The sequence below is a fragment of the Triticum urartu genome, chromosome 5A, assembly GCF_056163025.1.
Source record: "Triticum urartu cultivar PI428250 chromosome 5A, HENAU_Tu73, whole genome shotgun sequence".
NCBI lineage: Eukaryota > Viridiplantae > Streptophyta > Magnoliopsida > Poales > Poaceae > Triticum > Triticum urartu.
The window spans coordinates 468,657,317-468,729,405 of record NC_141877.1 but is presented as its reverse complement, the minus strand read 5'-3'; the positions used below and the strand labels follow the sequence as shown (position 1 = coordinate 468,729,405).

The following is a 72,089-nucleotide window of genomic DNA, read 5'->3' as shown; positions in this document are numbered from 1 at the left end:
AATGGCCCTTCGACCCGAGGCTCGTGGACCGGAGTCTCATGGGTGAAAGTCCCATCAACCTGAGGCTCGTGGACCAGAGTCCACATAGCCTCCTCCTCAGACGTGGCCCCTATCAGTCATGTGCTCGGGTGACTCAGCTGGGGGTGGCGGCGAGGAAAGCGTAGGAGCCTGCCTACCTCTCTCGCGGCCACGTCCTCCCCGACCTCCTCTCTTCCTCCCTCCTCGACCTCCTCTCCCGGTGGGCAACGACGCCGACGAAGAAACGCCCACTGGTGAAGCCATGCCCTCGTACAACGCTCTCCGGAGATGTACGGGTGGAATGGAAGTACCACTCCCACCACGCTGAGGACCAGCACCCACCATCTTTCAACACTTGTCATGACAGAAGAGTAAACAAAATTAGTACAACATAAAAAAATTGAATATCGACATGAATAATAAAATGTATATTAACTCATCAGATAATAGGTAAAGATAGGTCCATCAGCATGTATATTCATCAGTTAATCTAGTTTGTCAATTTTGAAACTTCAAACAACCAAACTGACTCATGACAAAAGATCCTCGACCATCGACCCCTCGCCCCTTGTCCCCTGGACCCCTCGGCGACCCTCGACCCCTCGGCGATGAGGATTAAAAGCCAAGGTTTGAAACTTCAAACAACTAAATTGACAATAAAGCAGGGCGTAGAAAGAGAAACGAAAGACGAAATAGTACATAGTAAGAGGTTGTGCAACTAAGATGATTTTTCTGTACCAGCTTTTTTAATGAATTGGAGACGATGATGGCGAAGAAGTCGAAAGACACCAATGGCTTTCGAGTTCTTCACCATCATCCTCTCAAATTCGTTAAGAAAGCTGTTACAGAATATCATCCTAGTTGCACAACCTCTCACTACGTATTGTTTCGTCTTTGGTTTCTCTTTCTATGCTTTGATTTTTTGTCATGAGTTAGTTTGGGTGTTTCAAGTTTCAACACTTGGCTTTTAATCCTCGGCAATCCTCGACCCCTCGACCCCTCGGCAACCCTCGACCCCTCGACCCCTCGATGACCCTCAACCCCTGACCCCTCGGCGACCCTCGATCCCTGACCCCTCGGCGATCCTCCACCCTTGACCCATCGACAATCCTTGACCATTGACCCCACGGTGGTCCTATCGAACACCTTCACTGTGAGCATGGTGCGTCTGTTGTCGTAGCTTAAGATGCAGACGAGCCCGAGCTGAAGGTCATCAACGCGGGCGAACTGCTTCCATCCGTTCTTCGCACACGGATGGAAGTAGTTCACCCTCTCTCATGACCTTCAGCTCTAGGACGTCCTCATATTAAGCTACGACACCAGTTGGTCAGCACTCGGGCCGGAAGATCCTCGACCATGGACCCCTCGCCCCTCGATCCTCGACCCTTTGCCCCAACCCTCGACCCCTTGGCGACCAGTGATCCTCGACCCGGTTCCATCGGCGCCGACGCACCCCTAACCTCCTGTATTCTTCTTCCGCCTCTTATTCTCCTTCTTCTTCTTATTTTCTTATTTTCATCTTTCATCTTTCTTCTTAACTAAACCTAAACTAAACTAAATATAAACCTAAACCAAAAAACAGAAAAAACCTAATCTAAACCTAAACTACACTAACTACATTAACTAAACCTAGAAAACGAAAAAAACTAAACTCCTCTTCTTCTTCTTCTTCTTCTTTTGCTAAAACTAAACTAAAACTAAAACTAAACTAAACAAAACATAAACTAAACTAATCCTAAAACTAAACTGGACTAAATATAAACCTAAACTAAACTTCTCCTCCTCCCTCTTTTCTTCTTCTTCTTCTTCTTCTTCTTCTTCTTCTTTTTCTTCTTTTCATCATCATCTTCTTCTTCTTTCTTCTTCTTTCTTCTTCTTCTTCTTCTTCTTCTTCTTCTCCTCCTCCTCTTCCTCCCTCCTCTTACTCTTCTTATTCTTCTAAACTGAAACTAAAACTAAACTAAAATAAGCTAAACTAAACTAAAACATAAACCTAAAAGTAAAATAAAAAAACATAAAAAGGGTGAGGAGCTCACCGTAGGGGAGGGGGGCGGTGCCGCGGCCTGCCGAGGCTGCGGGACGGCCGCCGCATGGGAGGGGGCGGGGCGGACGTGGGAGAAGGGTGCGGCCCAGTGGAGGCCGCGGGGAGGGGGTGGCGATGTGGCCTACCGGGGCGGCGGGGCGGCCGCCTCAGGGGAGGGGGCGGGGCGATCGCGGAAGGAGGGGGACGGCCCGGTGGAGGGGGTCGGGCGGCCGCAGGGGAGGGAGGCGGGGCGGCGGGACGGCCACGGGGCGACATGGACGGGACGACGACGGCGTGGTGGGGGTCGGGGGCGCGGTGGCCAACGGCTGTTGGGGTCGGGTGCGCGCGGGGGGTCGGGTCGGGGAGGGAGAGAGAGAGGAGGGGCGGGACGGCCGTTGCATACTCAATTCTTTGCCGCCTGCCAGCAGACGGCAAAGATTCTTTGTCGTCCGCTGGTAGACGGCAAACAGGTGGGGCTGGTGGGCCGTTAGGGTTTGGGCCTCCACTGGACCCCACCCACCTCTTTGTTCTTTGCTGGCGGACGATAAAGAATTGGATGGTGCAAAAAAAGGTCTTTACCATCAGCCAGTTCTTTGCCGCCCGTTTTTTAGAAGCAGACTGGAAAGACCTTCTTTGTTGTTCGCTAGCCGACGACAAAGATCTGACTGATGGCAAATTCTCTATTTCTAGTAGTGAAGGAGGGATCTGACGTACCCACCAAGCTGTACTTCCTCCTGTCATACCATAGTTAGCCAAACAACAGGCAATCCCGTTCTGATCTCTATGTATCTTGCATTCTTGCTGAGTATTCGTCGTGCTAGAGAGGAATTAAAACCAAGGCCTAACAAAACTTTTTGTAGCAGACTGTGGACTCGCGGACATGGGGTTCTCAGGGTACCCATTCACATGGGATAATAAGAGAGAAGGGGCAGAAAATATTCAAGTCAGATTGGATAGGGCCACGTGCTCCGCGTCATTCATGCAGATGTTCCCGACATCCGAGGTGCGGCATATTTTGACGGAGGAGTCCGATCACCAGGCGCTTTTTGTCCGTGTTGCCTCGACACTGGTCCACTAACCGACGCGGGTGCATAGACCCTTCTAGTACGAGGAGGCCTGGACTAGGCACGTGATAACCCATAAGTATAGGGGATCAATTGTAGCCTCTTTCGATAAGTAAAAGTGTCAAACCCAACGAGGAGCTAAAGGTAGAACAAATATTCCCTCAAGTTCTATCGACCACCGATACAACTCTACGCACGCTTAACATTCGCTTTACCTAGAACAAGTATGAAACTATAAGTACTTTGTAGGTGTTGTTGGATAGGTTTGCAAGATAATAAAGAGCGCGTAAATAAAAAATAGGGGCTGTTTAGATGAAGACACAACTAAGTTAGTTTTAGTAGAGAGCTTGTTGTCACACAAGAAAGTTATTTGTCCCTAGGCAATCGACAACTAGATCGGTAATCATTATTGCAATTTTATTTGAGGGAGAGGCATAAGCTAACATACTTTCTCTTTTTGGATCATATGCACTTATGATTGGAACTCTAGCAAGCATCCACAACTACTAAAGATCATTAAGGTAAAAACCAACCATATAATTATAAGGCATCAAGTCCTCTTTTCTCCCATACGCAAACAACCTACTTACTCGGGTTTGTGCTTTTGTTACTCACGCCACCCACCATAAGCAAATCATGAACATATTGCAAACCCTACAGCGGGGATCCCTCACGCTTGCGCGACACAGAGAGCACCATAGGACATCACCAATAATAAAACATGCAACTCAAACCAATCCTGATCATCAATTAACCCATAGGATAAAACAGATCTACTCAAACATCATAGGATAGCCATACATCATTGGGAAATAATATATAGTGTTGAGCACCATGTTTAAGTAGATATTACAGCGGGTAAAAGAGGGGTTACACCGCTGCATAGAGGGGCGAAGAGTTGGTGATGATGGCGATGAAGTTGTTGGTGTAGATCGTTGTCACGATGATGGCCCCGGCGGCGTTCCGGCGCCACCGGGAGAGAGGGGAGAGAGCCCCCCTTCTTCTTCTTCTTCCTTGACCTTCTCCCTAGATGGGAGAAGGGTTTCCCCTCTGGTCCTAGGTCTCCATGGCATGGGAGGGACGAGAGCCCCTTCGGGATTGGATCTGTCTCTCTGTCTTTCTCTGTTTCTGCGTTCCCAGATCTGGCCTTTCACCGTTTCTTATATTCCTGGAGATACGTAACTCCGATTGGATTGAAATTTGAACACAATTTTTATCCGATATTAGCTTTCTTGCGGCGAAAGAAGGGCACCAACCGCCTTAACGGGTGTCCACGAGGGTCAGGGGCGCGCCCCTGCCTTGTGGCCCCCTCAGGCATCGTCTCACGTTGATTCCACTTCGCAAAATTCACATATATTCAAAAAAAATCTCCGTTAGTTTTTATCCCGTTTGGATTCCGTTTGATATGGATTTTGTGCGAAACAAAAAACATGCAACAAACAGGAACTGGCACTGGGCGCTGGATCAATATGTTAGTCCCAAAAATAGTATAAAAAGTTGCCAAAAGTATATGAAAGTTATATAATATTGGCATGGAACAATAAAAAATTATAGATACGACGGAGACGTATCAGCACACGGATTACGAGGCCATGGTGGCTAATGCATGGGAAGCGGCTCATGCGGCCAATCATATGCAACCTGGTATAGGTGCAACATGTCAGCAGCTTGCCCTAATGGCTAAAGCTATGCAATCTTGGAGTCGGGAGGTTTTTGGATCTACTAAAAAGTAGATTGGTCATTTAAAATGGCAGCTCAAAGATGCCAAGGAGAGGGCACTACGAACAGGCTATGGGCAGGAAATAAAGGATATTGAGGATCAGTTGCATGAAATGTACGAACGAGAGGAGATTTATTACAAGAAGAGGTCAAGGGTGGATTGGCTACAATATGGTGACCAAAATACACAATATTTTCACAACAAAGCTTCGCATAGGAAGAGGAAAAACAAAGTTAAGGCGTTACGAAGGGAGGATGCAACCAAATGCACGGACGATGATGGTATGCGAGGGATGGCTGCAGAGTTTTATGCCTTGCTTTTCAAATCAGAGGGGTCCCGGGAAGGAAGAAAGATTTTAGAACATATTGATACACTTGTCACGGAGGATATGAATAGCAGGCTGGCGGCACCGTTTACAGATGTGGAGATTGAGAGAGCATTATTTCAGATGGGGTGATCTAAGGCCCCAGGACCAGATGGTTTCCCGGTGATGTTTTATCAACGACACTGGTCATTGGTGAAAGAGGAGGTGTGTGCTGCTATACGAGATTTCCTGGTAGGGAGGACGACGTCGGAGGGGTTCAACGATACAGTTATTGTGATGATCCCCAAGGTGGGCTCACCAGAGATGCTTACCCGGTTCAGACCAGTTATTCTTTGCGATGTACTGTATAAAATTGCATCAAAAACTTTGGCTAATAGGCTCAAGGAGGTGTTGCCAGTATTGATTGCGGAGGAGCAAAGTGCTTTTGTCCCAGGGTGATTAATCAGGGATAATGTTTTGTTGGCATATGAGTGTGTTCATGCTATCAGGAAGAGGAAGAGGAGGAAACCACTTTGTGCAATTAAGCTTGACATGATGAAGGCTTATGACAGGGTCGAGTGGATCTTTCTGGACCAGGTAATGACAAAATATGGTTTCTCTACTCACTGGAGAGAGATGATCATGAGGTGTGTCATGACTGCGAGTTTCTCGGTGAAGCTAAATGGTGCCTTCTCTCACAGATTACCCCATCTAGGGGCCTCCGGCAAGGTGACCCGTTATCACCATATATTTTTCTATTTTGTGTTGAGGGCTTTTTAGCTTTGCTTAAACATGCCCAGGAGGAGAAGAAGATTAAGGGTGTCTCGTTTGGGAGCACTGGCCCCACAGTTACTCATTTGCTTTTTGCTGACGATAGTATTGTCTTTCTAGAGGGGTCCCAAGACAACTTTCTTTGTCTACGTGCTATCTTGCGGGATTATGAAGTGGCTTCCGAACAAAAAGTCAACTTAGAGAAATCTGCTATATTTTTTGGTAAAGATAGTGGTGATGAGGATAAAGAGCTTCTCAAGAAAACTATTGGCATATCATCTGAGGCTCTTGGTGAGAGATATTTGGGCCTACCAACGGTGGTGGAAAAATCCAAGGACGGCATGTTTAAATACGTCAAAGAGAGTGCAAAGGGGAAAGTTTCAGGATGGAAGGGTCAGGGGATATCCAAGATGGCCAGGGAGGTGTTGATGAAATCGGGACTTCAATCTACTCCTACGTTCACCATGATCTGTTTTCAACTCACAAAGAAAATGTGCGGGAATCTATCTTCTATTTCTTCAAACTTCTGGTGGGGTGAGGCTAATGGTGAGAAAAGAGTACATTGGATTGCATGGGACAAAATGTGCACAAGGAAGCAAGAAGGTGGACTTGGGTTTAGGGATCCAGATGCTTTCAATCAAGCATTGCTTGCCGACCAAGCATGGCGGCTGCTGCACGTACCAAATTCATTGCGTGCAAGAGTGCTTAGAGCAAGGTACTACACAGACGGCTCCATTCTCAATACCACTTGCCCATAGGGGGGTCGTTCACTTTTAGGAGCATCCTTCATGTTGGGGAACGCGGTAATTTCCAAATTTTCCTATGCACACGCCAGATCATGGTGATGCATAGAAACGAGAGGGAAGAGTGTTGTCCACGTACCCTCGTAGACCGTAAGCGGAAGCGTTATGACAACGCGATTTATGTAGTCGTACGTCTTCACGATCGACCGATCCTAGCACCGAAGGTACGACACCTCCACGACCTACACACGTTCGGCTCGGTGACGTCCCATGAACTGACGATCCAGTAGAGTGTCGAGGGAGCGCTTCGTCAGCACGACGACATGATGACGGTGATGATGATGCTACCAGAACAGGGCTTCGCCTAAGCACCGCTACCATATGACTGAGGTGGATTATAGTGGAGGGGGGCACCGCACACGGCTAAGAGATCAATGATCAACTTGTGTATCTATGGGGTGCCCCCTCCCCAGTATATGAAGGAGTGGAGGAGGGGGCGGCCTCCTAGGCGCGCCCCAAGGAGAGTCCTACTCCCACCGGGAGTAGGATTCCCCCCTTCCCTAGTTGGATTAGGAGAGAATGAAGGGGGAGGAAGGAGGAAGGAAAGGGGGGCTCCCATTTCGGATTGGTCTTGGGGGGTGCCCCCTCCTTTTCTCCTTTCTCCTCTCTCCCACTATGGGCCAATAAGGCCCATATACCTCCCGAGGGGTTCTGGTAACCTCCTAGCACATCGGTAAATGCCCGATCTCACCCGGAACCATTCCGATGTCCAAATATAGTCGTCCAATACATCGATCTTTATGTCTCGACCATTTCAAGACTCCTCATCATGTCCCCGATCTCATCCGAGGCTCCGAACAAACTTCGGTTATCAAATCACATAACTTATAATACAAATCATCATCGAACGTTAAGCGTGCGGACCCTACGAGTTCGAGAACTATGTAGACATGACCGAGACACATATCCGGTCAATAACCAATAGCGGAACCTGGATGCTCATATTGGCTCCTACACTACGAAGATCTTTATCGGTCAAACCGCATAACAACATACGTTGTTCCCTTTGTCATCGGTATGTTACTTGCCCGAGATTCGATAGTCGGTATCTCAATACCTAGTTCAATCTCATTACCGGCAAGTCTCTTTACTCTTTCCATAATGCATCATCCCGTAACTAACTCATTAGTCACATTGCTTGCAAGGCTTATAGTGATGTGCATTACCGAGAGGGCCCAGAGATACCCCTCCGATACTCGGAGTGACAAATCCTAATCTCGATCTACGCCAACTCAACAAACACCACCGGAGACACCTGTAGAGCATCTTTATAGTCACCCAGTTACATTGTGACATTTGATAGCACACTAAGTGTTCCTTTGGTATTCGGGAGTTGCATGATCTCATAGTCATAGGAGCATGTATGAGTTATGTAGAAAGCAATAGCAACAAACTAAACGGTCATCGTGCTAAGCTAATGGATGGGTCAAGTCAATCACTTCATTCTCTAATGATGTGATCCCGTTAATCAAATGACAACTCATGTCTATGGTTAGGAAACATAACCATCATTGATTCAATGAGCTAGTCAAGTAGAGGCAAACTAGTGACACTCTGTTTGTCTATGTATTCACACATGTACTAAGTTTCGAGTTAATACAATTCTAGCATGAATAATAAACATTTATCATGATATAAGGAAATATAAATAACAACTTTATTATTGCCTCTAGGGCATCCTTCATTCTCCCACTTGCACTAGAGTCAATAATCTAGATTACATTGTAATGATTCTAACACCCATGGAGTCTTGGTGCTGATCATGTTTTGCTCGTGAGAGAGGCTTAGTCAACGGGTCTGCAACATTCAGATCCATATGTATCTTGCAAATCTCTATGTCTCCCTCCTTGACTTGATCGCCGATGGAATTGAAGCGTCTCTTGATGTGCTTGGTTCTCTTGTGAAATCTGGATTCCTTTGCTGTCAGGGATATACCCCGCAGTATGACCCGGCCGGACTTGGCGGCTTACTTGAGACCCAGTTGACACTTAGCGATTCACTGATGAGTCGCCCTGACCAGACGGTTTACAAGCAACCCGCCTGAACATTGTGACTCACTGGTAACCCGGCAGGCGGGACAGACGGATGACAAGGCCCAAGGCCCAGAAGGGCGGTTTATGTTAATAGTGGGCCGGTTTAAAAGGAAAGGCGTGAGGAATATTTCCCTTACAAGGAGTCAAGACCCAGACTTGTATCCGGTTTGTATTAGAAGGTAGACTAGTCCTAATCCTAATAGGACTCCACATGTAACCCGCCCCTCTAACTTATATAAGGAGGGGCAGGGCTCCCCAAGAGGGGGAGGCAAGAAATAATCTTAAGTTTAGACACAACTAGGAGAGCCGGTTTACCGCGACTCCCTGATGAGCATAATGAGACCTAGCCACAAACAGCATGTAGGGTTATTACCGGATGATGTTTCCCGGGGCCCGAAGCTTTCTAAATCCTTGTCTTGTGTGTTGCGTTTCTCGATTTCGACCAACCCCTTTAAGCTAACTACGTTGCGATGGCTCCACGACTAAGTCCTCACACTAGGACATCTGCCATCACAAAACCACGACATTTGCCAAGGAAATTGCACCAGTATTGTCACAAAAGATTTTCATTGGACCCGATGCACTAGGTATGACACCTAGATCGGATATGAACTCCTTCATCCAGACTCCTTCATTTGCTGCTTCCGGAGCAGCTATGTATTCCGCTTCACACGTAGATCCCGTTACGACGCTCTGCTTGGAACTGCACCAACTGATAGCTCCACCATTTAATAAAAACATGTATCCGGTTTGTGACTTAGAGTCATCCGGATCAGTGTCAAAGCTTGCATCGGCGTAACCCTTTACGACGAGCTCTTTGTCACCTCCATATATGAGAAACATATCCTTAGTCTTTTCAGGTATTTCAGGATATTCTTGACCGCTGTCTAGTGATCCACTCCTGGATTACTTTGGTACCTCCTTGCTAAACTAATAGCAAGGCACACATCAGGTCTGGTACATAGCATTGCATACATGATAGAACCTATGGCTTAAGCATAGGGAACACCTTTCATTTTCTCTCTATCTTCTGCAGTGGTCGGGCATTGAGTCTGACTCAACTTCACACCTTCTAATACAGGCAAGAACCCTTTCTTTGCCTGATCCATTTTGAACTTCTTCAAAACTTTATCAAGGTATGTGCTTTTTGAAAGTCCAATTAAGCGTCTTGATCTATCTCTATAGATCTTGATGCCCAATATATAAGCAGCTTCATCGAGGTCCTTCATTGAAAAATTCTTATTCAAGTATCCTTTTATGCTATTTAGAAATTCAGTATCATTTCCGATCAACAATATGTCATCTACATATAATATCAGAAATGCTACGGAGCTCCCACTCACTTTCTTGTAAATACATGCTTCTCCAAAAGTCTGTATAAAACCATATGCTTTGATCACACTATCAAAGTGTATATTCCAACTCCGAGAGGCTTGCACCTGTCCATAAATGGATCGTTGGAGCTTGCGCACTTTGTTAGCACCTTTTGGATCGACAAAACCTTCTGTTTGCAGCATATACAACTCTTCTTTAAGATATCCATTAGGGAATGCAGTTTTGACTTCCATTTGCCAAATATCATAATCATAAAATGCGGTAATTGCTAACATGATTCGGACGGACTTAAGCATCGCTACGGGTGAGAAGGTCTCATCGTAGTCAACTCCTTGAACTTGTCGAAAACCTTTTCCAACAAGTCGAGCTTTGTAGACAGTGATATTACCATCAGCGTCAGTCTTCCTCTTGAAGATCCATTTATTCTCTATGGCCTGCCGATCATCGGGCAAGTCAACCAAAGTCCATACTTTGTTCTCATACATGGATCCCATCTCAGATTTCATGGCCTCAAGCCATTTTGCGGAATCTGGGCTCATCGTCGCTTCCTCATAGTTCATAGGTTCGTCATGGTCAAGTAACATGACTTCCAAAATAGGATTACCGTACCACTCTGGTGCAGATCTTACTCTGGTTGACCTACGAGGTTCGGCAGTAACTTGATTAGAAGTTTCATGATCATCATCATTAGCTTCCTCACTTACTGGTGTAGGAATCACTGGAACTCATTTCAGTGATGAACTACTTTCCAATAAGGGAGAAAGTACAATTACCTCATCAAGTTCTACTTTCCTCCCACTCACTTCTTTCGAGAGGAACTCCTTCTCTAGAAAGGATCCATTCTTAGGAACGAATATCTTGCCTTCGGATCTGTGATAGAAGGTGTACCCAACAGTCTCCTTTGGGTGTCCTATGAAGACACATTTCTCCGATTTGGGTTCGAGCTTATGAGGTTGAAGCTTTTTCACATAAGCATCGCATCCCCAAACGTTAAGAAACGAGAACTTGGGTTTCTTGCCAAACCACAGTTCATAAGGTGTCATCTCAACGGATTTATATGGTGCCCTATTTAACGTGAATGCAGCCGTCTCTAAAGCATAACCCCAAAACGATAGCGGTAAATCAGTGAGAGACATCATAGATCGCACCATATCTAATAAAGTGCGGTTACGACATTCGGACACACCATTACGTTGTGGTGTTCTAGGTGGCGTGAGTTGCGAAACTATTCCACATTATTTCAAATGAAGTCCAAACTGATAACTCAAATATTCACCTCCACGATCAGATCGTAGAAACTTGATTTTCTTGTTACGATGATTTTCCACTTCACTTTGAAATTCTTTGAACTTTTCAAATGTTTCAGACTTATGTTTCATTAAGTAGATATACCCATATCTGCTCAAATCATTTGTGATGGTGAGAAAATAACGATATCTCCCGCGAGCTTCAATGTTCATTGGACCACATACATCAGTATGTATGATTTCCAATAACTCTGTTGCTCGCTCCATTGTTCCGGAGAATGGAGTTTTAGTCATCTTGCCCATGAGGCATGGTTCGCAAGTACCAAGTGGTTCATAATCAAGTAATTCCAGAAGTCCATCAGAATGGAGTTTCTTCATGCGCTTTACACCAATATGACCTAAACGGTAGTGCCACAAATAAGTTGCACTATCATTATCAACTCTGCATCTTTTGGCTTCAATACTATGAACATGTGTCATCAAGATTTAGTAAAAATAGACCACTCATCAAGGGTGCATGACCATAAAAGATATTACTATTTAAATAGAACAACCATTATTCTTTCATTTAAATGAATAACCATCTCGCATCAAACAAGATCCAGATATAATGTTCATGCTCAACGCTGGCACCAAATAACAATTATTTAGGTCTAAAACTAATCCCGAAGGTAGATGTAGAGGTAGCGTGCCGACGGCGATCACATCGACTTTGGAACCATTTCCCACGCGCATCGTCACCTCGTCCTTAGCCAATATTCTATTAATCCGTAGCCATGTTTCGAGTTGCAAATATTAGCAACAGAACTAGTATCAAATACCCAGGCGCTACTGCGAGCATTAGTAAGGTACACATCAATAACATGTATATCAAATATACCTTTCACTTTGCCATCCTTCTTCTCCGCCAAATATTTGGGGTAGTACTGCTTCCAGTGACCAATACCTTTGTAGTAGAAGCACTCAGTCTCATGTTTAGGTCCAGATTTGGGTTTCTTCACTTGAGCAGCTACTGGCTTGCTGTTCTTCTTGAAGTTCCCCTTCTTCCCTTTACCCTTTTTCTTGAAACTGGTGGTCTTGTTGACCATCAACACTTGATGCTCCTTCTTGATTTCTACCTCCGCAGCCTTTAGCATTGCGAAGAGCTCAGGAATCGTCTTATCCATCCCTTGCATATTATAGTTCATCATGAAGCTCTTGTAGCTTGGTGGCAGTGATTGAAGAACTCTGACAATGACACTATCATCAGGAAGATTAACTCCCAGTTGAGTCAAGTGATTGGAGAATTCTGTCAATGACGCAATCATCTGGAAGATTAACTCCCAATTGAATCAAGTGATTATTATACCCAGACATTTTGAGTATATGCTCACTGACAGAACGGTTCTCCTCCATCTTGCAGCTATAGAACTTATTGGAGACTTCATATCTCTCAATCCGGGCATTTGCTTGAAATATTAACTTCAACTCCTGGAACATCTCATATGCTCCATGACGTTCAAAACGTCGTTGAAGTCCCGGTTCTAAGCCGTAAAGAATGGCACACTGAACTATCCAGTAGTCATCAGCTTTGCTCTGCTAGGTGTTGGCGTTACTCCTGCAGCGGGTTTGTCACCTAGCGGTGCTTCCAGGACGTAATTCTTCTGTGCAGCAATGAGGATAATCCTCAAGTTACGGACCCAGTCCGTGTAGTTGCTACCATCATCTTTCAACTTAGCTTTCTCTAGGAACACATTAAAATTCAATGGAACAACAGCACGGGCCATCTATCTACAACAACATGGACATGCAAAATACTATCAGGTATTAAGTTCATGATAAATTAAAGTTCAATTAATCAAATTACTTAAGAACTCCCACTTAGATAGACATCTCTCTAATCATCTAAGTGATCACGTGATCCACATCAACTAAACCATGTCCGATCATCACATGAGATGGAGTAGTTTCCAATGGTGAACATCGCTATGTTGATCATATCTACTATATGATTCACGCTCGACCTTTCGGTCTCAATGTTCTGAGGCCATATCTGCATATGCTAGGCTCATCAAGTTTAACCCGAGTATTTTGCATGTGCAAAACTGGCTTGCACCCATTGTATGTGAATGTAGAGCTTATCACACCCGATCATCACGAGGTGTCTCGGCACGACGAACTGTAGCAACGGTGCATACTCAGGGAGAACACTTATACCTTGAAATTTAGTGAGAGATCATCTTATAATGCTACCGTCGAACTAAGCAAAATAAGATGCATAAAGGATAAACATCACATGCAATCAATATAAGTGATATGATATGGCCATCATCATCTTGTGCCTTTGATCTCCATCTCCAAAGCACCGTCATGATCACCATCGTCACCGGCTTGACACCGTGATCTCCATCGAAGCATCGTTGTTGTCTCGCCAACTATTGCTTCTACGACTATCTCTACCGCTTAGTGATAAAGTAAAGCAATTACATGGCGATTGCATTTCATACAATAAAGCGACAACCATATGGCTACTGCCAGTTGCCGATAACGGTGTTACAAAACATGATCATCTCATACAATAAAATTTAGCATCATGTCTTGATCATATGACATCACAACATGCCCTGCAAAAACAAGTTAGACGCCCTCTACTTTGTTGTTGCAAGTTTTACGTGGCTGCTATGGGCTGAGCAAATACAGTTCTTACCTACGCATCAAAAACCACAACGCGGTATAGTGATTGCTTTTTGATCTTCGGAAAGAACCATGTTCATTGAATCTGATTTAACTAAAGTTGGAGAAACTGACACCCACCAGCCACCTGTGTGCGAAGCACGTTGGTAGAACCAGTCTGGCGTAAGCATACGCGTAATGTCGGTCTGGGCCACTTCATCCAACAATATCGCTGAATCAAGAATCAACAAGTGACGGCAAGCAATATGTATATACCCATGCCCACAACTCCTTTGTGTTCTACTCCTACATATAACATCTACGCATAAACCTGGCTCTGATACCACTATTGGGGAACGTAGTAATTTCAAAATTTTCCTATGCACATGCAAGATCATGGTGATGCATAGCAACGAGAGGGAAGAGTGTCGTCCACGTACCCTCGTAGACCATAAGCGGAAGCGTTATGACAACGCGGTTGATGTAGTCGTACGTCTTCACGATCGATCGATCCTAGCACCGAAGGTACGGCACCTTCGCGATCTGCACACGTTCGCCTCGGTGACGTCCCACGAACTCATGATCCAGTAGAGTGTCGAGGGAGAGCTTCGTCAGCACGACGGCATGACGACGGTGATGATGATGCTACCGGAACAGGGCTTCGCCTAAGCACCGCTATGATATGACCGAGGTGGATTATGGTGGAGGGGGGCACCGCACACGGCTAAGAGATCAATGATCAACTTGTGTGTCTATGGGGTTCCCCCTCCCCCGTATATAAAGGAGTGGAGGAGGGGGAGGGGCCGGCCTCCTAGGCACACCCCAAGGGGAGTCCTACTCCCACTGGGAGTAGGATCCCCCCCTTCCCTAGTTGGATTAGGAGAGAAGGAAGGGGGAGGAAGGAAAGGGGGGCCGGCCCCCCTCCCAATTTGAATTGGGCTTGGGGGGGTACCCCCTCCTTTGCTCCTTTCTCCTCTCTCCCACTATGGCCCAATAAGGCCCATATACCTCCCGGGGGGTTCCGGTAACCTCTCGGTACATCGGTAAATGTCCGATCTCACCCGAAACCATTCCGATGTACAAATATAGTCGTCCAATATATTGATCTTTATGTCTCGACCATTTCGAGACTCCTCGTCATGTCCCCGGTCTCATCCGGGACTCCGAACAAAATTCGGTCATCAAATCACATAACTCATAATACAAATCATCATCAAACGTTAAGCGTCCGGACCCTACGAGTTCGAGAACTATGTAGACATGACCGAGACACATCTTCGGTCAATAACCAATAGCGGAACCTAGATGCTCATATTGGCTCCTACATATTCTACGAAGATCTTTATCGGTCAAACCGCATAACAACATACGTTGTTCCCTTTGTCATCGGTATGATACTTGCCCGAGATTCGATCGTCAGTATCTCAATACCTAGTTCAATCTCGTTACCGGCAAGTCTCTTTACCCGTTCCGTAATGCATCATCCCGTAACTAACTCATTAGTCACATTGCTTGCGAGGCTTATAGTGATGTGCATTACCGAGAGGGTCCAGAGATACCTCTCTGATACTCGGAGTGACAAATCCTAATCTCGATCTATGCCAACTCAACAAACACCATCTGATACACCTGTAGAGCATCTTTATAGTCACCCAGTTACGTTGTGACGTTTGGAAGCACACTAAGTGTTCCTCGGTATTCGGGAGTTGCATAATCTCATAGTCATAGGAACATGTATAAGTTATGGAGAAAGCAATAGCAACAAACTAAACGATCATCGTGCTAAGCTAACGGATGGGTCAAGTCAATCACATCATTCTCTAATGATGTGATCCTGTTAATCAAACGACAACCCATGTCTATGGTTAGGAAACATAACCATCATTGATTCAGCGAGCTAGTCAAGTAGAGGCAAACTAGTGACACTCTGTTTGTCTATGTATTCACACATGTACTAAGTTTCCGGTTAATACAATTCTAGCATGAATAATAAACATTTATCATGATATAAGAAAATATAAATAACAACTTTATTATTGCCTCCAGGGCATATTTCCTTCACTTCATGGCCGTGACATCCTCCTGGAAGGGCTCATTTGGCGAATTGGAGACGGATCCCAAGTACGTATACATCATGATTATTGGATACCGCGGAAGGGCGGCCTGAAGCCAATGGGCTAGGTGTTTGTCCCGGGCATAACAAGAGTCAGTGATCTTATGAACAACACGAGCTCCGGGTGGGATCAAGCTAAGGTGCAGAATATGTTCCCTCCGGCGGAGGCACACGAGATCTTGCAAATATCAGTGGGGGGCCGACGGTGGAGGACTATCTCGCATGGAATCATACAAAGGATGTTGTTTTACTGTTATATCAGCTTACCACCTTTGCATGGGCCTGAAACGGGCTAAGACAGGCAGTCCGGGGTCGTCCTCCTCAGTCGCGAATCATAGATCTTGGATGAGGGATACTGTGGCACCGGGCAGAGTAAAAATTCATACTCGGCGACTTATTCGCAATGGGCTGGCGGTGGGATCTGAGCTTCATCGGCGCAAGATTAAACCCGTGGTGTTCTGTGTTGTGTGCGGACGAGAGGAGACGAATCTTCACAGGTTTTGGAGCTGTCCACACTCTGCAAAATTCTAGAAAGTGTTGTACTCGGAATTGGGAGCACCGGCGGCAATCCCGCCGGAGTCAGTAAGCTCCCAGAGTGCGTTATCTCAGTGGCTCCTGACATGGTTTGCTGATGCGTCGGACGATGCTCGAGCTATAATGGTGCAGGGATTATATGCTTTGTGGATGGCACGGAATAACGCGCGAGATGGGAAGAGGATTGAGGAGGAGGCGGACACGGCTGGCATGGTTAGGAGGCTCATGGAGCAGTGGCAGAATGTTAATGGCAGAGCGAGCAAAATCCCGGAAGTAACTCCGGTCCAGAAGTGGAGCGCTCAAGAGGAAGGGTGGATCAAGGCGAATGTTGATGGTGCAGCTACTAAGGGAGGGGAGAAGGGGGCGGTGGCGTGGTGTTCAGGAACGAGGACGGGGCTTTCCTCGGTGGAGCATGCCATTACTATCCTATGCGTGGAGACCCAACAATGTTGGAGCTCCGGGCCTGCAAGAGGGCGGTGCAACTAGCGGGGGAGCTAAACTTCGCGAAACTGCACATTGAGATGGACTGCCAAGAGGTGGTACGCAAACTACAGAGGGAGGAGAACGATTTATCCGTGCTGGGACCTTTGATCAAGTAGGTGAAAAACATGCTGGCGACAAGGGAATGGAAGGTGTCCTGGATCCGGAGGACGGCGAACAGCGCCGCGCATGGACTAGCTAAGGAGGGAGTAGCAAATAATCTTTGCAAAGTTTGGGTGACTGAACCCTCAGATTTTATTTTGCACATTATTTCGGCAGAAATTCCTGCCTTCTATGAATAACTAGAGACATGGTAGATTTCAAAAAAAAACTTTTCGTAGCAGCCGTCTTATTTAATTGAATGTATACCTCTGAAATGCAACAGTGATCCAATCTACGATGTGGCCTGCCGACTTGGGCGGCGATAAAGTTGCCCATGTGTACAACAACTACGAATTAACTGCACTATGTTAAGTGGAAGTGCCACAGGGGGGCTTCCGACTCTTGGCACGTCCGCTGGTCTGTGGTGCGATACGGTACACCCACCCGCCCGCCGCCACATGGGCGGGGAACATGGTTGATGCATTTTTTTTCTCTAAAGATCCAGCGAGGAATCATACGCAGCTGTACTAGTTAGTCGTGAGTCAAGTAAACGGATCTAATCCTCTCCACCATTTCCTGTTTCATCGGCGGCCGCATCGTCCATCCTCTTCTCGGCCGGCGGTATGTATATATACATCAACATTTGTCAATTGTGATGCTGAGAAGCCGGTCGTAGTTTGGCGCATCGTATTGCAATCCTGTACTTACGTACGTATATTTTGTTAAGCGCACGGCATTTGTAAGCACGGGCGTTGCTTAATTAGTGATTTGCGGGCGTATATGTTTCGTGAAACTGCAGGCGCGTACGTATAGTCCTGCGGCCGACGCGGGCAGGGAGCAATGGTGGCTGCCTGGCCCCGCGAGCTCTGGAACAATTGGTCCATCCAGATCCTGGTGCTCCTCAGCCTCGGGCTCCAGGTCGCCCTCTTCCTCTTTGCCGGGATCCGCCGGCGTGGAGCCCACTCCGTGCTGCGGTTCTTCCTCTGGCTGGCCTATCAGCTGGCCGACTACACCGCGACGTACGCCCTCGGCCACCTCTCCCTCAAGGGCGCGCCGCGCGACCAGCCGATCGTGGCGTTCTGGGCGCCATTCCTCCTGCTGCACCTCGGCGGCCCCGACAACATCACCGCCTACTCTCTGGAGGACAACAAGCTGTGGAAGCGCCACCTGCTGAGTGCCATCCTCCAAATGTCCGGAGCCGTGTATGTCCTCTACGAGCATGTCGTGGACAGAGGGGCGTTGCTCCGGCTTGCCTCCGCCTTGATGTTCGCCATCGGCGCCGTCAAGTACGGGGAGAGGACGTGGGCGCTCATGGGCGGCAACCTCGACAACATCCGAGGCTCCATCAAGAAGCAACCAGCTGCCATGCATGGACATTTCCACCCTCACGATAAAGTGTTCAAGGATGGAGACTTCGATGAGGAGTCCCTTGTGCGACGAGCTCACTCGCTGTTCCACATTTGCAAGCGCGCCATGGTCGACTATCCAGTGATGGAAGATGATTCACACGGCCAAGACACCACCAAATTGATAGGCGAGGTCAGGCTATGGCGGTTGATGGAGACCGAGCTCTCCCTCATGTATGACATGTTGTACACCAAGGCACCGGTCATCTCCACCTGCGTCGGCTACTTGGTACGTCTCATCTCGCCGATCGCCATTGTCGCGTCACTGCTGCTTTTCAAGTTCATTGACAAGAACGCCCACCGCAGAGTTGACGTCAATATCACCTACGTATTGTATGGTGGTGCCTTGTTCATGGAGATGACATCGCTGCTGAACGCCCTAGGCTCCTCTTGGGCATTTGCCTTCCTGAGTACCACGAGCTGGCACTGGCTTCGATACGCAGCTCTGTGCAATGAAAGATGGGACCGCCTCAGGCGTGTGGTTGCATGTCTTCACCATCTTGTCAGGGTAGGAGGAGGCAGCCGGTACAGATCAAGGAGGTGGTCATATACCATGGGACAGTACAACATGCTGCACTATTGCACTCGCTCTAACAGTGCGCTCACCAGGCCTCTGCTTGGCAGTTTGGCCAAGAAGGTGGGACTGGGACTAAATGAGCTTTGGAACAGGAAGCATTTCTCATGGGTTATTGACATGCCTGACCATGTCAAGGATAGTATCTCTGAACATATGAAGAAGATGTACAATGCTGGGGGTGTGAACTCACTGGGCATGCTCAAGAACAGGTGGGGCGAGGAACCACTGGCTCGTGAGGAGTTACTAGAAGAAGGCAGCATATTCAAAGATTCCCTCGGTGTCGAGTTCCAGGAGTGCATCATCATCTGGCACATCGGCACCGATGTTTTCCTCGCCAAGAGCGAGCAAGCCAAAGAAGACGATGTGAAGGCGATCAAGATAATATCCAACTACATGATGTACCTTCTCGTGGAACAACCAGACATGCTACCAGGCCTCTCCCAAAACAGGTTGTACCAACTAACTTGTGAAAGTTTAGTCAAGACTTGGCGATCGACCCATAGGCGTCGGAACATGAACTCGGGTGCCACGCTCAAGAATCTGTTCCGCCTGCACGATGACGCCGATTCTAATTCCAGGGCCACCGACAGAGATGAGCTTGCTGAGAAACTGTATGATGAGTATGAGAGCAAAAGCTTCATGTACGATTCTCCTCGTCTCTCCTACGTAGCTCAACTTGCTAAGGAGCTGTTGGCAATGGAGAAAGGTGGCACGGTTGACCCGGTGAAACTCGTCCGTGAGGTGTGGACGGATATTCTTGTCTACGCAGGCAACAAATGCAGCCGGAAGTTCCACGCCGAGAAGCTCAACAGTGGCGGTGAGTTGACAACAATCCTGTGGCTTATGGCAGAACACTTCTACCAAATTTATCTGGGGAGCCTGGTCAAAAGAAAGAAAAAGGGAAATGATTTAGCAGGAGAAGGCATCAGCCACCCGGGGAGATGATGATAATTATAGATAGCACCATAGCCTTTGTATCCTTGAAGCCATATAAGTTGTAGTATATCTTGTTCCGCTTCTTGAATAAAGATTTCAATTTAATTTTTTGACTGACTGCAAATGACACCTCTATAGAAATACATCAGCATAGAGCTTCCTCTCCTTCATATCCAGCCCATCCTACCCCCGCTCGACCCACCGACACCGATTGACTCCTCTCCGCAAATATATAGATCGGCAAGGCATTGTACAACAAGATGTGATGCGCGCGAAAGAAAGCTTTTACACAATGTGCAACAGTTCTACTTGAATATGTTATAAACAGTTGATAGTAAACGAGCTAACCAAATGACGATGAGCTGGTCCGCATGATGCAAGCACGTCGGGTAACATGCCAATGCGATGAGCACATGCGTGATTCCTCGTCGTCTTTGTACTTCATTGTTGTCAGATTCTCTCCTTGTCTTCTCTCGAAAAGTACCTTAGTTAGGACTTGGCTAGCTTTTTTTTTTTTTTGAGGAACACTTGGCTAGCTATAGGTACGTCAATTTGGCACCTTGGCAGTTAATTGGATGGGAGTCCCTATACGCCGCCCGTGTGCGTCAAAAAGATGTAGCTTTGCTAAAGCTGGGGCGCTTTGGCCAGCCCACTATGCCCCAATCGGTGTTCTTTTTTCTTCAAAAAGTGGGCACTGTAGCATCCGGTTCACTGTAGTGCCCACTTTTTGCTTGGTTTTTATTTTCTGAATATTTTGGAAATATGAATATATACACTAAAAAATAAATAATACGAATTGAACATTTTGTATTGAACAATTGTCAAATACACACTGAACATTTGAGAAATGTATGTTGAGAAAAAAATTAATACACATTGAACATTTGTGTAATATATGCTGAACAACATTTAAATACAAGGGAACATTTTTGGTATACCTTGAAAATATTCTAAATATCCGATGAACATTATTTATAATGCACGGTGAACTCTTTCGTAATATACCGTGAATATTTTCTTAATATATAATGAAATTTGTTGTAATACACAGTAAACTTTTGTATAGTACCCAAAAAGGATAAAATTACGAAAAATAAAAAATAAAAAGGAAAATGAAGTAAAATAAATAGAAACAGAGAAATAAAAAAGGAGAAAAGGAAAAAAGGAAACAAAAGAGGGGATGAAACAGTGAAACCCACCATGGGTCGGCCCAAACTGGGGCGTCGGGGAGGGTCGCCTTCAGCGAAGCCGCACCTATTTGCCAGGGGCGGATTGGCCCAATTGGATAGTGACTCTTCGAATAGTAGCCGTCGATGTACTTTAATTTTCTATATGTTTAAAAACCAATGCCAAATCAAATAACAGCCTTTTGTTTGACTACTTAATTGTCTGACGTTGCAAAGGGAGCATGCATATTCTAGTGACCATGTTGCTCTCTCTCTTCCTTTGAAGTCCTCCATGTAAGTGCCTGTGTTACCATAGGAAAAAGATTCCGTGCTCGTTCAAAGAAAGGGGGAATTGACATGGTTTCCATTCATATAGGTAATTAAATGCTTGCAGGATGCCACGGAATAACAAAAGAATAGCCACGCTGATGCATAAATGGTTGTATTCACAAATTTGTACCAAACATGACACTGCTAATTTTATTTAAGTGCATCGTTAACTAACATGCCATCCTTCCTAACTTTTCACATTTCATTGTGCACGTGGAAATTTCCTTGTACTTGAAAAGAGTTTCATAAAAGCTGTAATTTAAGTTTTTGTTTTGAACATCAGTACAGATGAAAGTGCTCGTATATATGCGCATACACTCACCCTTATGAACGCATACACGCACACCCTACCATAAGCACCTCCAAGAGACTGAGCCGGCATGTCATCTTGAAATTTACGATGTCATCATAGAAATTTACGAAGTCACCATAGGCGTATTGTCGTCGGCGGAAATCCTGAAATAAATTCAAGAATAATGCGAGCACCAAGACTTGAACTTTGGTGGGCTAGGTTCACGCTGTAATTTAAGTTGCAATGATGTCCAATTGCTTAATTACTTGTGCCTTCTGGGATGTTGCCGGTGTGTGGTTGGTAGGCTTCATCGTCGCAACAAAAGGCTAACGACTGACTAGGCTCGCACGTGCAGCCAAATACATGCCCGGGGCTGCTGCATTTGCTATGTCTACTGAAGTTAGTACATAGTAAAACCCAGTAGTAATTATATGCATCATCTTCACTAAAATTAATGTGGTTAAGCATATATCCCTCAGTTTCATTTTGTTAAGTTCCATTATTATTAGGTTGCTAGCAAAAGCAACCATACAAACATATGTGTGTTTTATTTTCAACATAGTTTCATAAAGCTTGAGCAAATAATTGCATATAAAGTTCAAAAACACACAAAGTTAATATAATGGTTGGAAATCTTATACATCTAATACTCCGCCATTAAGTTAAGGGGGTTATATTTACCGAATCAGCCAGTGCCTATTACTGTGAACATCAAAGATGTAACTACTGAGAAGGGAAAACACTAAGATTAATGTAAACCTGCATAGAAAATAAAATCCCTTATTCCTTTTAAAACATAAATAAAGGTTGATTTGAGATGAATTTAGTTTGCGTAACATGAGGCATGCTTACACATGAGAAATTAGAGGTCCGAACAACTTAGGGCTAGTTTGCAAGTTTGCATACTCCCTCCATTCCCTTATACAATGCCACTATGAAAAATACATTTTGCATCTATACAAGGCCACTAACAGTAATCGAGGCCAAAATTAATGATGTTTCCTCGTACTACCAGCTTATTTAATACTTGCATGCATGTAGTCATAATGACACTGTGCTACTTTCTTCTCATTCCTTCCTTGCATGCATGCGGACGTATTAATGATCCCAGTTAAGAAAAAAAGTTGGCTGGCAAAGCAGTTATTAAATTTTACCTTGGTACTTGTAATTTGAGTTTGTAGCCTTATATAAGGGAATGGAGGGAGTTTGTCCCTTTGCTAGCACTAGGTGGAAAAGACTCTTTTTTTGTTTCTCAAAAAAATATAGGGACAATTGCAAGCTATCATTGTTTTGCAAGAAATAGGCACTATCGTGAAACCTAATATGAAAGACCTAGATTGTTTAATATTTATTGTTATGCTTGGCAAAGAAATACACTACTTTAAGGAGACATTCTATGAGTCAACTATTTAGCATGTATCCGAATCCTACATTCTTAAGAACCCCACTTTCACCAATTCTTTCTACATGTGGACTGTCCACATCAGCATGCATGCCATGTCAGCGTTCAGACACAAGCATCAACCAATCGACATGCATAATGCAGCCATGCATCCATGTCATCATTTATGTTCTGAAATAATTTTCACAAATAGTTAGTGCTCTATTCATCCGAATTTATTAAGCCAGTGGGCCACGAAGGGACAACAATAGTTTTTTCCTTCGCCCCCTTCATGTCTCCCTATTATATGTGTGCCGCTTGAGGAGAAAAAACAGCTTTCACACCAAAAGAAAGGAAATAAATCATTTGGCTGGAGAATTAAAGGTAGAGAACTCCATAGAACCGGAAACCAGGACTATGCAACCAATGCATATGCATGCACGTCCCATGGCAAATAGAAGTATCATGTTAATTGCTGCACTTAATCAGGGAGTTATACTGCCATGGCAAATAAAGTATCACGTTAATTGTTTATGGAGTCTCCTAGATTCTCACGTTAATTGTTGTTGGCATTTGATTGGACCAGCACAAGAGCCCGACCCCTCCTTCTCCCTGAAAAAAATAAATTTTCTTCGCCTTCTCTTCTCTCTCCTCTATTTGATCTCCTTGGCCACGAAGATCCCATCTACGAGGAACTTTTTCCTGGCATGCTGCGGCGACTGGCACTATACTCGTGATCACTCCCATGGAGCCGATTTTGGAGACATGGAGTGAACCAACTACAGTTCTTCGGATTACGACCGCAGCCACACCGTCGTGCATGCCGCAACTGCAGGTTCATTTGTGCGGGGTTCATGCGTTTCTGCCATGGCACGAGCGCACAACATGGAGAGGACCATGTGCGTGTCTACGGCACGATCGAGACCCGCTTCTACCTCAGGCCGCCGTTGTCCGTGATCGGCACCCTACCTGAATGACCCGTTCACCTAGCGTTGTCCACACCGCGACGGCCACCAGTCTTGGCTCCATCCGGCGATCTCACTTTGTCCTCCCCGTCCGCAGGTTCCAACTCCATCCCTTTTTTACTCTACTTCTTGGCTTTTTGCATTTCCTCACGACCACTCTCGAAACAGTCTTTCGCCCCGTTTTATAGATAAAGCATAAGTCCATACAACCACGTCCGAATCAAAGTCAGAAAAGAAAATTGTTGAGGCCACAGCACAGAGACGCCCAAAAGAACTGAAGAGAAACAGAAAAGGCCACCAGGGGCAAGCTACGAAGCTGTCGAGCGGTCAGAGAGTCGATGCGCGGTAGACACCAGAGCGTCCAGAAAAAGCTGAAGACAGTCACGATCCCTCGGCCTAGCGAGTGGATGCCAATGCTGCAAGAAGGCAAGAAATTTGAAGAACGAGTCAGAAGCACGTCACGGGAACACCCGCTCAATCACCATCTTGTTGCGAGTAGTCCAAAGAGTCCACATCATAGCCGCGAAGATGAGCCAGAACAGTCGGCGCTTACGGCCAACCTGAGTGGCCCTAACCTGCAGAAACTCTGCAAGGTCAAGGGCCTTCCACTTCGCTCCTAGAGCCTCACGAACAAAGCACCAAAGTGCCTGCGCTGCTACTCACGAGAACAAAATGTGCGTTCCCGTTTTCGGGACGTGGCACAAAGGGCAAAGGCCATTGCCCGGACCCTGGCGTTTCAGCACCTCAGTCCTCGAAGGTAAACGATCTCGGAGAAGCTGCCATACGAAAATCTTAATCTTCAAGGGCATCAGCGCCTTCCACAATGGGGATAGCCACTATGGAACCGGCAATCGGCATAGTGCCTGATAGGCTGAACTAACGGAGAATGCACCCGAAGGAGAAAGGCTCCAAGAAACAGAGTCAGGGACCTGGGACAGAGGAAGAGGGACTACTTTCCTCATTTCTGTCCATTCTCGTACCTCATCGGGTCCGAATGAGCGGCGGAACGCAATGTTCCATCCCTCATCCAAAGCAGTCGTCGAAACAAGGATGGTCGGGTCGTCACAAATCGCAAAGAGCCTCAGGAACCGTAGGTGAGGAGGCTCGTCCTCAAACGAAGGGTCCAACCAAAATTGGGTCGCAGACCCATTGCCAACCGAGAAACGCAAACCCAGCCTAATCTCTTCTTTTATGGTCTGAATAGATTTCCAGAACTGGGACCCGACCGAGAGAGAGCAAGCCAAGAGGGGTCGGCCCTGCAAGTACTTGGCCTCAATCAGCTGCGACCCGGTCAAAAGCAGTCGTGTGACCAGGAGAAAAGCAGTCAAGTGATCAAGCGACCGAGCGCTCTCCTTCTACATTGACCGGGCGCTCTCCTTCTACCGAGATGGGGGTTTCTAATGGTCTACCATTGACTTTGAAAAAATACAGAAAATTAAAAAGGGAAACAATCGGAAAAAAAAAGTTCTTGAATTAGAAAATTACATGGCAGTTCACAAACTTCAAAAAGTTCATGAATTTGAAAAAAAATCATTTGATTTGAAAAAGGTTCATCTAACTTGAAAAAATCATCCATTTTTCAAAATGTTCATCAAATTTGAAAACAAATTCATCAATTTGAAGAGAGTTCATGCATTTATGAAAAAGAAAGAAGAAATAAGAAAAATAGAAAAATAGAAAACCCAAGTGGAATCGCAAAAAACGAAGAGAGAAGACAATGGGTCAACCCGCTACAAGACCTAGCCTACAGAGAAGACAGTGTGCGCTCTATACCATAAGGCCTATAAGGGCATCTCCAATAGATTGTATGTTAGTCTTGTTGATAAAATGTCCATGTCATCAACCAACAAGCTATCATACAACTACTTCAATAGGTTGTATCTAAGCCATCCAATAGATGATGAGGAAATAAATGTGATTGCTCTTTATTTCACCTTGGAGCTTGTGCAAAGGTTGTTGGTTATTCTACATACAACTTTGCTCTCTTTCCATATTTATTACACGCCGCATCATCACTATGTCCTAGATGGCAAATTTATCAACACCTATCTTACAGCTGTTGGAGATGCCCTAACGGCGCGACGACATCGCTTTCAACGATTCCACAGAATGTCTTGTGTCGAGATTTTCATGGCCGACGTCATTAATGGACCGGCCCATTTCACACACTGTTAGATAAAAAGAAACGGAAAAGAGGAGCATTAGGGGTAGTTCTCTGGTTGCAGGGAAGGAAGCCAGCGCTACTAGCCACCTCGCCATCCTACAGTTCACGATAAGTAAAAGGGTGTGACCAAATTGAAGCAAGTCGAGCCATTCTTTCTTCTTTTTTTCGTCTTCGTTTTTCTTTTCTTTTTTCTTCTCCGTTTATCCATTTGCTTCTTCGTTTTTTATTTTCTTTGGTTTTTTTGTTTCTTTTGGTTTTCATTCCACTTTTTCGTATGTACACATTTAACATTTTTATGCACAATTGTATATATCTTTAAATGCTTGATTAACAGTTTCAAATAAAAATATTAATATTTTTTGATACATGGTCAACATTTTTTCAATAAACATTTAACATTTTTCAAACACTTTTTTAATGCTTGATTAACATTTTTATATTCATGATCAAATTTTTCATCATTTTCTTAATACATGGTCAAAAAAATTCTATACACATTTAACATTTCTCAATGATTGATTAACATTTTTCAAATACTTGTTCAATATTTTTTTTTCAAAATGCTTCATTAACATTTTTATATGCATGATCCAATAGTTTCATCAGTTTTTAATACATGATCAACAACTTTTCTATACACATTCAACAGTTTTTCAAATGCTTTATTAACAATTTTTCAGATACTTGTTCAATATTTTTTAAATACTTGTTCAACATTTTTGAAATACATAATCAACATTTCTCTATACACATTTAACACTTTTTGAATGCATGATTAACATTTTTAAAACATTATGAAAATATACTTTTAATATATGTATTACTATAATATTCGGAGGTTTAAGAAAAAAATAAAAATTAAACTAAAATAATGAAAGAAAAACAGAAAAAAAAAAGATGTGCCCTCAAGCGCACCTTGGCCGGCACATCTAGAGCTGCCCTGACGTGAGGGTTTCCCTAGGTCTCGCGTAAAGCGGGAGATAAGGGCACCCCTATAACGGGCACTTGTGGCGCCGTACAGGAAATACCGATCGCAGGAGGATTCCCTATTTGACACGAGTTGTGGCAAATTGCCGTGCATTCGAATAGGGATCTGTTTAGGACTCATCTAGATGTGACATAATGATGTCACATCTAAGTTGAAATCATCACCTGTTTATAGCCTTTTGTTTGTTTGTTATTTTTCTTTTTTGGTATTGTATCGTCTGGGCCCATAGAAACGCTCGCATGGGCAAGGTCCAGCTCACTCTACGACCTGTAGCTAATCGTACGTAGTAACGATTTGTGTTTTTTATTCCTTTTGTTTTTTGTTTTTTTATTTTCTCTTTTTTTTCAGGTGTATTTTTTTCAGTTCTAATATATGTTAAAAATTTAAAATACACACTGATTATTTTTGGATATACGGCGAACATTGTTTTTAATACACACTGAACAAATTATAAAATTACGGTGAACATAATTGTAATACACATTGAACAAATACTTAGTATATGGTGACCTTCTTTCTAATATACATCAAACTTATTTTTTATGTATTGTGTATGTTTCTTAACGTATATATGGTAAACCTTTTATAAAATACTCACTGAAGAATTTTAAAATGTACACTGACTTCTAACGATAAATAAAACAATAGAAGAGAAAAAAAAATAAAAAACTGGTAAAAAAACTAGAAAAATGTTCACGTATTAAAAAATATATGTGGATTAAAACAATCATGAATTTGAACATTGTTTGCAAATTCGAAACATGTTATTTTAAAATGGACCCTAGTTGCATATCATGGGTGAAGTTGCAACTAAGAAGAATATTAGTCGGGCCCCCAATTGCATATCAAGGGTGGAGTTGAATAATAATATGTACTTCAGAGCATTGTTACAAGAGTAAATCACCTCTACAACTACAAACATTTTTGCAACCGGGGACCCTCGACAAACACACCCCCTAGTTGCGAGTCGATGCTCGGCATGCAACTGGGGACCCTCGACAAACACACACACCCCTAGTTACGAGTAGTTGCGAGTCAATGCTCGGCATGCAACTGGGGACCCTCGACAAACACACATGCACGCACACACACACATCCGTAGTTACGAGTCGATGGTTGACAAGCAACTGGGGACCCTCGACAAACACACACACCCCTAGTTGTGAGTCGATGGTTGACATGCAACTAGGGACCCTCGATAAACACCCCTAGTTGCGAGTCGATGGTCGGCATGCAACTGGTAGCCCCGACAAACACACACACAACCTAGTTGCGAGTCGATGGTCGACATGCAACTGGGGACCCTCGACAAACACCGTTAGTAGCGAGTCTATGGTCGGCTTGCAACTAGGGGCCACGATAAAACACAACCTCCTAGTCATGAGTCGATGCTCAGCATGCAACTAGGGACCCTCGACAAACATACACACCCTTAATTGCGATTCGATGGTCGACATGCAACTGGGGAGCCTCGACAGACACAGACTCGCCTAGTCGCGACTCGATAGTCTACTTGCAACTGGGGAAACCTCGACAAACATACACACACCCCTAGTTGTGAGTCATTGGTCTGCTTGCAACTGGGGACCCTCGACAAACACACACACACACCCTTAGTTGCGAGTCATTGGTCGACATGCAACTGGGGACCCACGACAAAACACACACACCACCTAGTTGTGAGTCGATGATCATCATACAACTGGGAAGCCTCGACAAAAACACACACAACCCTAGTTGCGAGTCCATGGTCTTCATGCAACTGGGGACCCTTGACAAACACACACACCCCCTAGTAGCGAGTCGATGGTTGGCTTGCAACTGGGGACACTCAACAAACACACACACACCCTAGTTGCAAGTCAATGGTCGGCTTGCAACTTGGGACCCTCAACAAACACACACACGCCTTAGTTGCGAGTCGATGGTCGACATGCAACTGGGGACCCACGACAAAACACACACAGCCCCTAGTTGCGAGTCGATGGTCGTCATGCAAATGGGGACCCTCTAGGCCTCGACAAACACCATTAGTTGCAAGTCGATGGTCAGCTTGCAACTAGGGGCCACGATAAAAGACACCCCTTTAGTTGTGAGTCGATGCTCAACATGCAACTAGAGATCCTCGACAAACGCACACACCTCTAGTTGCGAGTCGATGGGCGACATGCAACTGGGGACCGCGACAAACACACACAAACACCGCCCCCAATTGTGAGTCGATACTCGGCATACAACTAGGGACCCTCGACAAACACACACACCCCTAGTTGCGAGTCCATGGTTGACATGCAACTAGGGACCCTCGACAAACACACACCCCTAGTTGTGAGTCGATGGTTGACATGCAACTAGGGACCCTCGACAAACACACACCCATAGTTGCGAGTCGATGCTCGGCATGCAACTGGTGACCCTCGACAAACACACACACCCCTAGTTGCGAGTCGATGCTCGGCATGCAACTAGGGACCCTCGACAAACACACACACCCCTAGTTGCGAGTCGATGGTCGGCTTGCTACTGGGGACCCTCGACAAACACACACACACCCCCCTAGTTTGTGAGTCAATGGTTGACATGTGACTAGGGGCCACCATAGAGACACACACACACACACGCACAAACGCGCGCGCGCACACACACACACACTTAGTTGCGAGTTGATGGTTGACATGCAACTGGGGACCACGACACACACAAAAGCACCCTTAGTTGCAAGTCGATGGTCGGCTTGCAACTGAGGGCCCCAACAAACACACAGACTCTTAGTTGCGAGGTAATGGTTGACATGCAACTGTGGACCATCGACAAACACACAGACACACACCCCTAGTTGCGAGTCGGTGGTTGACATGCAACTGGACCCGTAGAAACACACTCAACTCCCCTCCCCCTTCACGAGTTGTGAGTCAATGGTTGGCTCGCAACTAGGAGCCCTCGACAAACACATATTGAGAACGCCCCCTCCCCCCAGTTGCGAGTCGATGGTTGACTTGCAACTGGGAGCCCTCGACAAACACACACATCCTTAGTCGCAAGTCGATGTGTGACATGCAACTGGGGATCGCGACAAACACACATAGACACCGCCCCCCTAGTTGTGGGTTGATGGTACAACTTCAGTTGCGAGTCGATTGTAGACTTGTAACTAGGGTCATCGACAAACACACATACACCACCCCCTCCTTCTCTAGTTGCGAGTCGATGTTCTTCAGATTTCGAAACAAAAACAAACGGAAAAATGGAAGAACATGGGAGGGGAACGGGACAACAGGCGGAGGGGAACATGCGAAAGGAGAGTGACATACTCGATGGAGGCTACCGTATCGATCTAATGTACTCTGGGGCTAGACTCTTCGTATTCTAAAAAAAGCCCATATCAAACCAAGGCGACGGCGGTCGAACAAAAAAAAGCCGCCCTCCGTTGTAGGCCTCCCAGCCAGACAAGACGATACAACAGGACACGGATCGATCGCGACACGTGCGATCACTCGACCGTGAAAAACAAAGCACAAACAAATCAGACGACTGGAAATAAAACTGATGTCACCAAAAATAATCAAATTTAAAAAATCATAAATTACAAACAAATAAATTTAATAGATAAAGGAGAAAAAATAAAGTGAAAAATAACGTGGCCCAGCTCTTTGAATTCTGCCCGTACAAAAAGGCCTAGCCGCAGACAAAAAAAACAAAAAAGGCAGACCGCACCAGTGTATATAACAAAATATAAAAACCCACATACTCAGATCCCATAGAGGAAAAGGGACAAGGCCAATCGGGAAAACAGCCCAAGGACACCAGTGCGACACGGGCCTTAGCGACAACAGAAACAACAATTCACGTCAAAGAAAACAACAACAGTTTGCACAAATCTTAAAGCCCATAATCATGTGATGAACAACTTAGATGTGACATCCTTAAAAAAACATCTAAATGTGATTTAGTCATTCTGTTCGAATAGGACATTGACGAGCACCGTGATATGGGCCGGTCCTTTTCAACTGTTGTATGTTCAACAGAATCCTGGTTTTGGGAACCGTCTACACAAATTCTGAACATGTTTGTTTTCTTTACTTTTTTATTATGGTGTTCTTGTTGGTCATTTATTTATTTAATATTTTTGTCTTCTTCTATTTTCTTTTTTCTTCTCTTTTTGTTTTCTTATATTCACAACCTTCAGAAAATGTTCACGTTCTCAAAATCTGTTTGCTTTTTCGAAAGAATTGGATTTTTTTTTTGCTCATGTTTGAAAAAGGTGTTAGTAATTTCAAAAATTATTTGAAATTTCAAATTTTAGTCAGGTTCTTAAAAATCTTTTGAATTTTTTTTTTATTTTTCAAGTTCATATGTTTGAAAACATCCGCATTTTAGGAAAAAACTAGAATTTTAAAAATGTTCGCTTTTAAAATTATAATTTTCAAAAAAATTGTGAAAAAGTTCAACAAATAGTCGATTTGCCTGTACTGCCTCAACTCCTATAAAAAGTTGAGTTGGTGATGATCGTGTGTCTGCCATTCTTCGTTATCGACCATCTGATCTATATATCCAACGCACATGAAGCAAGTTATAACAACTTTGCAAAAAGACGCCCACACTCCACTCCCTATTTGTAGATAACGCCTTGTTTCTCCTGTTCAGTTGTATGTCTCCACCACCTCCTCATCCAGACTTCAGAAGAATGCTATGGAACAATCTGGCGTGGTAGGCCACTACCGGCGCTATCCATCCCCAATGCCTCCACTCAGCCCGGCCACCGCTACGACCCACTCTTCCTCATTGTATCTTGCCCTTTCCGCGTCTCCCCAACGCACACCTCGCCACGTAGGCCGCTGACGCAGTCTGCTCCGAGGCCGTCCTCTGCAACCACATCATCGGCTCTGTTCGTGCACCCAATGCCTCTGCTGCCTCACCACCCAGCACCACCACCTCACCGTCCTCAGTTGATGGAAGCATAAGTTTGTTGCATTGAGAACAAGAATTGAAGCAAAATTCAGGCGGCAGCATTTAATGTTCAAAATAACACCATCTAAAAAACAAATTTTGTATAAAGTAGATAGAAGCAAAAATTTCAGTTCCATGGGAAGCAAACTGAAATTTTAGTGGATGTTACATTTCATAAGGAGGCAAACTAGTATGTAGCGGGGAAACTTCTTTTGAAGATAATTAGTTTCCTTGCCGACCAAAACTAGTTTCCAAAAAATCTAGAAGAGAATCAAATTAGGGGTAGTTAATAATGCATCCCATGTAATTGGTTTTAATTTTTGATACCCCCAGATGGTGCACATTGGCTAGTATACTCATCTAACAATTGGGTGGGCTTTTATCCAGTGGTCATCTATTGGTCTGATGGGATGTTATGGATCAGTAATTTGATAGCTAGTGGTTTGCTGTCATAAACTCATAAAAATTGCTATATTTATGTTCAAATTACATATTGTAGCATAGTTTCACCACATAAGCAAAGAGATTATACAAACAACAACCTATAGGCTCTTCATCGCTTCCACCAAACATGCATCTACGCCGCTTCGTTCTTTTACATTTCTCTATTTCTATATGTATTGTGTTTCCCGACTGTCTACTACAACAAGGTTTGCCCGGCTCCAGTGATGAAGGGGTGATGACGGTGGCACACTTCGGATCGCTATAGTGCTGGTAATCGTCGATAGGTGGTCTACGGTTCTGAATATAAATTTTTACTTTTGATGTTCTTCTTTGAATAATTATTTTTGATGTTCTTTGTACTATTTTGCTTGTTGATGAATAAATTGTAAGTTTTTAAGAAAAAAAAAGTACACGCCGAGGCGTGTGATGCAGCCGCTAACGCCGAATAGCCAGGCGGTACATCCGAAGTAGAAGTACACGTTCCAGAAGTACACAACCATCTTCCCATCTAAGGTTGTATACAAGTTTTTTCCACGGTAGGGACACTTGATTAAGCAATGCATGTGGTTGTACCTGCTGGTCCTCCTCTTCTCCAGACATAATACTACAAATTAACGTCAGCTTGGATCGATTGGTCGTGCTAACTGATACGCAAATAAGCAACATATATATGCACTGCCTGCATTCCACACGCAAACAACTCGGAGAGCAAACTATAATGACCTCTTCCCGGGATTCATGTAGAAATCGAGCCTCTCTCTTAATTGGGAGTTGGACGCCCGCGCGTGTCGGTGTGTTTCGATTTGCATGGAAATGTGACGGAAATTACACATGATGAAACCTGGGATTTCAGATTAATGTCCAGACCTTCGTCAAGTCCATTACATTTCATGAGATGTTTTTCCATGGTAGAGCATTACATCGTCAAGTCCAGAACTGTCTACAAGCTGTTCAGAAACATTAATTCAAGTTCGACGAGGTTGATGGAAAAAGTTCCGATGGCTTGGGATGTTTTGTCATGTTCTGATGACTTTTGTTCAAGGGCGCACATCCCAGGCAATAACACCATTTGAATCGAAGTTCATTTTTTCAAATAATACCACGTCCACATCTCAACCGCAAGCGTACCAGCCGGACGTGTTTTCTTGATACGCGGGAGATCCAGGGAAAACGCGCTGGGTCAAGGACTAATGACATTGGCTCTGTACAGAGTAATACGTATACACGGACACCGTGTATAATCTTTATCTTTATCTTTACCTCTTTATTTTTACCTACTAATAAAGCGGCTATCGCTTTTGGTCGTCCGTCGTTAAAATTACCCTTCATATTGGTAAAAATTACCCACCAATGCTACCCGTAAATGGAAAACGATTCGTTTTTCGAACTAAAAATCGCCGCCTCCCACTCTGTTTTATAGCTGCGAGACGAGTAGTAGTCAATGAGCGATGAGTAGCAGGGTGGTTGGCCTATGTGCGGGGCTTTACTCCCCTGTTTCTTCTGATTTTACTTTTTTGTTTTTTCTGTTTTCTTTCTTTTTTAAATTAATTCGGGATCTAATATTCTAAAGTTACGAGTTTTCAAACAAAATGTTTGAGAAGTCATACAATATATGTGAATTCAAAAATTTTTAGAAAATCATAAAAAAATTGCAGATTCAAAAAATGTTGGTCGTTTTGCAAAATTGTTCGCAATATTATAAAAAACACAATTTGGAAAAATGGTCGGGAAATAAAATCAAGTGCATGATTTTGAAAAAATGATCATGTAGTCAAAACATATTCGGAAATCTGAAAAAAATGGCCATAACATTTTAGAAAATGTTCACAAAAAATGATTTTTAAAATTTGTTCCCCAATTAAAAAAAAATCATCGATTCAAAAAATGTTTGTTGAGTCAAGAAATGTTAATGAATTTGAAACCGTTTCATACATTTAAAAATTTTGTAAACAAAAGTAATGTTCATTACTTTTTTAAGAAAATAAAAAATTTCAAAAAAACATGTTTGTCGATTCGAAAAAAACTGTCACTGATTCAAAAGTATTTTATGTTGAGGATTCGATTAGTTTTTTGAAAGTCTTTATATGTCTTGGCGTTGGGAGTAGTACGTAGTTAATGAGATTTGTTTTTAAAGTTTTAAACGTTCCCTTGCGCAACATAACGACAAATGTGGCATGCACTGGCAAACTCATAGGCTTGGGATTTACCACGTCGAATGCATTATGATCATGTGGACATCGCAACCACCATCGGGTAGGGTGAGAAAAAAATAGCAACATGGTGAGCCACAGTGTTAAAATAGAGTACGCTCATGTGTCAGGATATTAAGTCATATTTATTTGGTTAGCCATGATTTTTTGTCTCCCGTTGCAACGCACGGGCATATTTGCTAGTCCTAAGAAAAACAAACACCAAGGTGTATATATATCAGATAAAATTTCAGGATTTTGCGCTCTGTTCTGTATACATACCCCATACATGGGGTAGCCCACAACCACCACTATCCGAGCATTTAGCAACAAAACTCTTCCAAAGCTAGCTAGCTGAACCGAAGACAGGCAGACACACGAAGGCCTCCAGGACTACTGAGCATGGCGGCGAAGGGTACGTGAGCCAGCCTCCAGATATCAAATTCATCCATTGCATGCACATGCACGATCGGAGTAAGCTCTGATGTACTAGAACGTACTACGGAGTAATATATTCTCCATACTTGCATATGTGCAGGGACAAGTAGGCCTGTGCCTCCAATGCCGTGGTCTTCCGGCCAACGTGCAGCGTATGCTCCGGCAGAGGCCGGCCAAAAGGCGCCGCCGCCTAGTGCAGGTTAGTGACTGTCACTCATCGGCTCAACACCTGAGCATACGTGATACGTGCATGCATGCATGGATAGCTCGCTCTTTATCAGATCAGCACCTTTCTGGTGGTAGTAGTACCTTTCCATTCCACGGTTCTGGTCTCTGATGCTTTTTTTGCACTTTCTTGACGCCTTTTGCATTCGTGCGCTCCGTAAAGCAGGTAAAGCGTTGTCGACGGCGACCTCTGCCTCGAGCAACGGCAACAACTCTCAGGCATCGAGACCGCCGTACAAAGCCGATGATTGAAGTAGTGCTGGGAAAACCGCCGGACAAAAAGGTGAGCCGATGATGCAACATGTTTACGTATAGTTCGTAGTAATTCGTACTAGTGTTTTGCATGATTTGATTCTAATTTTTTTGTTATTTGACTATTCAGCCAAGGGCTTGTCTAGGTGGTGAATGCTCTGCGCGTGGAAGAAGAATCATGTGACTAAGTATCAGTTTGTCCAAGTTATCTGTCATGTCAAATACATATGGAGTGTAGCTTGTGAAAGTGGTCGTGCAGACAAGTAGTAGTATTTCATTCGTTCATGCATGTTCTTCATCTATATCTATATATACCGTAGTTATGTTGGCGAATTTGTACAGTGGATCATATATACTGGAATTGTATATTGAATTCGTTCTAATAGATATTTAATCAGTCTTGCTAAGTCTCAGTTGATACTATATCCATGAGATCTTATATTGAGATTCATGCAAAAATTTCTTTTCAGTTTTTTCCTTTTTCTCTCTTGCATGATACGTCACTTGACTGAGACTTAGTTAAATCTTAGTCGACTGAGACCTAATCACGCCCATATTAAATACATATACATAACACATTTTACACTATGGGATATTATTTAGAACTGCCATTCATCACATGCATGTTTACGTGGAAAGCTGCCTTCAACCCATGATTCTTCTTTGTACCTGGCGTACTTCAAATCATAAAAAATGATGTTGAGAACTTGAGATTGACAAACTAGAAGCTCTACCCGTCATCGGCGAGAGTTCATAAAAATTAAGTAAATGAGACGTTGCATTGGTCCCCCAGATATCTAGGGGCGGGGTCGGGTCCGCGAGTAGAGACAACAAGGATATTTAAATAGTTTATCCACACAAACTTAATTTTTTTTGACATACAACTATGTCAATCCATCATGCCATCATGCCATCATGCATGCTTCATTAAATTTAATTCTTTCTACATGCAACTATGCCAACTGACCATGACACTACGCATGAAAAAACTCACTTTAACATGCATAGTGCGGCAGATCATATATACAGGAAATTTTACGATTCGTTCATGCATGTTCTTCGTTTATAGCTATATATACGGCAGTTATGTTGGTGAATTTGTATGGAGATCATATATATGGCAATTGTTTATTGATTTAGTTCTAATTAATTAATATATATACAGATTCATTACGCCATATTAGAGTAGTATTCTATTCAACACGTGCTTGTTCTTACGAGGGGCTCTAACTCCAACTCGTATGCGACCTAGCCAGCCGCCGTCTCCCAAAGAGCTAGGGTTCTCTGTCTCCCGCCGGCACCGGTTCGTCCCGTCTCCGGTGATCGTAGGGCCATGGAGGCAGAGTGGATCTCGGCCCTTGCGGTGGGTGGTTTCCGTTTTTAGATCTTTTTTCGAGCTTTGTTAGGGTTTGTGTCCTGCTTGGGAAGACGAGACGGCGACGGCTCCCTGAAGATGGAATAAAGGTCTCCCCGGCTAGCCCCCATCATCGGTGGGCGTGTGAAAGTGTGTCTCCGGCGGATCTGTGTTTAATTTGGTGGATTTGCTCGGATCTATTCGTCGTTTGTATCTTTGTTCGTGTGTCTTCAGGTTGAATCCTTCTGATCTACACTCTTCATTCGCGGCGTTTGCTGTTATGGTGCGTTGTTTCTATAGGGTCTTAGTACGACGACTTCCCGACTGTCTACTATAACTGCCTGGCTCCTGCGAGGGAGGGGCGATAACAGCGGCGCGTCTTCGGCTCGCTTCGGTGCTTGTAGTCGTTGCTAGGTGGTATCTCGATGTAATTCTTATTATTTCTAGTGTTCATTGTACTATCACGATTGAAGATGAATAGGTTAGAAGTTTTTTCTTAAAAAAAGTTAACTTCAGCCCACGAACAAAGCAATGGCTTCTTTGTACTTGGCATACTTCAAATTCGTCTAATTAAATTGGTGTGAAATTAATAAACTACTAAGAAACACGTACGAGCTCTACGCGTCATCGGCTAGGGTTTGCCTTGGTCCTCCGGATGTTCAGGTCGGGCCCGCGAGTAGAGACAACGCCCAAGATCGAACGGATGAGAGCGGTAGTTACAGATGCGGCACCGCCAAACGAGACTTCAACCCAAACAACAGCACCGCCGGGACGTAGCAGCCCTTGCACAGCCACCCGCTGCAACGCCGACGCAATTGCCTGCACAGCTCTGCCGCGATCACCGGCCACGGCTCCGCGGACAGCGCCGCACCAGATCTAGGCAGACGCCGCACACCAGGTCGCCCCAATTCGCTGAACGACCACCCCAGGTCGAGACCACGCCGCCAAGCAGCACAGCGCTCCACCAGTCCGGCCACGCCGCCGTATCCCGAGTTGTTCGTCGTCGATGCACTCGAACCGTCGCAGCCTTTTTTTTTACTCAAGAAAGAGAGATGGGGAAGTGGGGTGGACAGGAACATGAGCTTCGAGTCAACCATAAGGCTGTGTTCGATTGGGAGGGATTTGAAGGGGGTTTGGCAGGGATTGAAATGGATTTAATCCCCTACAAGTCAAAACCTCTTCAAATCCCCTTCAATCTTCTTGTGAAGGGGTGTAACCGAACAAGGCTTAAAGGAGAATTATTAGATACATACGGATGTAATTTTACAGCGTGGAACCAAAGGCCTTTTTCTCTTACGGTGGCTGCAGGCGAGTCCGAAACAGAGCGTGGCTTGGTTGGGTGCAGCAACCGGCTCGGTCGATCGACCAGAGTGAGGTTCTTTGTACTTGGCGTACTTCAAATTCGTCTAATTAAATTGGTGCGAAATTAATAAACTACTGCGAAGAGACACGTACGAGCTCTACGCGTCACCGGCTAGAGTTTGCATTGGTACTCCGGATGTTCAGGTCGGTCCCGCGAGTAGAGACAACGCCCGAGGTGGATTAGCAGTCGCTACAACGTTGAAAATTCTAGGATAACTCCTCGACAACATTGAGCGGTCGTCGATCTCCTCCTCGGGCTGTCACACCTGCACCCGCGTCCTCGTGGTGGGGCCCTCGCCGCCGTACGTCACTCCGGCCCATCGCCGGCGGCCGCCCAACCTCCTCTCCGTCTCCCGCTGCCCCCTCACTTCTTCCTCCCAGCGCTGTGCCATGGCGTCTTGTAGGCTGTAGCCAAGTGCCGCAGCTGTCCGACTCCTACATCTCCTCTCCTTGGATGGAGGCACGGATCACCTCTCCCGTCCGACCGCCGCGCAACCATCGGCCCCTTTGTGTGAGGAGGCACCGGCCAACTTCTAGTGGAGGGCGTTCACGCTCCGGCCAACTTATCACAAACGATTTTGTTAAGTCTCAGTCGACTAAGACTTCATTATATCTCAGTTGATATTATCTTTCTTTAATTTTGCATAAAGACTCGTGTAAAAAAATTCTTCTCAGTTTTTCTTTTTTACTTCTCCGATGTTATATCACTTGACTGAGACTTTGTTAAGTTTGAGTCCACTGTCTTTCGGACGAATCAGCAGAAGTGATAAAAACGATAATAATAAAGAAATACAATGTGCTTGCGTAAGTTTTTACCTGCAGCCGTGTACATACGCTCAGGATTCTCTCTAGTACATAAACAACATGGCACTGAAAAGTACCGTTACGTATGATGCAAAAAGATATGCAAAATAAAAGGGTCAGGGCATGTCCGTGTTTGTCAAGTCGGACAAGGCGCTGGACTGGGTCCGCAACGACCAGAACCTGGTGGCAGCCTAGGCTCTCAACAGGTCCGCTGCGCGCCCGCCAGCGCCATATCAACTGGAAACTCGCCAAGATTGATGAGGAATTGTTGCTTACCGACACCATCGCCAATGCCTACAGGGGGAAGGCAAACGCCAGGGCACCGCGGGCGTCATCGGCATTGGCAGCGGCGGCCTCTGCGCCGCGCAAGAGGAAGCGGACCGGCTCCTTCACGAATGTCGGGCGACGGCTGGATAAGGCTGTCCCGGTGGCCATGTGCCCCTCCGCGGCATGAGGAATGACATCGACGATGATGACAACACAGGTGGCAATGGGGATGCGGCCGAGCTGGCCGGGCGGCCAAGCGTATGAGGTCATCGTCCGTTACAAGTTAGGCTCGTAGGTTTTCTTCTAGTTCTTATTTAAATGGTCGAAATATCATCCATTTTATATAAATTATGTCCTACTTTAATGAAATTCGGCATGTGATATAATTTGTTTAGTTTATTTATATCCAATTTAAGATATATGATGGCAACTTTGAATGTGCGGCTCCTACATCAATGTCTGTGGACTGGTCCTCACCAGTCCGCGGACTGATACAGTGTCCGATTTCAGTCAGCGTTGAAGACGCCCTTACCAACCATTCATATATGTGCCATTAGTTTATGTTTCTCGAACGCGCAGGGGAGAGGATTTGGGTCACGTAGTTGCAAGGGCATCAAGTCCCCGCGCGTGCTTTGTTTTTTGTCTTTCAATTTTTAAACTTGCATATCTTATGAATAAGAAGTCCAAATTAAGTTATGTTTTCAGATTAGTGTTTCTGGTGACAACGGCTTTCAAATAAGATCCACACATTGTTATCGGTCGTTCGTACTAAATTTTAATACCTCATGATTTCTGTGCCAACATCGGACAAAACTTTAACACAACTTTTTGCCCTCATGCAGTACCTAATTGCTTCATGAAATCGCGAGACAATTGGAGGGCCGGGTAAGCCTTGACGCCTCAATTGTCTCGCACCCCCGCACCGGCGTAGCCCTCCAAATTTCCGCGCGGTTCCACCCTGCGCTACCTCACGCGCGCGGTGGCTTCCCGTAATCGCAAACCGCGTTGGGCAGTGGCCATTGGGTCAAGTTCGTCGGTCGTACTCTCGAACGGTTCCGGTGGATTCAGCCTTGATGCCCTTTCGCGTGAGGCGCTGTCTTCTACTTGCATTTACTCCCTACACTCACAGTTCTGCCCAGGAAGGCAAATGACACGTATGTATGTATATTTTTTTGAGGAAAAATGACACGTATATATGTATGCTTCTTCTTCGGAAGGCAATTGCCACGTACGTATCTGCTACTGCCCAGGAAGGCGCCTAGCAAGCCTTCTCACCAAAGCAAACCCCCCGGTGCAAAAATATCTCTGACAAGACGCGGCGGTGTATGATGCAACCGGGATGTATAAATGCTCAATGGATTCGGTAGCCCATGGGCAATTTGCCAATCGTGTAGCAGCCATCTCAATACTGCAGCTAGCCGGAACCCCCCCCCCCCCCCCCCCCCCCCCCCCCAGAGACGAAGGCCCTCCATCTCAAGGACCGACCATGGCGCCGAAAGGTGAGCCGGCAGCATCCACAGATCCGATTCATCCATCATCCATGGTCGAACCAAGCTAGCATCTACAATTTTCTGATGTGCCAACGTATTCTCCATGCATGTATGCAGCGATGACAAGCAAACCAGTGCCGCCGGCACGGCCTCCTGTCCCGTCTCCGGCCCCGGCGTATACTGCGCAGGCGGCTGGGCAAAACGCGCCGTCTACAGGTTAGTGAGCATCACTCATCATATCAGTACTTGAGCATACGTGATATGTGTATGCATGGATGTGACAGCTCCCTTTTATCAGATCTGCACCTTTCTAGCCAGCGCCTTTCTGCTTGACGTTTCTGGTCTCTGAATGCTTTCTTGTGCACTTTCTTGACGCCTTTGGCATGCATGCAACAGCTAACGGGTTGTCCAAGACGCCCCCTCCTTGCCAGAGCTACAGCAACAGCACGCAGAATCGACCGCCGTTCAGACCCGGTGAAGAGCGTAGTACTACTGGTGGTAAAGTGACAGGTGAGTCAACCTAGGCACTATCAGATCAGCTTCTATCCGTGGATCGATCGATCATGCTAAAAATATGCTATGTTTATGCATAGGCCGTACTAGAATTTTGCATGATCGATGTGCTGCGAAAATACCGACGTGCATACTAAAAGTTTCATTCTTTTCTCATCTTTCAGCCGCCAAGGCCATGTCTTCTAAGTGAACGACCTACGTGCCTAGGCCGCCTTGTGCGGAAGAAGAAACAAGTGAATCTTAGTTCGTCCAAGTCGTATGTCAGATTGAATAATGCCACATCGGTTCTGTATTGAAAGAAGCTCTGCAGATATCAAGTGTAGTTTGTGAAAGGGGTCACGTAAACAAGTAGTGGTTCATTTGTTCATTCATGTTCGTTTCTATCTATATTGTTATTGGTTAATTTATTATACAGTGGTCATATCATATATTTATATACTGGAATTGTTATTGAATTTGTTCTGAGATTTTATTTAGTATACTTTTTATGGACCATATTTATTACTACATATTCATCGCATGCATGTTTGCGTGTAGACTTATCTTGGTCCCAAGAACAGGCTTCGAACTTCAAATAAATTAAATGATTTCTCCGTGGGGGGATTAAATTAACTACTGCTCTAAAACACGTTTGAGCTCCATTAGAATGGCTTGACAAGTAGAGTAAGGGAGAGACTATTTGTAAGTCGTCTGGATTTTTTTTCAACTGGTGGCGGCGCCGGGCCGGGGCGGCTCGACGCCGGCCACGGCGGAGGTGGCTCACCGCGCGGCAGGGGGCTCAAGGCGGAGGCGGAGGCGAGGCCGCGGTCGTGGCTGCGGGGCGGCGGCTCGCGGTGGCTCGAGGTGAAGCCGGCGAGGGGTGAAGGCGCCTTGGAAGCGAAGGCGAGGCGCGACGGCGCCACGGCGGCTAGCAGGCGTTGACGTGGAGTCGCGGCGGCGATTCGCAGGCCGCAGAGACGACGGCGCAGAGGCAGCCGCTTAACGAGGCCGCGACGCCGGAGGCGGGGCCGGCGCGAGGCGATTTGAGGACGAGGGCGGGAAGGCGAAGACCGGCGGCAGGGCGCCTCGAGGTGAACCGAGGCGAGGCCGGCCTGGCGCGGCAGTGGCGATGAAGGCGGGGGCGCGATGCGAGGTCGAGGCGGGGCCGTGGCAGAGGCGCGGCAAGCGGAGACGAACCAAAGTGGGCGGCTGGAGGCCGCAGGGGCGAGCTCGCACGGGGGCGGCTCGAAGTGGAGACGACTCGGCGAGGAGGTTGGAGCCGGCTTGAAGGAGACCGGCGGATGCGGAGGCGGCTTGAAGCCGCGGACGACTCGACGGCGAGGTCCTGGCCGCAGGCGGAGGCCGGAGGAGGCGACTCGAGGCGGGGTCCGAGTCCTTCTCCGGGTCGTCCAACTCTCATATTTATTATCGTGATGACTGGGTTGACGAATCCACGTCCACGTCCTCCAGGTCGTTTTTTTTAGGTCTGACGACCAAGTGTAGTATCTTCTCCTTTACTATTTCATTCACAGGTATTTGGAAACAGGTGATTTTAAACCTGGAACGTCAAAACAAACAGCAGCGGCGGATTGCTTTTCCGTTGGGACTTGATCCCGTCTCTTGGTGGTGTCTTGCCTTGTTTGCCTTCAACATGATCGGCCGTAGTACGAAACCAGCTGAGCACAACATCCTTGAGATCTCCGCAAGGTGAGACGCCGTGTGTTGAGGGCAGTACCTGAATTGTCTCAGCCCTCGGTTAACAAAGCTGAGGTTGATATCATCCTAACCGCAGCGCACGACACGTCTGCTGTCGAATACACCAGTTTAAGCAGATCATTCGCGGCAGTACGCGGGATGGCCACGAAAAATTGTTTCAATCCCGTCTGATGAACTCTGAAAATGCTAGTTATCGACTAAAAAGAGGATGAATAGACAATCTTTATAAGAGCCTTCTAAACACGAGGTCTTTAAAGACAGACAATCAAATGAAACCTATATGATATGCAGCGAAAGATAAATTACACTAGACAAACCATAGTCAAGTAAGCAATATAATGAAAGCAAGAAGACCAATAGCAGCTAGGTAGTACAGATCGAAATGGAAGATAGTATGAAGCCAAACAGGTAATAGTCTTCACACAGTGAAGTCAAACTAATTAGGCAAACAAGCAATGACTTCACAAAGACAAACTGAAATGTAAAAGAGGTGGGGATAGAACCAGTAGCTTGGTGATGACAAGTATTTGGTAGACCAGTTCCAGTTACTGCGACAACTGTATGTCTGGTTAGGGAGGCTGAGATTGAACTCAGAAGACCGCGTCTTCACCTTATTCCCTTTGAGCTAAGGACACCCAGTCCTCGCGTAATCACTCTGGTAAGTCTTCAAGGTAGACTTCCAAATCTTCACACATCCTGTTCACTGGCGATCCACAATGACTTTTGGATCCTCAAAACGCGACGCCTAACCGACCGGAGGATACACAATCCTCAAGTGTAACAAGTTTTCAGGTCACGCGGATAGAAAGACTTCAGTGATGCCTAACACTCTTTGGCTTTAGGTGTTTTGAATTTTGTCCTCGCAAGGATTCTCTCTTTCAAAGATTTCGGAGGTGGGTTGTTCTCAAACGACAAAAGTCGTGCACTAACTCTGAGCAATCACCAATTTATGGTGTAGGGGGTGGGCTATTTATAGCTAGGAGGCAACCCGGCAAGATATGTCCAAAATGACCCTGGGTCACGAATGAACCGACACGTGTCCAACGGGCGGATTTCAAACACACGCGGCAGCATTGCTTGGGCTACAAGCAAGGCTGACTCATTCAACTCTGGATAAGATTTGCTTTCATAGTCTTTGCTCGAAGACATAGGATTTTGGGTTGAGCATCACGTCAGTCTTATGAATTTGTTCACTTGGACCCCACTTAACAGTGCGGTGGTTCCTATGACTCAAGAAAGAAGAAAATGAAACTATGAAAGAAACTATGTCTTCACACTCCGTAGTCTTCACGTGAATGTATTCACACGTCATTATCTTCAACGTGAATGTCTTCACGAACTACCATTGTCTTCATACATTTTTAGGGGTCATCTCTGTTAGGTAAACTAAATCAATGAGGGACTTTTACCTGTGCTATCCTACAATTCTCACAAACACATTAGTCCCTCAATCACGTTTGTCGTCAATACTCCAAAACTAACCAGGGGTGGCACTAGATGCACTTACAATCTCCACCTTTTTGGTGATTGATGACAAACTGATTGAAGTTTAGCAGGCATAAAAATATGTGTAAGTTAAAGGATGCGATCATTGGCTTCATGAAGTTGAAAGGGCTACCCTTGAAGATGTGCATATTAGTAATTTGTCTTTGAATGCAAATGCACATGGCAGGTTTTGCTTTGTGGAGATCTTCCCCAACTCATGAAGACAATTCATCGTGCATACAAAAATGTAATGAGGATAATGACATGCACAATGAGAAATGGGCATCTGCAGAATGACTTCATGTGAAATTTATCATTGCAACAAAAGGTAGCAGCAAAAGTGGGAAACGACCATGTAAGTTCATCTAGTGCCACCCCTAGTTGGTTTTGGAGTACTGACGACAAACTTGGTTGAGGGGCTAATGTGTTTGTGAGAATTGTAGGATAACACAAGTAGTAGTCCCTCATTGATTCGGTTTACCTATCAGAGATGACCCCCAAAAATGTGTGAAGACATTGAAGATAATGATGGTATGTGAAGAGATTCGCATTGAAGACTATGACATGAGAAGACATCGTATGAAGACTATGGAGTACGAAGACATAGTTGTTTCGTAGTTTCCTTTTCTTCTTTGTTGAGTCATAGAAACCGCCATACTGTTAAGTGGGGTCCAAGTGAACAAAGTCAGAATGACTAAAGTGATGCTCAACCAAATCCTATGTCTTCGAGTGAAGACAATGAGAGCAAATCTTATCCAGAGCTGGATGAGTCAGCTTTACTTGAGCCCAAGTCAAGCTGCCGCGTGTGTTTGAAATCTGACTGTTGGACACGTGTCAGTTCCTTAGTGACCCAGGGTTATTTCGGAGAAATCAGGTCGGGTTGCCTCCTGGCTATAAATAGCACACCCCCTACAATATAAATTGGCGGCTACTCAGAGTTAGTGCGCGACTTTTGTCGTTTGAGAGCAACCCACCTCTGAAGCATTTTAGAGAGAAATCCTTGCGAGGAAAAAACCCTAAACACCCAGAGCCAAAGAGTGTTGGGCATCACTGAAGTCTTTCTGTCTGCGTGATCTGAAGACTTGTTGCACTTGAGGACTGTGAATCCTTCAGCCGGTTAGGCGTCATGTTTTGAGTATCCAAAAGTCATTGTGGATTGGCGGTAAACGAAGTCTGTGAAGGTTTGGAAGTCTACCTTGAATACTTACCAGAGTGATTGGGCGAGGACTGTGTGTCCTTAGCTCAAGGGGAATAAGGTGAAGACGCGGTCTTCTGAGTTGAATCTTAGCCTCTCTAACCAGACGTATAGTTGTCACAGTAACTGGAACTGATCCAAAAAATCCTTGTCTGCACCAAGCAACTGGCTCTATCCTTTACCTCTCTTTATTTACAATTTGTCTTCGTGAAGTCATTGCTTGCTTGCTTGATCTGATTGACTTCATTGTGTGAAGGCTGTTGTTGTTTGGCTTCATACTATCTTCCATCCGGATCCATACTACCTAGCTGCTGATAGTCTTTGTGCTTTCACTTCACTGCTTACTTGATTATGGCTTGTCTAGTGTAGTCTACCTTCGGTTGCATATCAATAGGTTTATTTCTACCGTATGTCTTTAAAGTCATCGCGTTTTGAAGACTTTCATAAAAATCGCCTATTCACCCCCCTCTAGTCGATAACTAGCACTTTCAGACTATCAAATTTTAAGTGTTATAACTCAAAAACAAAAGGTTTCCGCTTGAGTTTCTGGTATCTGGAATCTGGATGCTTTCTTTTGCACTTTCTTGATGCCTTTTGCATGCATGCATGCGCTCGCTCCACACAGGTAAAGGGATGTCCAAGATGACCCCTCCTGGCCCGAGCAACAGCAACATCAACAGCTCACACGCAGAATCGACCGCCGTTCAGATTTGATGAAGCACCTAGTACTACGGGTGGTAAAGTGACATGTGAGTCAACCTAGCACTATCAACTTCTATTTGTGGATCGATCGATCATGCTAAAAAAATGCTATGTCTATGTATAGGCCGTACTAGAATTTTGCATGATGTGCTGCGAAAATACCAACGTGCATACTAAAGGTTTCATTCCCTTCTCATCCTGCAGGCGCCAAGGCCATGTCTTCTAAGGGGCCAATGATCCACTTTCCTAGGCCACCTTGTGCGGAACAAGAACCATGTGAATCTTAGTTCATCCAAGTCATATGTCAGATTGAATAATGCCACATGGATTCTGTATTCAAAGAAGCTCTGTAGATATCAAGTGTAGTTCGTGAAAGTGGTCACGTAGACAAGTAGTGATTCATTAGTTCATTCATGTTCATTTCTATCTATATTGTTGTTGGTTAATTTATATAGTGGTCATATCATATATGTACATAATGGAATTGTTATTGAATTTGTTCTGAGATTTTCTTTAATATACATTTTTTGGACCATATTTATTACTACATATTCATCGCATGCATATTTACGTGTAGACTTATCTTGGTCCTAAGAACAGGCTTCGAACTTCAAATAAATTAAAATGATTTCTCCGTGGGGGGATTAAATTAACTACTGCTCGAAACACGGTTCGAGCTCCACGCGTTATCTGAAGGAAATATGCCTTAGAGGCAATAATAAAGTTATTATTTATTTCCTTATATCATGATAAATGTTTATTATTCATGCTAGAATTGTATTAACCGGAAACATAATACATGTGTGAATACATAGACAAACAAAGTGTCACTAGTATGCCTCTACTTGACTAGCTCGTTAATCAAAGATGGTTATGTTTCCTAACCATGAACAAGGAGTTGTTATTTGATTAACGGGATCACATCATTAGGTGAATGATCTGATTGACATGACCCATTCCATTAGCTTAGCACCCGATCGTTTAGTATGTTGCTATTGCTTTCTTCATGACTTATACATGTTCCTATGACTATGAGATTATGCAACTCCCGTTTGCCGGAGGAACACTTTGTGTGCTACCAAACGTCACAACGTAAATGGGTGATTATAAAGGTGCTCTACAGGTGTCTCCAAAGGTACATGTTGGGTTGGCGTATTTTGAGATTAGGATTTGTCACTCCGATTGTCGGAGAGGTATCTCTGGGCCCTCTCGGTAATGCACATCACATAAGACTTGCAAGCATTTCAACTAATGAGTTAGTTGCGAGATGATGTATTACGGAACGAGTAAAGAGACTTGCCGGTAACGAGATTGAACTAGGTATTGAGATACCGACGATCGAATCTCGGGCAAGCAACATACCGATGACAAAGGGAACAACGTATGTTGTTATGCGGTCTGACCGGTAAAGATCTTCGTAGAATATGTAGGAGCCAATATGAGCATCCAGGTTCCGCTATTGGTTATTGACCGGAGACGTGTCTCGGTCATGTCTACATTGTTCTCGAACCCGTAGGGTCCGCACGCTTAAGGTTTCGATGACAGTTGTACTATGAGTTTATGAGTTTTGATGTACCGAAGTTAGTTTGGAGTCCCGGATGTGATCACGGACATGACGAGGAGTCTCGAAATGGTCGAGACATAAAGATTGATATATTGGATGGCTATATTCGGACACCGGAAGTGTTCCGGGTGATTTCGGAGAAAACCGGAGAGCCGGAGGGTTACCGGAACCCCCCGGGAGAAGTAATGGTCCATATGGGCCTTAGTGGAGAGAGATAGGGGCAGCCAAAGGTGGGCCGCGCGCCTCCTCCCCCTGGTCCGAATTGGACTAGGAGAAGGGGGTGGCGCCCCCCCTTTCCCTCTCCCTCCCCACTTCTTTCCCCCTCCTAGTAGGAGTCCTACTCCTACTAGGAGGAGGACTCCTCCTTGGCGCGCCTATAGGGCCGGCCTGCCTCCTCCCCTTGCTCCTTTATATATGGGGGCAGGGGGCACCCCTAGACACACAAGTTGATCCACGTGATCATATTCTTAGCCGTGTGCGGTGCCCCCTTCCACCATAGTCCTCGATAATATTGTAGCGGTGCTTAGGCGAAGCCCTGCGATGATAGTGCATCAAGATCGTCACCACGCCGTCGTGCTGACGGAACTCTTCCCCGACACTTTGTTGGATCGGAGTCCGGGGATCGTCATCGAGATGAACGTGTGCTAGAACTCGGAGGTCCTGTAGTTTCGGTGCTTGATCGGTCGGGCCGTGGAGACGTACGACTACATCAACCAAACGCTTCCGTTGTCGATCTACAAGGGTACGTAGATCACACTCTCCCCTCTCGTTGCTATGCATCACCATGATCTTGCGTGTGTGTAGGAATTTTTTTGAAATTACTACGTTCCCCAACACTGGCATCCGAGCCTAGGTTTTATATGTTGATGTTATATGCACGAGTAGAACACAAGTGAGTTGTGGGCGATATAAGTCATATTGCTTACCAGCATGTCATACTTTGGTTCGGCGGTATTGTTGGACGAAGCGGCCCGAACCGACATTACGCGTACGCTTACGCGAGACCGGTTCTCCCGACGTGCTTTGCACATAGGTGGCTTGCGGGTGACAGTTTCTCCAACTTTAGTTGAACCGAGTGTGGTTACGCCCGGTCCTTGCGAAGGTTAAAACAGCACCAACTTGACAAACTATCGTTGTGGTTTTGATGCGTAGGTAAGATTGGTTCTTTCTTAAGCCCGTAGCAGCCACGTAAAACTTGCAACAACAAAGTAGATGACGTCTAACTTGTTTTTGCAGGACATGTTGTGATGTGATATGGTCAAGACATGATGCTAAATTTCATTGTATGAGATTGTTTTGTAACCGAGTTATTGGCAACCGGCAGGAGCCATATGGTTGTCGCTTTATTGTATGCAATGCAATCGCGCTGTAATGCTTTACTTTATCACTAAGCGGTAGCGATAGTCGTGGAAGCATAAGATTGGCGAGATGACAACGATGCTACGATGGAGATCAAGGTGTCGCGCCGGTGACGATGGTGATCACAACGATGCTTCGAAGATGGAGATCACAAGCACAAGATGATGATGGTCATATCATATCACTTATATTGATTGCATGTGATGTTTATCTTTTATGCATCTTATCTTGCTTTGATTGACGGTAGCATTATAAGATGATCTCTCACTAATTATCAAGAAGTGTTCTCCCTGAGTATGCACCGTTGTGAAAGTTCTTCGTGCTGAGACACCACGTGATGATCGGGTGTGATAGGCTCTACATTCAAATACAACGGGTGCAAAACAGTTGCACACGCGGAATACTCAGGTTATACTTGACGAGCCAAGCATATACAGATATGGCCTCGGAACACGGAGACTGAAAGGTCGAGCGTGAATCATATAGTAGATATGATCAACATAGTGATGTTCACCAATGAAACTACTCCATCTCACGTTATGATCGGACATGGTTTAGTTGATTTGGATCACGTAGTCACTTAGAGGATTAGAGGGATGTCTATCTAAGTGGGAGTTCTTTAAGTAAATTAATTGAACCTAAATTTATCATGAAACTTAGTACCTGATAGTATCTTTCTTGTTTATGCTTGATTGTAGATAGATGGCTCGTGCTGTTGTTCCGTTGAATTTTAATACGTTCCTTGAGAAAGCAAAGTTGAAAGATGATGGTAGCAATTACACGGACTGGGTCCGTAACTTGAGGATTATCCTCATTGCTGCACAGAAGAATTACGTCCTGGAAGCACCGCTGGGTGCCAGGCCTGCTGCTGGAGCAACACCAGATGTTATGAACGTCTGGCAGAGCAAAGCTGATGACTACTCGATAGTTCAGTGTGCCATGCTTTACGGCTTAGAATCGGGACTTCAACGACGTTTTGAACGTCATGGAGCATATGAGATGTTCCAGGAGTTGAAGTTAATATTTCAAGCAAATGCCCGGATTGAGAGATATGAAGTCTCCAATAAGTTCTATAGCTGCAAGATGGAGGAGAACAGTTCTGTCAGTGAGCATATACTCAAAATGTCTGGGTATAATAATCACTTGATACAATTGGGAGTTAATCTTACAGATGATTGCGTCATTGACAGAATTCTCCAATCACTGCCACCAAGCTACAAGAGCTTCGTGATGAACTATAATATGCAAGGGATGAATAAGACTATTCCCGAGCTCTTCGCAATGCTGAAAGCTGCGGAGGTAGAAATCAAGAAGGAGCATCAAGTGTTGATGGTCAAGAAGACCACTAGTTTCAAGAAAAAGGGCAAAGGGAAGAAGAAGGGGAACTTCAAAAAGAACGGCAAGCAAGTTGCTACTCAAGAGAAGAAACCCAAACCTGGACCTAAGCCTGAAACTGAGTGCTTCTACTGCAAGCAGACTGGTCACTGGAAGCGGAACTGCCCCAAGTATTTGGCGGATAAGAAGGATGGCAAGGTGAACAAAGGTATATGTGATATACATGTTATTGATGTGTACCTTACTAATGCTCGCAGTAGCACCTGGGTATTTGATACTGGTTCTGTTGCTAATATTTGCAACTCGAAACAGGGACTACGGATTAAGCGAAGATTGGCTAAGGACGAGGTGACGATGCGCGTGGGAAACGGTTCCAAAGTCGATGTGATCGCAGTCGGCACGCTACCTCTACATCTACCTTCGGGATTAATATTAGACCTAAATAATTGTTATTTGGTGCCAGCGTTAAGCATGAACATTATATCTGGATCTTGTTTGATGCGAGACGGTTATTCATTTAAATCTGAGAATAATGGTTGTTCTATTTATATGAGTAATATCTTTTATGGTCATGCACCCTTAAAGAGTGGTCTATTTTTGTTGAATCTCGATAGTAGTGACACACATATTCACAGTGTTGAAGCCAAAAGATGCAGAGTTGATAATGATAGTGCAACTTATTTGTGGCACTGCCGTTTAGGTCATATCGGTGTAAAGCGCATGAAGAAACTCCATACTGATGGACTTTTGGAACCACTTGATTATGAATCACTTGGTACTTGCGAACCGTGCCTCATGGGCAAGATAACCAAAACACCGTTCTCCGGTACTATGGAGAGAGCAACAGATTTGTTGGAAATCATACATACAGATGTATGTGGTCCGATGAATATTGAGGCTCGTGGTGGATATTGTTATTTTCTCACCTTCACAGATGACTTAAGAAGATATGGGTATATCTACTTAATGAAACATAAGTCTGAAACGTTTGAAAAGTTCAAAGAATTTCAGAGTGAAGTTGAAAATCATCGTAACAAGAAAATAAAGTTTCTACGATCTGATCGTGGAGGAGAATATTTGAGTTACGAGTTTGGTGTACATTTGAAAAATTGTGGAATAGTTTCGCAACTCACGCCACCCGGAACACCACAGCGTAATGGTGTGTCCGAACGTGGTAATCGTACTTTACTAGATATGGTGCGATCTATGATGTCTCTTACTGATTTACCGCTATCGTTTTGGGGTTATGCTTTGGAGACGGCCACATTCACGTTAAATAGGGCACCATCAAAATCCATTGAGACGACGCCTTATGAACTATGGTTTAGCAAGAAACCAAAGTTGTCATTTCTGAAAGTTTGGGGCTGCGATGCTTATGTGAAAAATCTTCAACCTGATAAGCTCGAACCCAAATCGGAGAAATGTGTCTTCATAGGATATCCAAAGGGGACTATTGGATACACCTTCTATCACAGATCCGAAGGCAAGACTTTTGTTGCTAAGTTCAGAAACTTTCTGGAGAAGGAGTTTCTCTCGAAAGAAGTGAGTGGGAGGAAAGTAGAACTTGACGAGGTAACTGTACCTACTCCCTTATTGGAAAGTAGTACATCACAAAAACCTGTTTCTGTGACACCTACACCAGTTAGTGAGGAAGCTAATGATGATGATCATGAAACTTCAGAACAAGATACTACTGAACCTCGTAGATCAACCAGAGTGAGATCCGCACTAGAGTGGTACGGTAATCCTGTTCTGGAAGTCATGCTACTAGATCATGATGAACCTACGAACTATGAAGAAGCGATGGTGAGCCCAGATTCCGCAAAATGGCTTGAAGCCATGAAATCTGAGATGGGATCCATGTATGAGAACAAAGTATGGACTTTGGTTGACTTGCCCGATGATCGGCAAGCAATTGGGAATAAATGGATCTTCAAGAAGAAGACTGACGCTGACGGTAATATTACTGTCTACAAAGCTCGACTTGTCGCAAAAGGTTTTTGGCAAGTTCAAGGAATTGACTACGATGATACCTTCTCACCCGTAGCGATGCTTAAGTCTGTCCGAATCATGTTAGCAATTGCCGCATTTTATGATTATGAAATTTGGCAGATGGATGTCAAAACTGCATTCCTGAATGGATTTCTGGAAGAAGAGTTGTATATGATGCAACCAGAAGGTTTTGTCAATCCAAAGGGAGCTAACAAAGTGTGCAAGCTCCAGCGATCCATTTATGGACTGGTGCAAGCCTCTCGGAGTTGGAATAAACGCTTTGATAGTGTGATCAAAGCATTTGGTTTTATACAGACTTTTGGAGAAGCCTGTATTTACAAGAAAGTGAGTGGGAGCTCTGTAGCATTTCTGATATTATATGTGGATGACATATTACTAATTGGAAATGATATAGAATTTCTTGATAGCATAAAGGGATACTTGAATAAGAGTTTTTCAATGAAAGACCTCGGTGAAGCTGCTTACATATTAGGCATTAAGATCTATAGAGATAGATCAAGACGCTTAATTGGACTTTCACAAAGCACATACCTTGACAAAGTTTTGAAGAAGTTCAAAATGGATCAAGCAAAGAAAGGGTTCTTGCCTGTGTTACAAGGTGTGAAATTGAGTAAGACTCAATGCCCGACCACTACAGAAGATAGAGAGAAAATGAAAGATGATCCCTATGCTTCAGCCATAGGCTCTATCATGTATGCAATGCTGTGTACCAGACCTGATGTGTGCCTTGCCATAATTCTAGCAGGGAGGTACCAAAGTGATCCAGGAGTGGATCACTGGACAGCGGTCAAGAACATCCTGAAATACCTGAAAAGGACTAAGGATATGTTTCTCATATATGGAGGTGACAAAGAGCTCATCGTAAAAGGTTACGTTGATGCAAGCTTTGACACTGATCCGGACGATTCTAAATCGCAAACCGGATACGTGTTTACATTAAACGGTGGAGCTATCAGTTGGTGCAGTTCTAAACAAAGCGTTGTAGCGGGATCTACATGTGAAGCAGAGTACATAGCTGCTTCAGAAGCAACAAATGAAGGAGTCTGGATGAAGGAGTTCATATCCGATCTAGGTGTCATACCTAGTGCATCGGGTCCAATGAAAATCTTTTGTGACAATACTGGTGCAATTGCCTTGGCAAAGGAATCCAGATTTCATAAGAGAACCAAGCACATCAAGAGACACTTCAATTCCATCTGGGATCTAGTCCAGGTGGGAGACATAGAGATTTACAAGATACATACGGATCTGAATGTTGCAGACCCGTTGACTAAGCCTCTTCCACGAGCAAAACATGATCAACACCAAGGCTCCATGGGTGTTAGAATCATTACTGTGTAATCTAGATTATTGACTCTAGTGCAAGTGGGAGACTGAAGGAAATATGCCCTAGAGGCAATAATAAAGTTATTATTTATTTCCTTATATCATGATAAATGTTTATTATTCATGCTAGAATTGTATTAACCGGAAACATAATACATGTGTGAATACATAGACAAACAAAGTGTCACTAGTATGCCTCTACTTGACTAGCTCGTTAATCAAAGATGGTTATGTTTCCTAACCATGAACAAGGAGTTGTTATTTGATTAACGGGATCACATCATTAGGTGAATGATCTGATTGACATGACCCATTCCATTAGCTTAGCACCCGATCGTTTAGTATGTTGCTATTGCTTTCTTCATGACTTATACATGTTCCTATGACTATGAGATTATGCAACTCCCGTTTGCCGGAGGAACACTTTGTGTGCTACCAAACGTCACAACGTAAATGGGTGATTGTAAAGGTGCTCTACAGGTGTCTCCAAAGGTACATGTTGGGTTGGCGTATTTTGAGATTAGGATTTGTCACTCCGATTGTCGGAGAGGTATCTCTGGGCCCTCTCGGTAATGCACATCACATAAGCCTTGCAAGCATTGCAACTAATGAGTTAGTTGCAAGATGATGTATTACGGAACGAGTAAAGAGACTTGCCGGTAACGAGATTTAACTAGGTATTGAGATACCGACGATCGAATCTCGGGCAAGTAACATACCGATGACAAAGGGAACAACGTATGTTGTTATGCGGTCTGACCGATAAAGATCTTCGTAGAATATGTAGGAGCCAATATGAGCATCCAGGTTCCGCTATTGGTTATTGACCGGAGACGTGTCTCGGTCATGTCTACATTGTTCTCGAACCCGTAGGGTCCGCACGCTTAAGGTTTCGATGACAGTTGTATTATGAGTTTATGAGTTTTGATGTACCGAAGTTAGTTCGGAGTCCCGGATGTGATCACGGACATGACGAGGAGTCTCGAAATGGTCGAGACATAAAGATTGATATATTGGACGGCTATATTCAGACACCAGAAGTGTTCCGGGTGATTTCGGAGAAAACCGGAGAGCCGGAGGGTTACCGGAACCCCCCCGGGAGAAGTAATGGGCCATATGGGCCTTAGTGGAGAGAGAGAGGGGCAGCCAAAGGTGGGCCGCGCGCCTCCTCCCCCTGGACCAAATTGGACTAGGAGAAGGGAGTGGCGCCCCCCCTTTCCCTCTCCCTCCCCACTTCTTTCCCCCTCCTAGTAGGAGTCCTACTCCTACTAGGAGGAGGACTCCTCCTTGGCGCGCCTATAGGACCGGCCTGCCTCCTCCCCTTGCTCCTTTATATACGGGGGCAGGGGGCACCCCTAGACACACAAGTTGATCCACGTGATCATATTCTTAGCCATGTGCGGTGTCCCCTTCCACCATAGTCCTCGATAATATTGTAGCGGTGCTTAGGCGAAGCCCTGCGACGGTAGTGCATCAAGATCGTCACCACGCCATCGTGCTGACGGAACTCTTCCCCGACACTTTGCTGGATCGGAGACCGGGGATCATCATCGAGCTGAACGTGTGCTAGAACTCGGAGGTGCCGTAGTTTCGGTACTTGATCGGTCGGGCCGTGGAGACGTACGACTACATCAACCAAACGCTTCCGTTGTCGATCTACAAGGGTACGTAGATCACACTCTCCCCTCTCATTGCTATGCATCACCATGATCTTGCGTGTGCGTAGGAATTTTTTTGAAATTACTACGTTCCCCAACATTATCAACTAGCATTACTATCCTGGAAATTTCAGCGAGTCGTAGTTACTACCTCCGTCTCAAAATATAAGATGTTTTTGTAGGAGAGTTGGTAGTATTTGAGATGACGAGATTTATTCGTGGCTACACTAGAATGGCTTGACAAGTGGAGTAAGGGATAGACTATTTGTAAGTCGTTTGGATTTTTTTCCAAGTTTCTTTTTCATTTGTGCTATTAGTGTTTTTCTGTATATACACATGAGGTTTGCACACTTTCTCCCATGAAAAATCTAACATATATTTACCTTTTCCACAGAGCTAACAAACTAAGAAAAGGATTTTCGATGTCCACTAGTGTTCGACCCCTGTCACTCAAACTCCCCTATTTGGGTCTCTACAACTACCACTTGCGAAGAAATTAGTTGCATGACACCACGCGCCATCTCTGTTCTCATGTTACGATTTATTTCTTTTATGTTTTCTTACATTTGTGACCCACTAGTTCACCACACCGACTGCACCTCTATTTGACCCACCACTAGTCATGTCAACTGCAACGGGCCAAGGGGGACATATCTGACCAAAACTTCTGCAGTGGGGCCCGACGGGATGGGACAGAGGCACCGCTCTGCAGCGTCATGGCCTCTACACGAAGCGGCGCTTCCCCCAACCCTGCTCTCTCTCTCCATCTCTCTCTCTCTCTCTCTCTCTCTCTTTGTGTGTGTATGTGTGCCTCCCTTCCCCTGTAGCCTCGTAGCCACTCCGCCGCTTGCCCTAGCCCTCGCTTAGTTCATCATGATGCCGCCCGTCCCTAATCCACGTGCATGGGTCATCAATGCGTCATGGCCCAACGCCGAGCGCCACGTCTCGCCACCCCGCTCACGTCCTGAAAGTGCAAAAGGTTTAGTTGTAGCCTTTCCGAAGGAGTATCGATCCCATAGGGAGCACAGGAAATGGTCTCTATGACACCTGTGGAGATGGCACCGGCATGAAGGCTAGAGCGGTGCGGTGATATGTCTCCAACGTATCTATAATTTTTTATTGTTCCATGCTATTATATTATCTATCTTGGATGTTTTATATGCATTTATATGCTATTTTACAAGATTTTTGGGACTAACCTATTAACCTAGAGCCCAGTGCCACTTTTTGTTTTTCCTTGTTTTTGAGTTTCGCAGAAAAGGAATATCAAACAGAGTCCAAATGAGCTGAAAATTTACGGTGATTTTTTATGGACCAGAAGAAGCCCTCGAAGCAAAAGAGTTGGGCCAGAAGAGCCACGAGGCCTCCACAAGGGTGGAGGGCGCGCCCTCCGTCCTTGTCGTCTCCTCATGGACCCCCTGACTTGTTCTCGACGCCAAAAATTCCTATAAATATAGAAACCCCCAGAAATAAACCTAGATCAGGAGTTCCGCCGCCGCAAGCCTCTGTAGCCACGAAAAACCAATCGGGAGCCCGTTCCGGCACCCTGCCGGAGGGGGAAACCATCACAGGTGGCCATCTTCATCATCCCAGCGCTCTCCATGACGGGGAGGGAGTAGTTCATCCTCGGGGCTGAGGGTGTGTACTAGTAGCTATGTGTTTGATCTCTCTCTCTCTCTCTCTTGTGTTCTTGATATGGCATGATCTTGATGTACCGCGAGCTTTCCTATTATAGTTGGATCTGATGATGTTTCTTCCCCTCTACCTTCATGTAATGAATTGAGTTTTCCCTTTGAAGTTATCTTATCGGATTGAGTCTTTAAGTATTTGAGAACACTTGATGTATCTCTTGCATGTGCTTATCTGTGGTGATAATGGGATATTCACGTGATCTACTTGATGTATGTTTTGGTGATCAACTTGTGGGTTATGTGACCTTGTGAACTTATGCATAGGGGTTGGCACACATTTTCTTCTTGACTCTCTGGTAGAAATTTTGGGTCACTCTTTGAAGTTCTTTGTGTTGGTTCGAATAGATGAATCGGAGATTGTGTGATGTATATCGTATAATCAAACCCGCGGATACTTGTGGTGACATTGGAGTATCTAGGTGACATTAGGGTTTTGGTTGATGTGTGTCTTAAGGTGTTATTTTAGTACGAACTCTAGGGATGTTTGTGAAACTTATAGGAATAGCCCAATAGATCGGTTAGAAAGAATAACTTTGAGGTGGTTTCGTACCCTACAATAATCTCTTCATTTATTCTCCGCTATTAGTGACTTTGGAGTGACTCTTTGTTGCATGTTGAGGGATTTTTATATGATCTAATTATGTTATCATTGTTGAGAGAACCTGCACTAGTGAAAGTATGAACCCCAGGCCTTGTTTCTAAGCAGTGCAATATGGTTTTTGCTCACTTTTTTACTAGTTACCTTACTGTTTTTATATTTTCAGATTACAAAAGCCTATACTACCATCCATATTGCACTTGTATCGCCATCTCTTCGCCGAACTAGTGCACCTATACAATTTACCATTGTATTGGGTGTGTTGGGGACACAAGAGACTCTTTGTTATTTGGTTGCAGGGTTGTTTGAGAGAGACCATCTTCATCCTACGCCTCCCACAGATTGATAAACCTTAGGTCATCCACTTGAGGGAAATTTGCTACTGTCCTACAAAACTCTACGCTTGGAGGCCCAACATGAGTCTACAAGAAGAAGGTTGCGTAGTAGACATCATGCGGTGGTATAGCCTCCTCTTCCTTCTACTTGTCTTGGCTCTTCTTCGATGGTGGAGGTGGTCTTCGAGCAACACGGGATATGAAGATGGTGATATGAGCTTTATTGTCGGTAGCTAGGGTTGGATGTGTATATATCGGAGGCCTTCTCGGGGCTCCTCCGTTGATGTAGCTTCCCCCCTTTGATCAAAGGGCTCTACATGAGCCAAATCCAATCCTAATAGTCAGGGGAACAAACATGGATGAAATCCATGAAGAATTGAGTGAGATCTGGGCGATGTCGCAACTTTCTCGGCCTGGTATGACCGAACCCGGTCGTACCCGACGCCGTCTTTCTCTCTGGACCCCTTTAGTATTTTGGCCACCATTTTCGCATACAAACTCTGATTTTGACGTTTTTCATCTCGTTGGAGTCGTATGTATGACGCTGATGAACCTACAGTATTGTATATTCAATTTGGGAACTTTAAAAAATTGTCATATTTGATACTCCAAAATGCCCAAATCTGGTGCCAACCTTGGCCTTTTCATTGCGTTTGGTGCATGGTTTCTCCAAAACACCTAAAGACGCAACAAAACAAATGAAAAACTACAAACTATGCGATGCGCACAATGAAAAGAGTATAAACTGGAAATCATGCATAATGGACATGTAATTGGCTCAATGGGACATGATATATGGAGATAATATGCAACCAATGAGCCTCAAAGGGTGTATAAAATAGAGGCATCAAACATCACGGGTAGCGTTGCAGTTGCAGTGGAGACAAATAGGCAGCTGGAGCCGGTCAAAGGTTGCATCTCCCAGTGGTGCGTGGGTGGCTGCGCAACTTAAAACCCCCAACAGGACGCTGGGAGGGAGAAGGGGAAATTTCCCTCCCATGCTGGCTCTTGTGGTATGGAACAACCTCCATATGTGAAACAATCATTTGTTGTTAAGACTTATTAATCATACATATTTTCGGACAACAAACTCTTTATATTTTTTTGATACGTGAAATAGTAATTATGACGTTAATCAATAATACCACAAATCAAGTTACACAATCAAGTATTACAAGCACACCTCGTGTTTTGTCAAAGCATACATGTATACCAGGTATAAAACATTGAGTTCTTTACGAAAAAGTTAGTTTATGCCCATTAGAGTGGCAAACCGAAACTTACTAGGTCCTACAAATGTCAATTTGTCTTATAGATTTATTATATACTAACCACATGAATATAGATTCTTATTTACTACTCCTTTATCACTTAATTAGCGTAAAAACAATAAATAAAGATGGAAGTCTGAGGTGTATTGCTTGTCGAAGACCATATGGATTGTTTAAATGAAATCAGAGAGGAAGACCTCTCTTTTGCTGGAAAAAACATTCATTTTTATGTGTACAGTAATGTCTCATAAATTAAGTCAAACAAAAAATAGATCCATTTTTCTTCCATTTGTGCAACAAAAATAATTTGATAATCAATACCACCAAATATATATTTATTGTATATGTTTGCCTGAGAAATCTATAATACATAAATAGTTGATCCACACTAAGTCTAATTCTCTCAACATGCAGCCCCCCACATCATCAAATATGACACGTCATCATTCACTAGAACTATTTTGTAGCACATGCATACCACAATTTAATTGTTCCATCTCCAATAGTCCAATGTACATGCATACTCTTTGTTCACATATAATTACATTTGAAAATAATAACTTTCGATTAGATCATTGTTAAGGCATATCTCTCTCGATGTAGTTTTGGTGATTCATGACAACAGGTTTGCGGACTAACCATGTGCTTTGAGCATTTCAGAGATTCATCCTTTGGCACGAGATGATTTCTTTCCCCTCGGAGTGTTTTTCAAGACGGTGTAGCTTTTTTGTTTCTTGTTTGGTGGACTAGTTTCGTAGGAGTCACCGTACTATCAAGAGGGGTCCGCTTTGGTAAGGCTAGGGTGGAATCATCACGTACACTTCTGTTTCACACCCTCTGGGCCTTCCCGCGTCATTGGAGGTTTGATTCCCTGCTGGATGGGCAGTCTTTGGCCCCAACGGTAGTACCGCGGTGCCCAGCGGTAGTACCGCTTGAGGGTCCTCAGCGGCAGTACCGCTGCAGTACCGGGCCACTACCGCCTCGACTCGAGGGGGGCGCATCTCGTGTCGGGTTGAGCAGCACTTGCAGCGGTAGTAGGTGTGGTAGTACCGCTCGAGAGCGGTAGTACCGCCCTACCACCGCGGCAGTACCGCGCTGGGCACGGTCCCTCCTCTACCTTAAAGCCCTCCCAGGCTGGGCGGTAGTACCTCAAGGGGGATCGGTAGTACCGCTGGGTCCAGCTGTAGTACCGCTGCCCCCTGCGGTAGTACCGCCCTCTGCAGGGCAGTTTTGAGGGTAATGGTTGGATGGGGTCCATTAGTATAAAAGGGGGTCCCCTTCTTCCTCGTTGAAATACCTCTTCCCCCATAAGGTCCATTAATGCTCCAAGCTCCATTTTCACCCGATCTCTCTCCCTAGCCAATCATACTTGTTGATTTGCTCGGGAGTGGTTGAGAAGGCCTCGATCTACACTTCCATCAAGAGAAATTTGATTCCACCACCAATCCCTAGCGGATCTTGTTACTCTTGGGGTGTTTGAGCACCCTAGATGGTTGAGATCACCACGGAGCCATAGTCCATTGTGGTGAAGCTTTGTGGTGTTGTTGGGAGCCTCCGATTAAGTTGTGGAGATTGCCCCAACCTTGTTTGTAAAGGTCTGGTCGCCACCTCCAAGGGCACCAATAGTGGAATCACGACACCTCGCATTGTGTGAGGGCGTGAGGAGAATACGGTGGCCCTAATGGCTTCTTGGGGAGAATTGTGCCTCCACACCGCTCCAACGGAGACGTACTTCCCTTCAAAAGGAAGGAACTTCGGTAACACATCCTCGTTGAGGGAGTCCTGGATTAGGGGGTCTCCGGACAGCCAGACTATATCCTTTGGCCGGACTGTTGGACTATGAAGATACAAGATTGAAGACTTCATCCCATGTTCGGATGGGACTCTCCTTGGCGTGGAAGGCAAGCTAGGCAATATGGATATGTAGATCTCCTCCCTTGTAACCGACCTTGTGTAACCCTAGCCCCCTTCCGGTGTCTATATAAACCGGAGGGTTTAGTCCGTAGGACAACATACAATCATACCATAGGCTAGCTTCTAGGGTTTAGCCTCTATGATCTCGTGGTAGATCAACTCTTGTAATACTCATATCATCAAGAACATTCAAGCAGGACGTAGGGTATTACCTCCATCAAGAGGGCCCGAACCAGGGTAAACATCGTGTCCCCTGCCTCTTGTTACCATCCGCCTTAGACGCACAGTTCGGGACCCCCTACCCGAGATCCGCCGGTTTTGACACCGACATTGGTGCTTTCATTGAGAGTTCCACTGTGTCGTCATCATAGGGAAGGATGGATCGTCTCATTGTCAGGGACAACATCACCTCTGGGGGAGCCCTGGCTGTAGGCCAAACTCTCTGACTTGGCGGCTTCGTTATGACCGCCCGCTCGGCCGCTGCGCCGACGATGACTTCTCGGGTCATCGAAAATAACCTCCACATCGGCTCGAAATTCACCGAGCAGATGGATCCAATGGAGCTCTCCTCTTTGAACGAGCTCTTGGATCGCATTGCCGCTCTGGGAGTCGCTACGGACTACGATCGGATCGGGCTTAAACCCAACCAAAGGGAAATTAACTCTCCGCCGGTCACCCATCAGATAGCGGTGGTGGAGGAGCAATGCGGCGATTCTCCCTCTATCCTGAGAAGGAACTATGTCCAGATTCCCGAGCTCTCCGAGCCGGATACCCGCTCATGGGAGGACATCGCCCTAACCCTGAACCTAGAATCAGGCTGCATACGGAACCTGCGGGGCAACATCTCGGAGCCCGAACTTCCAAGATCGGAAACTCCCCTGCCCCGGGGTCTCAGATTGGGTCAAGGTCTGGACTTAAATCCACCCACCCACCCAGATACAAACGATCTTTCCCACATTAGGCAAGAGCCCCAAGAGACAGTACATCACTATTGGGCCAGATTCCTCCTTGTAAGGAACAAGGTCAAGGACTGTCGCGAGGAAGACACAGTTTTGTTCTTTTGCAACAATTGCACGGACAAGGGAATCCTCAATGCCATAAGTCGCCGTGACATAGCACACTTCGCTGACTTGGCGGCCATAGTACGGAAGTACTATGTGATGGAAAGTGCCTGGAAAACCCAAACAAAATTTTGGGATAATCCGGCTCTGAGAAAACCCCCAGTCCGAACTAAAAGGGTGCACTCTCATAAGTCGCCTGACTCAATTACAAAGAAGCAAAAGCCCACTACAGGGCGTGGAACCGTATTGGAGGGATGGCTTAACGGGCCCTGCAAAATTCATAGTACAGCTGATACCATATCAACACACAGCCTTAGAGCATGTTGGGTACTCCGACAGGTGGCCAAGAGCGGTGAGGATCTCCTCATCCAAAATACCTCATAGCACCTTCCCATGGATAACAATACAGTATTGACAGTCTTCGAGACCTTCGCCTCAAATAATAGGCGTAAGCGAGCACTCCGCAGCCTCGCCAAAGTCTGCCACTTGGCAGCAATAAATCCATGGAGCGACACGGCTATCACCTTCAATGCCAGTGACGAACCTAAATTCCAAACAGTCCGAGCACCAGCCGCCTTGGTCCTTAGTCCAATTGTGGACGGCTTTCGGCTCACTAAAGTGCTCATGGACGGTGGCAGCGGATTAAACCTCATTTATGAGGAGACTCTTCAAAAAATGGAAATAGACAGCAACCGTGTTGAGCAAAGCAGCACAACCTTCCGAGGAATCATCCCTAGTCAAGAGGCATGTTGCGCTGGGAAAATCACACTAGATGTGGTATTCGGCACTCTGGAGAATTACAGGTCCGAGGAAATTACATTCCAAGTGGCTCCGTTCAGTAGCGGATACCACACCCTTCTAGGGTGGGAGGCATTCATGATCTTTCGAGCCATACCCCATTATGGGTACATGAAGCTCAAAATGCCCGGGTGATACGTCTCCAACGTATATATAATTTTTGATTGCTCCATGCTATATTATCTACTGTTTTGGGCAATATTGGGCTTTATTATCCACTTTTATATTATTTTTGGGACTAACCTATTAACCGGAGGCCTAGCCCAGATTTGCTGTTTGATGCCTATTCCAGTGTTTTGAAGAAAAGGAATATCAGACGGAGTCGAAACGGAATGAAATCAACTGGAGAAGTTATTTTTGGAAGGAAACACACCTGATGGACTTGAACCCCACGTCAGAAGATATGGGAGCTGCCCACGAGGGTGCCCTCCCTAGGGCGCGCCCCCTGCCTCGTGGGACCCCCGTGGCTCCCCTGACGTACCTCCTGCACCCATATATACCTACATGACCTAAAACTTCCAGAAGGCACAATAGATCGGGAGTTCCACCGCCAGAAGCCTCCGTAGCCACCAAAAACCAATCTAGACCTGTTTCGGCACCCTGCCGGAGGGGGTAATCCTTCTTCGGTGGCCATCTTCATCATCCCGGTGCTCTCCATGACGAGGAGGGAGTAGTTCTCCCTCGGGGCTGAGGGTATGTACCAGTAGCTATGTGTTTGATCTCTCTCTCTCTCCCATGTTCTTGAGATGATACGATCTTGATGTATCGCGAGCTTTGCTATTATATTTGGATCCTATAATGTTTTCTCCACCCTCTACTCTCTTGTAATGAATCAAGTTTCCCCTTTTGAAGTAATCTTATCGGATTGAGTCTTTAAAGACTTGAGAACACTTGATGTATGTCTTGCCGTGAATATCTGTGGTGACAATGGGATATCACGTGCCACTTGATGTATGTTTTGGTGACCAACTTGCGGGTTTCGTGACATTGGGAACCTATGCATAGGGGTTGGCACATGTTTTCGTCGTGATTCTCCGGTAGAACTTTGGGGCACTCTTTGAGGTCCTTTGTGTTGGTTGAATAGATGAATCTGAGATTGTGTGATGCATATCATATAATCATGCCCACGGATACTTGAGGTGACATTGGAGTATCTAGGTGACATTAGGGTTTTGGTTGATTTGTATCTTAAGGTGTTATTCTAGTACGAACTCTAGGGCTATTTGTGACACTTATAGGAATAACCCAACGGATTGATTGGAAAGAATAACTTTGAGGTGGTTTCATACCCTACCATAATATCTTCGTTTGTTCTCCGCTATTAGTGACTTTGGAGTGACTCTTTGTTGCATGTTGAGGGATAGTTTTATGATCCAATTATGTTAGTATTGTTGAGAGGACTTACACTAGTGAAAGTATGAACCCTAGGCCTTATTTCCTATCATTGCAATACCGTTTACGCTCACTTTTACCATTAGTTACCTTGCTGTTTTTATAATTTCAGATTACAAATACCTTTATCTACTATCCATATACCACTTGTTTCACCATATCTTCGCCGAACTAGTGCACCTATACAATTTACCATTGTATTGGGTGTGTTGGGGACACAAGAGACTCTTTGTTATTTGGTTGCAGGGTTGCTTGAGAGAGACCATCTTCATCCTATGCCTCCTACGGATTGATAAACCTTAGGTCATCCACTTGAGGGAAATTTGCTACTGTCCTACAAACCTCTGCACTTGGAGGCCCAACAACGTCTACAAGAAGAAGGTTGTGTAGTAGACATCAAGCTCTTTTCTGGCGTCGTTGCCGGGGAGGTAAGTGCTTGAAGGTATATCTTTAGATCTTGCAATCGAGTCTTTTAGTTTCTTGTTTTGTCACTAGTTTAGTTTATAAAAGAAAACTATAAAAAAGGGAATTAAGTTTGCCTCATACGCTTCACCTTTTTAATATCTTTCGTGAGTATGATGGAAAGGATAATTGTGCCCAAGTGCTAGAAGAAGAAATCTATAAAATGTATGGCACTAAATATTTTAATGATGAGAAGGATTGCAATGTTGTTAGTATGAATTCCTTTAATATCCATGATGCTAATGATATGCAAAGCCACAAGCTTGGGGAAGCTATGTTTGAAGAAGATGATATTTTTTGTCCCCCAAGCTTTGATGAGCAAATTTACTATGATGAAAGCATGCCTCCTATTGATGATGATTATTGTGATGACACATATGCTTTAAAGAATAATGATAACCATGAAACTTGTCATCTTGATCTTAATTTTCAAGCACATGATAGTTATTTTGTTGAGTTTGCTCCCACTATTATTCATGAGAAGAATTTTGCTTATGTGGAGAGTAGAAAATTTTCTATGCTTGTAGATCATGAAAAGAATGCTTTAGGTGCTGGTTATATTGTTGAATTCATTCATGATGCTACTGAAAATTATTATGAGGGAGGAACATATGCTTGTAGGAATTGCAATAATATCAAGTTTCCTCTCTATGTGCTTAAAATTTTGAAGTTATGCTTGTTTTACCTTCCTATGCTAGTTGATTATTGTTCCCATAAGTTGTTTGCTCACAAAATCCCTATGCATAGGAAGAGGGTTAGACTTAAATGTGCTAGTTATATTCTTCATGATGCTCTCTTTATATTTCAATTCTTATCTTTTATGTGAGCATCGTTGAAATCATCATGCCTAGCTAGGGGCATTAAACGATAGCGCTTGTTGGGAGGCAACCCAATTTTATTTTTGTTACTTGCTTTTTGTTCCTGTTTAGTAATAAATAATTCATCTAGCCTCTGTTTAGATGTGGTTTTATGCTTTTAATCAGTGTTTGTGCCAAGTAGAACCTTTGGGAAGACTTGGGGAAAGTCTTTGTGATCATGCTGTAAAAAACAGAAACTTTAGTGCTCACGAGAATTGCTGCCATTTTTATTTGGAGAGTTCAATTTAGTTAATTATTTTGGAATATGATTAATATATAAATTCCTCAGGTCCAGAAATTTATTTGAGAATTTTATGAGTTCCAGAAGTATAGGTTTGATCCAGATTACTACAGACTATTCTGTTTTTGACGGATTCTGTTTTTCATGTGTTGTTTACTTATTTTGATGAATCTATGGCTAGTAAAATTGTTTATAAACCATAGAGAAGTTGGAATACAGTAGGTTTAACACCAATACAAATAAATAATGAGTTCATTACAGTACCTTGAAGTGGTGATTTATTTTCTTATACTAACGGAGCTCATGAGTTTTCTACTTTAAGTTTTGTGTTGTGAAGTTTTCAAGTTTTGGGTAAAGATTCAATGGATTATGGAATAAGGAGTGGCAAGAGCCTAAGCTTGGGGATGCCCAAGGCACCCCAAGGTAATATTCAAGGATAGCCAGAGTCTAAGCTTGGGGATGCCCTGGAAGGCATCCCCTCTTTCGTCTTCGTTCATCGGTAACTTTACTTGGAGCTATATTTTTATTTACCACATGATATGTGTTTTGCTTGGAGCATCAATTTATTTTGTTAGGATTTGCTTGCTGTTATTTATAACAATTTTTTGTATCTTTTATTTCAATAAAAGTGGCATTGATAGCCTTTACTATGCCTATGTTACAAGTATACATGTTGCTGTTTGAAAACAGAAAGTTTAACGCTGTTGCAATAATTCCCTAGAAAAGTAAGAAAGTGATAAAATGTTGAAACCTTTTGCATATTAAGCTCTGATAAATTTAATACAGTGGGAATTGTATTTCATAATTTTTGGAGTTAGGGAAGTATGGATGCTGCAGCATTCTTTACAGACTATCCTGTTTAGGCAGATTGCTGTTATGTTTGCACTATTTGCATATGTTTGCTTATTTAATGATTCTATTTGACGATAGGACTATTAAATATGCAGAGGCATTTAGTATTCAATGTTGAATCATAATTTTAGTGATTTGCTACAGTAGAGTATGATAAGGTTTTTGCAATGGTTTATACTAACTTATCTCACGAGTCCTTGTTGAGTTTTGTGTGGATGAAGCTTTTGAGATTTAGGGAGACCATGATATGAGAGGAATTAAGGAGACACAAAAGCTCAAGCTTGGGGATGCCCAAGGCACCCCAAGATAATACTTCAAGAAGTCTCAAGCGTCTAAGCTTGGGGATGCCCCGGTTGGCATCCCACCTTTCTTCTTCAACAACTATCGGTTAGTATCGGTTGATCCTAAGTTTTTGCTTCTTCACATGATGTTTGCTATTATTAGATGTCATTTTATTTTGCTTTGCTTGCTGTTTGAATAGAGTACCAAGATCTGAAATTATTAAATGTGAGAGTCTTCACATAGTTGCATAATTATTAAACTACTCATTGATCTTCACTTATATCTTTCGGAGTAGTTTGTTGTTGCTCTAGTGCTTCACTTATATCTTTTAGAGCATGGTGGTAGTTTTATTTTGAAGAAATAGATGAACTCTCATTCTTCACTTAGATTATTTTGGGAGTCTTAAATAGCATGGTAATTTGCTTAAAATCCTAATATGCTAGGTATTCAAGAATAATAAAATTCTCTTATGAGTGTGTTGAATACTATGAGAAGTTTGATACTTGATAATTGTTTTGAGATATGGAGATGGTGATATTAGAGTCATGCTAGTTGAGTAGTTGTGAATTTAAAGAATACGTGTGTTAAAGTTTGTGATTCCCGTAGCATGCAAGTTTGGTGAACCGTTATGTGACAAAGTCGGAGCATGATTTGTTTATTGATTGTCTTCCTTATGAGTGGCGGTCGGGGACCAGCGATGGTCTTTTCCTACCAATCTATCCCCCTAGGAGCATGCGCATAATACTTTGCTTTGATAACTTCTAGATTTTTGCAATAAGTATATGAGTTCTTTATGACTAATGTTGAGTCCATGGATTATACGCACTCTCACCCTTCCACCTTTGCTAGCCTCTCTAATACCGCGCACCTTTCACCGGTATCATACACCTACCATATACCTTCCTCAAAACAGCCACCATACCTACCTATTATGGTATTTCCATAGCCATTCCGAGATATATTGCCATGCAACTTTCCACCATCTAGTTCATGATGACACATTCATCATTGTCATATTGCTTAGCATGATCATGTAGTTGACATAGTATTTGTGGCAAAGCCACCGTTCATAATTTCTTTCATACATGTCACTCATGCATCATTGCACATCCCGGTACACCGCCGGAGTCATTCATATAGAGTCATCTTTGTTCTAGTATCAAGTTGTATCATCGAGTTGTAAATAAATAGAAGTGTGATGATCATCATTCAATAGAGCATTGTCCCAAAAAAAGGCCAAATAAAAAAAGAAAGGCCAAATAAAAAAGGAAAGGCCAAATAAAAAAAAGAGGCCAAATAAAAAAAAGGGACAATGCTACTATCCTTTTACCACACTTGTGCTTCAAAGTAGCACCATGATCTTCATGATAGAGAGTCTCCTATGTTGTCACTTTCATATACTAGCGGGAATCTTTCATTATAGAACTTGGCTTGTATATTCCAATGATGGGCTTCCTCAAATTGCCCTAGGTCTTCGTGAGCAAGCAAGTTGGATGCACACCCACTAGTTTCTTTTGTTGAGCTTTCATACACTTATAGCTCTAGTGCATCCGTTGCATGGCAATCCCTACTCACTCACATTGATATCTATTGATGGGCATCTCCATAGCCCGTTGATACGCCTAGTTGATGTGAGACTATCTTCTCCTTTTTGTCTTCTCCACAACCACCATTCTATTCCACCTATAGTGCTATGTCCATGGCTCACGCTCATGTATTGCGTGAAGATTGAAAAAGTTTGAGAACATCAAAAGTATGAAACAATTGCTTGGCTTGTCATCGGGGTTGTGCATGATTTAAATAATTTGTGTGGTGAAGATGGAGCATAGCCAGACTATATGATTTTGTAGGGATAGCTTTCTTTGGCCATGTTATTTTGAGAAGACATAATTGCTTTGTTAGTATGCTTGAAGTATTATTATTTTTATGTCAATATAAACTTTTGTCTTGAATCTTTCGGATCTGAATATTCATATCACAAGTAAGAAGAATTACATTGAAATTATGCCAACTAGCATTCCACATCAAAAATTATCTTTTTTATCATTTACCTACTCGAGGACGACCAGGAATTAAGCTTGGGGATGCTTGATACGTCTCCAACGTATCTATAATTTTTGATTGCTCCATGCTATATTATCTACTGTTTTGGGCGATATTGGGCTTTATAGCCACTTCTATATTATTTTTGGGACTAACATATTAACCGGAGGCCCAGCTCAGATTTGCTGTTTTATGCCTATTCCAGTGTTTTGAAGAACAGGAATATCAGACGGAGTCGAAACGGAATGAAATCAACTTGAGAAGTTATTTTTGGAAGGAAACACACCTGATGGACTTGGACCCCACATCAGAAGATACGGGAGCTGCCCACGAGGCTGGGGGGCGCCCCCCTAGGGCGTTCCCCCCTACCTCGTGGGGCCCCCGTGGCTCCCATGACGTACCTCCTGCACCCATATATACCTACGTGACCTAAAACTTCCAAAACGCACAATAGATCGGGAGTTCTGCTGCCAGAAGCCTCCGTAGCCACCGAAAACCAATCTAGACCCGTTCTGGCACCCTGCCGGAGGGGGCAATCCTTCTCCGGTGGCCATCTTCATCATCCCGGTGCTCTCCATGATGAGGAGGGAGTAGTTCTCCCTCGGAGCTGAGGGTATGTACCAGAAGCTATGTGTTTGATCTCTCTCTCTCGTGTTCTTGAGATGATACGATCTTGATGTATCGCAAGCTTTGGTATTATATTTGGATCCTATGATGTTTTCTCCCCCCTCTACTCTCTTGTAATGAATCGAGTTTCCCCTTTTTAAGTAATATTATCAGATTGAGTCTTTAAAGACTTGAGAACACTTGATGTATGTCTTGCCGTGAATATCTGTGGTGACAATGGGATATCACGTGCCACTTGATGTATGTTTTGGTGACCAACTTGCGGGTTTCGTGACATTGGGAACCTATGCATAGGGGTTGACACATGTTTTCGTCGTGATTCTCCGGTAGAACTTTGGGGCACTCTTTGAGGTCCTTTGTGTTGGTTGAATAGATGAATCTGAGATTGTGTGATGCATATCATATAATCATGCCCACGGATACTTGAGGTGACATTGGAGTATCTAGGTGACATTAGGGTTTTGGTTGATTTGTATCTTAAGGTGTTATTCTAGTACGAACTCTAGGGCTGTTTGTGACACTTATAGGAATAGCCCAACGGATTGATTGGAAAGAATAACTTTGAGGTGGTTTCGTACCCTACCATAATATCTTCATTTGTTCTCCGCTATTAGTGACTTTGGAGTGACTCTTTGTTGCATGTTGAGGGATAGTTTTATGATCCAATTATGTTAGTATTGTTGAGAGGACTTACACTAGTGAAAGTATGAACCCTATGCCTTATTTCCTATCATTGCAATACCGTTTACGCTCACTTTTACCATTAGTTACCTTGCTGTTTTTATATTTTCAGATTACAAATACCTTTATCTACTATCCATATACCACTTGTTTCACCATCTCTTCGCCGAACTAGTGCACCTATACAATTTACCATTGTATTGGGTGTGTTGGGGACACAAGAGACTCTTTGTTATTTGGTTGCAGGGTTGCTTGAGAGAGACCATCTTCATCCTACGCCTGTTACGGATTGATAAACCTTAGGTCATCCACTTGAGGAAATTTGCTACTGTCCTACAAACCTCTGCACTTGGAGTCCCAACAATGTCTACAAGAAGAAGGTTGTGTAGTAGACATCACCGGGCCCAATGGAATCATCACTCTAATTAGTGATCCGGACATAGCACTCCGTGCCGAGAACAAAACAGCCGCACTGGCCCTCGAGGCATTATCCGAAGCCCTTGTGGCGGAGGAGTTAACCATGTTGCGCTCCATAGTGGACAGGGACAACGTGATACTAGACAAAAGATCCAAGTCCACCTCTTTTAAACCGGCGGATGAAATAGTCAAATTCCAAGTCCATCCAACGGACCCCACAAAAACAACATCCATCGGGGCACAGTTAAACCCCGCCGTAGACGCTGCACTACAGGAGTTCCTGCGCGAGAATTGGGACATATTCGCCTGGCATCCTTCAGACATGCCAGGAATCCCACGCAGGCTGGCCGAGCATAGCCTTAACATTCTAAAAGGACTCAAGCCAGTCAAGCAGACTCTTCGGCATTTCTCCGAACCTAAGGGACAAGCCATGGGAGAGGAGCTAGCCAAGTTATTGGAGGGCGGATTCATTAGAGAAATAAAGCATCCGGACTGGCTAGCAAACCTAGTGATGGTACCAAAGAAGGACAAATCCTAGCGCCTATG

The 72,089-nt window shown here is 44.5% G+C and overlaps 2 protein-coding genes across 2 annotated transcripts; both read left to right on the top strand.

Annotated features, from left to right (window-relative positions):
- Nucleotides 1-18,003: 18,003 nt before the first annotated feature.
- On the top strand, nucleotides 18,004-20,146 carry LOC125507137 (uncharacterized). Its single transcript, XM_048671819.2, has one exon. The coding sequence runs from the start codon at nucleotides 18,040-18,042 to the stop codon at nucleotides 20,125-20,127; it is 2,088 nt and encodes a 695-aa protein (XP_048527776.2). The 5' UTR covers nucleotides 18,004-18,039; the 3' UTR covers nucleotides 20,128-20,146.
- Nucleotides 20,147-41,135: 20,989 nt separating this feature from the next.
- Nucleotides 41,136-42,165, top strand: LOC125556279 (uncharacterized). The gene is made up of 4 exons (XM_048719048.2): nucleotides 41,136-41,185; nucleotides 41,294-41,392; nucleotides 41,573-41,686; nucleotides 41,854-42,165. Exons 1-4 carry the CDS (start codon nucleotides 41,173-41,175, stop codon nucleotides 41,877-41,879), a joined length of 252 nt encoding a protein of 83 aa, XP_048575005.1. The 5' UTR covers nucleotides 41,136-41,172; the 3' UTR covers nucleotides 41,880-42,165.
- The last annotated feature ends 29,924 nt before the right edge of the window (nucleotides 42,166-72,089 follow it).

Coding starts and splice junctions, on each gene's coding strand:
- LOC125507137 (XM_048671819.2), top strand. CDS start 18,040: ATGGTGGCTGCCTGGCCCCGCGAGCTCTGGAACAATTGGTCCATCCAG.
- LOC125556279 (XM_048719048.2), top strand. Junction 41,393..41,572: donor GCAAAACGCGCCGTCTACAG/GTTAGTGAGCAT, acceptor TGCATGCAACAG/CTAACGGGTTGTCCAAGACG. Junction 41,687..41,853: donor TACTGGTGGTAAAGTGACAG/GTGAGTCAACCT, acceptor CTCATCTTTCAG/CCGCCAAGGCCATGTCTTCT.